Source organism: Adiantum capillus-veneris, chromosome 4 (genome assembly GCF_014529385.1).
Source record: "Adiantum capillus-veneris isolate H3 chromosome 4, ASM1452938v2, whole genome shotgun sequence".
Classification (NCBI taxonomy): Eukaryota; Viridiplantae; Streptophyta; class Polypodiopsida; order Polypodiales; family Pteridaceae; genus Adiantum; species Adiantum capillus-veneris.
This window is the reverse complement of record NC_140934.1, coordinates 9,332,347-9,404,435: the sequence shown is the minus strand read 5'-3', so window position 1 is coordinate 9,404,435 and position 72,089 is coordinate 9,332,347. Positions and strand designations below refer to the sequence as shown.

Here is a 72,089-nt window from a genome sequence, read left to right as displayed (position 1 = left end):
AGGTTGCTTGATTCCCCTCTTCCACAGCAGCGCTCATTAGGCATCCGGGCCCTATCAGGCTCCACTTTGGCATTCATCAAGAACTCTTCAGATTCCCGTTCTTCTTCTTCCAACATGACAACATTTAACTGTGCAGGAGGCCTTTGTTGAGGCTGGCTGCCTTTATTATTATATTATACTATAGGGATCCCCCTCTCACTCCTGTGTTTGCACCACAGGGTGCATTCAGGTCCCTGTCTGTGCCCTTGTGTTCCACAATAGGTACACGGTAAATTTCCTCCCATTCTGTCCTGATTCCTTTGATTACCCCACCCTTCTTGGGCTTGAAGTCTCTGAATAGGACCTGAATTTCCCCAGTTTCTAAAATTCTGTGGCCTTCCCTGAGGCCCTCCTGCAATCATGACATTCGCTGTAGGTGGATTCATTCTTTGCTGCACCCTTTCTGGAATGCGTCCCCGATAATTTGGATTGTACCAACATCTTTCATCACTATGGCCAAACACTTGACATGTTTGACAATAAGGCCTCTCTGGCATACCCAGTTTTGTAAGACCCAAATTCTTCAATTGACTGACAATCATCTGACTGATGTCTTCTTTTCCAGGAACTGTCTGCTCCCTGCTTTTACCCTTTTTCTCTTTGTCCTTCTCCTGCCTGGAGGATTTCTTCTTTTTCTTCTTACTTTTCTTCTTCTTTTTCTTTTTCTCTGACCAATCATCATCTTCTTCATCAGAATCCTTTTCAGACTCTGAGTCTTCCTCATCTGAGGAGTCATCTGTTTCTTCATCATCTTCTTCATCCTCTGAATCTGATTCTTCCCTTTTGGAAGATTTCTTTCTCTTCTCAAGGCTTCCATACCTTCTTTCTGCCCTTGTGGCTGCTTCCACCAACTCATTGAAATCTGCTTCATTGTTGATCACTCCTCTTCCTGCTACTGAACTGCGCAGCTCCAGATTCAATCCTCTACAAAAATAATCGCCCAACTATTCAAATGATGGCCTCTGTGCTACCAACAATCTGTTGTTGAGGTTTCTAAATTTCTGAGCATAGTCTTCCACTAGCAATTTTCTTTGCTTCATCTTTCTCATTTTGATCAAGATATCCTCAGGGGTCTTTTCCTCCCTGAATCTTGCCAAAAATTTGTTTCTTAATGCTTCATATGTTGGAAAAGCTGCAATACCATACTACATAAACCAAGCCATTGCCTTCCCTTGCAATGTGGCAGCAAAATGCTCCTTCTTGGTAGCATCATTATGGACCACATTGTATCCACTTGCCATCCACCTAGTCTCAAACTGCCCCACATGACTGTCAGCATCCTCCTTGGATTCCCGCTGAACTTAGCCGCCCCCACTTTCGGGTTGGGTACTGGTTGAGCCATCACTACAGGTTGTGGTTGGAGTTGATTCACTGGTACTGGTACCGATACTTGTCCTTGATTTATTTGTCTCAAAGGGTCAAATGTTAATGGTGGTGTGTGTGTTTGAAACTGCAGCCTTCTTGGTCTAAAAACCTGATTGACTGCTAATGCTCCCACAAACCTTTGCAGGTTCAGATTAGAAATCTCCTCATTCTGTTGCTCAAAATCTTCGGTATTGCCAGAAGAAGTACTACTTTGCCTTTCAGGAGTTGACAGTTGACTGCCTTCCTCCTCTTCTTCTATTGTTGCGGATGAACCTACTCCTTGCCTGCTACGAAAATGTGTCCAATAAGGATGTTGTGCAGACTGGCGACCATCCTCCTCTTCACTCATACATTAAGTCGGCTTGCCAGTTGCTTGTCGCCTGAGAGCGTACTTCCTCCGAAGTTCCAAGTATCTCCTGAGTTGCCGGATGTTCACAAACGACCAACTTACAGGGAGATCATATATGCCAACCGGATGAATGCACCGGAAGAGGATCACCACTTTGATTCTAATACACTTCTGCACATCCCTAGGCAATTGTGGAAAGTACTCCCGCAGAAAAATTCTGTCGTACTACTGCTTTTCTTCTTCCTCTGTTACCCAATTGCGAAATCTGATTAGCAAATCATTTCCTTCTTCCTCTTATGACTCCCAATGTCGAAATTCATATAGTAGGTCTGTAACATCCTCCTCTGTCATCAGAAACACTTCAGTCCTCTACGCCACAGGTAAGGAACAGATCCGAAACATTTTGCAGGATCGCCAAAGTGTAATGGGGTTGATCAGGAAAGGCTTAGACAGATTCTGCATATTCTCTGATAATTGCCTAACACTTAACCAACCACCAATACAGGACTACACAGTATGTATGCACTTCAAACCTTCAGATACTTCATCGACAAGATCAAAGGGAATACATATATCTCATATTTATACTCAGGATTTCATCAGTTATTCATCAAACATAGATCAGAATCAGAACAGACAATAGACAGATAGATATAACCGCCGCCTTTCATTTCCCATCATCATCACACACATCAGCGTCATCCCCTTACTTCCTTACATCATCGAAGATCACAAAAGATACAAAAGCCCCTACGAAAAGTTACATCCTTTCACATAATGTCTTTTCCTACTTACTTCCTAATAGGTTTCTGATTATCTCCTGAGTTGACTCTGACCTGATGACTTCCTGATTGGAATCTGAAGTCATCCTGACAGTTCCCTGACTGCATATTAATTATGGTAAAGGTCCCCTTTACCACTTATGCTCCTTTGGTTTATCTTTAAAATAATATTTTGATGTTCTTTGCAAAGACTTGTGTACATGATATGTTTCTCTGCCACCATTTTCTTTTATAGAATTTGTCAAAATGTGCATTTGTATGTAATAACACCTACATCCCACCTACATGGCATCCATATCACTCTAAAAGGGAATTGATAAGACCACATGTATCTTGATCGATATGCCAAATTGAATTGTGATATCGACACTATTATTGGTAGTGTCACCATCTTCTCTAATGATTGATTTAGAATGACCACTATTCTAAAATTCATTTAAACATAACGAACTAAAATTGCATTCTTTTGAAGCGTTGGTGCAAGCGTTCCATATTTCTTGAATGACTTATAATGGTTTCCTTCACCATGGATTCATGTATGTACTCAACTATAGAGTGATGCTCTAATCGTGTAGAGCAGGCCCGTCAAAGACGAGGCTAGTGGATAGAAAATATCAAACTAAAGGCCATGTACTTGCTTCTATGTCTTCTTGCACACACATCCACATGTACTCAACTAGAGTGATGGTCTAGTCGCGTGCAGCAAGATCATCAAAGGAAGCTAATGGATAGAAAACATTGAGCTCTATGCCATGTAGGTGGTTCTATGTCTTCTTGAACCCACATATACATTCCCACAATCACACTGTCTTCTTGCACCCAAATATGTGTGTGCACACTATAGACTTAGACAATTTGATAGCATGTTCTTTCTCCACAGGTTTGGAAGCATGTGTTGTGTCTTCAAGAAACTTGCTAACACCCATTTCATCAGTGAGAACTGAAAGCATGACAAAAAACGAAATCAAATGTCCATAGTAACCTTTTGAATATTGCCGCATTAATGGCAATTTTTACAGCTTACAAGCTCAATCTACTATTCTAAGCTCTTCTGTTGTCGATTAAAAATTAAAGAGCCTTTGAAGAAAAGGTAACCATGGATTGTCTCAGCCTTTTTATCTTACTATCTAGCTATATAGTAAAGAACGTTGAACGCCATAGAGGTAGAGAGATTTATACATATGACATGTGCTAGGATCTCATCGCTTCTGGAGCCTCACAAAATGCGTGCAACGAGAGCCTTAGGCCCAAAGAGAGAGAGAGAGAGAGAGAGAGAGAGAGAGAGAGAGAGAGAGAGAGAGAGAGAGAGAGAGAGAGAGAGAGAGAGTTCTAAGGCCCTTTTCTGTCCGTAGTGACGAGTGTTGCACTCGTTAGAAGTAAACATGGACTACCGGCCGGTCCATCTTTACTTTTAGGACGGGATTAGTTTCTAGAAAAAAAAAAAAAGAGGCCCATGGGGATCAATCCTCGGGGTTTGTGTGGTGGTTGGATCGGTACTCCCCCTTCTGCCGGCCTGCCCGCCCCTCGGGGGATTCACCATTCAGTACCCTGCTATATAACGTGCGTTCGTAGGGTATTAAAAAAACCCTTCTTTTAACATGCCTAAATGAATAAAATGACCCCTTATTTTAAGATTTTTTTCCAAAATTGAATATAAAAACCCCTTATATTAATGTATCTCTGTTAAATTTCCTAAAAATTTTGAATTCTAAAACCCCTCCTATCGAACTCACATTATACATTAACGTGATTACATAGTGCATCCCCCGAGGCCCGTCCGCTCATTACTAGAGGTGTTACTATATAATTGGTGCTAAGGCAAGATTCATAATATGTAGCTAATTGTGATAGCTTTTAGGTGAAGCACATTGTTCCAATATAATAACATGTAAGCAACAGAAGGAATCTTACATATATTATTGTCACTTTTACTATTGTTCTCCGCTCCAGTTATACTCATCACAGCATGCTGACCGTGACTTGTCCCGGGGAGTCCACTACGTAAAAATTACATATAGCACGTGCGAACAAGAGGTATTTAAATAATCCCTTACCTGTATATTTTCATGTATTATATGTACCCCTTATGTATGCATTTTTGTAAAAAAAAATTAATTTTTGACTTTCTTAATTAGAATACCCTTTATGTAAGTACATTTTTTTGTAAATGTACCTAATTATAAATACCTTATTTTGTTCGCACGTGATATCTTACATATTTTCTAGTGGATGCCCCCGAGTGACTTGTTAAGACCTTTTGCATTCTCCAGGGCTTGCACCCACATATACATGCCCACAATCACTATGTCTTATTGCACCCAAATATGTGTCCACATATACATGCCCACAATCACTATGTCTTATTGCATCCAAATATGTGTGGCCACACTATATACCTAGACAATTTGATAGCATGTTCTTTCTCCACATGATTTGGAAGCATGTGTTGTGTCTTCAAGAAACTTGCTAACACCCATTTTATCAATGAGAAATGAAAGAAACAAAAAAATGAAATCAAATGTTCGTAACCCTTTGAAGACTATCACATTAATGGAAATTTTAACCGCTTACAAGCTAAAGCTACTATTGTAAGCTCTTAGGTTGCCGAATAAAAATTTCAAGAGTCTTTGAAGAAATAGGTAACCATGGATCGTCTGAGCCTTTTTATCTTACTATCTAACTATATAGTAAAGAACGTTGAACAACCTAATAGTAGGGAGCTTTATACATTTGACACGTGGTAGGCGTTCTTCGCTTCTACAGCCTCACAAAATGCGCGTAGTCAGAGCCTTAGGCCCAGAGAGAGAGAGAGAGAGAGAGAGAGAGAGAGAGAGAGAGATTATCGTCCATCGAGGTCAGATATGACCTATGGGACCGCAAAAACAAAACATTACAAAGGGTTTAATCTACGAAGAGGATTTGTTAAATACATCTTAGTTAAGGACTGAGGGTCCAAAGAAGGGGGAAAAGGACAAAACCTAAGGAGGAGGAAGAGGTGAGGGGGTAGCCAGTTTTGGAGTTCAAAACTCCTTGACAATGGCTTTACCTCCTCAATAAAAGGTCTTAACAAGTCACTCGGGGGCATCTTACACACTTTTTGGAGTTCTATCTTCTTCTACTTGAGTTGGGAGGGTGTAAGATCTTCTGCAAATCAAAGAGTGGTGCCTTTGAGAAGCCTCAATTGCTCAAGGAATTTAATTCGATCTGCTTTGGTCTTGAAAGTGAGGACCGCATGGTTGGTGCGATGTTCGTGCGCAAGGGTTGTGATTGTTGCTTAATTCCACTATACTCCTGCATGGATTATTGTCTAAAATCGGGCAAGGGACTCATTGAACTTGAGCTCCCCCTCCCCTTTCCAATCGCTTGGGAGCCCACCAATGCGGACATTGAGAGCTATATCTGAATTCCTTTGTGAGAAATATGGTCACTACTTCCCCTTTTGCTTCGGTGAAAATGGCTTCTATCAGTTGCGTTTCTTTGTTGCCCTTCTCCATTGCGACGAGACGGACCTTCGGTCGCAATGAGTCCCTCTTTTAAATCCTTGTTTTCCTTGCAAAGTTTCTCGAGTTCATTCTGTAGGTGGGCAGTGCCGTCGGACTTTGGGGGTGTCGCCACAACCCCGGCGAAAGTCTTGCCTCAAAAAGAGGCTCGGGTGACCGCGACCATGAATGTCGGTTATGAAAAAGGCAGTTAGTTGAAGTGATTTAAGTAAAAATGAAACAAAAGCGAGAGCTTCGTGTCACGGGCCATCGAGCAGAGGACTGCATGCAACAACAAGGGTCGTCGAGCAGAAGACTGAAAATAGCGGCAGAGGACAGCTCGCGCAGAGCGTATCAGGCAGAGGACAACTGCTGCGAAAAATGCAAAGAGGTCGACTTAGAGGGGGGAGGGGCTATGCATCTAACCTTCTCCTAAGGGCGCCGCTCTGCGTCCACAGTGGAGCAAGACATGTTCACGCTAGCACGACAGAGGAAGCTCCGAAGAGAGAGAGAGAGAGAGAGAGAGAGAGAGAGAGAGAGAGAGAGAGTCTATGTGTTTTGAGGCCCTTTTTTGTCTGTAGGACAGGTATTGCAGTCATTAGAAGTAAAGTAAACATGGACTGCCATCCGATCCATGTTTACTTGTAGGACAGGTTTAGTTCCTAGGAAAAACAAGTGATAAAATCACAAGGCCTGCCAAGCATGATAAAAATTTCTTTTTGAGATGCAATTTTTCAAGCCCCCTTTCATATGCTTTGTGTAATGCAATCAACTTATATAATTTGCCATATATAACGTTAACTTAAAGATATAAAGACAAAAAATGACACGCAATTTTGAGATTGTTTTGATAGGCAAAATAACCCTTGACAAAAAAATAGGCTCCCACTTTAAAATCACTACATCTCTAAGCTTAAAAAAAGAAAACATAAGCACATACAATTGAATTAAAAGGTACCCTTAAGCTCTACACCTTAAGCCGTAGACTCCTATGCTATACACCCCACTTTAAAAATTCTACATTTTTAAGCTCTGAGCCCTTTTTACAAATTTAAAATTGTAGATCTTTAAGTTGTAAATCCCACTTTAAAAGCTTTAAAGTTCTAAGTCCTAAAACTCTAGCGTCTCGGGGTGACCCTCCCCCTACTTGTGGATCTATGTAACATTTTCACTTTATTTAATTCAAAGTTTTACCTTCTAATAAAAAAAACTTTAGGTCCTCGTTCGATCATTGAAGATCTTACTTTAAAAGTTCTACATCTTTAAATTCTAAACTTAGCTTTAAAATCTCTAAAGGTTAAAGCCCTAAATGATAAATTCCTTCCGTAAAGTTTTAACTGACAAAAATGACAACTTTAGTCTATTACCTTAAGTTTCAAGGGGTGAACCAAATTCTCAAAATGAAAAAGTGGGTAAAAGAACTTCTCATATTTCAAAATGAAAAGATGACTCTTGGGATTTGTGGAGCCTCTAAGGTTTTATCATTTAACATGTAAGGCTCTCAACGTTTCATGCTTCCAAAGGAAGGCATTGGGCAACCGAAAATCTTTTCCTTGATATATGAGAGTTCATTTAATACTAGTATGTGATTTGTATTGCTGTGGCCAATTAGAAGGAGTATCATTCAATTTTGTGTAACTTCCCCTCTCCCCTTCTTATAAAGGATAACATGTGTAAGTAAGTCTTACACATTCGGAAAAAGAAATTGTTCAAGAATCTTCTGAGATCCTTGTAAGGAGATATGGAGAAAGGATGATGGAAAGGGTCCTCCTGATAATTATGGATGTATGCATATGTGGAGGAGGTCTGCATGCAAACTATATGAATATCGGAGAGAGAGAGAGAGAGAGAGAGAGAGAGAGAGAGAGAGAGAGAGAGAGAGAGAGCAGGAGTTGACAGAGCCATGCATGTAGGGATGCCTTGCGAGCAAGATGTGATGCAAAGGCGTCTGCTTCACAAGGTAGAGGCGAATAAAAACTCTCTCTCTCTCTCTCTCTCTCTCTCTCTCTCTCTCTCTCTCTCTCTCTCTCTCTCTCTCTCTCTCTCTGCAGACTGAAGTTGCCCGCAAGGGAGAAGGCGCACAGGAGTTGAGGAGGGGCTGCTTGGAAGAAGGCACACAAGCCACATGTCTAGCTGGGCACACACAACTGCGCGCCTCCTATTCACGGCATGCCTTGTGCCCATGCTACCTCAGATTACACCCACCGTTGGCTGCTAAATAGTTGGTGCGCAAGCTGCCAGCTGTGTTCTCTTGCTAGATGGTTGTGGGAGAGGCTGCAGGTGGAGGTTGTTGGGAAAGGCGTGATGTCCTCCTGTAGACAGTAGAGGCCAGAGGACATGCCGGGTGGGGGGAGGGAATCTCCAAACTATTGGGGTTGTTTTTAAAGCAGAGCCAGTAGAACCCAGTAAGTATTCTTTATGCATCCAATTCAAGGTAGTGAGAACCATATCTTAAATGTTTTATTATGTGCAATAATGCTTTGTGCACATTGACTTTGTGCAGTAATGCTTTAAATCACATTGACTTTATGCGACAATAGAAAGTGCTTAGAGAATTAAATGAACATAACAACTATAGAGCATAAATTTAAAAGACTACACGAGAGAGAGAGAGAGAGAGAGTAGAATAAGAACATGTTTTTTTTAACTTTAGAGAGAGAGAGAGAGAAAGGGAGACTAAAAGAAAAAAAACAATCCACTTTCATTACTGTAAGTAGTCGTTGTAAGCATAACCTAATATTCGTCTCTAAAGAAGAAGTTTTTTGAAAGCCACTAAATCTTAACTAACAAAACAACTACAACTTCAAAATGAAAGCCTTTGGGATGTTGCATTTGGTACTCGTAGAACCCATGGACCCACATAACAAACGCTCCAACCAAAACGACGGTGGCCCTCATACAGCGTGTATAATACAATCCTCCAATTCTCATATCTATCTCTGTAAGAGTATTCTGCATTGACTGGCAAGCAATCTCCGAGCTCGCGAACCCGTATGCGAGCTGAACCTGCATTACGATTCAAAGACACACTGATATGAAAGTATCCTTGGAGTCCTCCGCAAAACTCATGCACTTCCATTAAAATGTTATTACGATAATAGTGATTCCTGCAAGCCAATTGGTTAATTACAATAAGTTTAATAACCAAAAAATATATAAAAAAACATTGTGCTTCATTGATGTTCCTTACCTAACAACTTCAAAGCTTTCAATAATGTGTACTACATCATGCGTACTAAGTGGGCCTCTCCAACCAAGTGGATCTAAATAAGGAAATTGTTAGTTTGAACATCAAGCTGAAAATTTTACAAAGGATATACTTAGATCCTACCATAGATAAGAAATGGCGGATGATGAAGCATCCAGCTAAATGTAGATACTGTCCAATGCCTTCTTTGACGTGGCATCTATAAATACAATATTTCAACCCCATTCAAGAAACATCATAACATCAGCTTTTCATGAAATCGAAGTGTATAAAGAATTGAATCAACATAGCAACTATAATATGTGATCCATATGTTGGTGTAAACCAAAAGAGTACACTATTAATACCATTGAAACTCTTAAATTTGTAACAAAATCTTAGTTCTCAATCACTTTAGACATGCATAAAGAGCCGCACAAATCTACTCGTTTATGTGCAATATTTTTCATGTTTTTTTCATCTCATTATATGGAAAATGTTGAAACAGAGGCCACACTTAGTTTTGAGATTTTGATGCCTTTTTTGAAAAGAAATAACTCCAAATGCAATACCAATAATCGTTCAAACACTGAAAGATTTTATTTATGATTTACATTGTCCACTCCATGCAAAATGTCAAAACTCTTAGGAAACAAACAAAGTAGTTAGTGGCAAAGGATGCTTTGGTGGAGTTCCAATTGGTAATATATAATAATATATAATAATTATAATAATAACATCCAAATTTCTTACACTATCATACATCGATGACCCTTTGTAAAAACAATCCCACAAAATCTATCGTCTTGTTTGAACCTTCCATAGTTAGGATACATTATACATACTTTGTGGATATACATCACAACAGGGTCTCAATGGTCCTAATTGCAACCTTGAAGCTCACATAGCTAAGCATAGTTGTAATGATGGAAGCCTCTTATCTAACAACATGCTTCCTTATGTCCCCAAGCCACAAAGGTAGTACCTCATATTGTTTTGACAAAAATATCATCTCAACCAAGGACTTAAAACTTCTCAACCAGGGACTCAAAACTTAATTTAAGTATACTCTATGGCTTCATGCCATGTAGATCAAGCAACACAAGTATAAAACCAAACAAAACAACATGTTCACTAATTTATCCTACCAACATAGTTCAAAGCAAGGTATGCTTTAGTACATCAAGACAGTGAATCAAATTAACACACAGAAGTACGTGCTTCAATTATTTCTAGTAGCCAAGGTTGAACGTTGCTATATGGCACAGCCATCAGAAGATCGAGTCATCTTTGTCATCAACGCATTCAATCAATTCAGGTGGACCTTGAGCCGGGTTACCTCTCCTTCAAGAGCAAGGACCTGGTCCTTCAATGCATCAATTTGGATCTGGATTTCCCTATTGGGCATGTCTGAGATTTGCATTGATTCAAATTGTTGCTCCATGCGCACCAACATGTTGAATTGGTTCTCCTCAACCTGGGCGATTCCTCCATTGAAGCGTTGTGCACATAAACACACCTCATTGCGAAGGTCTAAAATGTGTTGGCCATTCGCTTGCTGAGTCACATCTAAAACTGCTTCCAAGTGTCGTTCAAAGTCCAACTGCCTAGACTCACTACCGGTAAAGAAGTCCCTTAATGCAGCCATGAGTTCGTGATTCCCATCATTTACCATAGGATTAACAGAAGAGGATCCCACACATCGAGCACTTCTCTTTGCCGCTTGAACATTGGCAAACCTTGGAGGAGTAGACTCAATACCATCAGACTCAGTCTCAATGATGGCATTGTCATTACCATTAAAAAGTACATCACAATGCATATAAAGCTAAATTATGTGTCAACTACCACAAAGGAAGCAATCCCTTGCACAATAATACGAACATAACATCTTATCATACAAAAAAAACATAATCTACACAAAGCAAAAGAGGTGAAAGTTCAGGAAAAGACACAAAGAGACTTTAGAGTTTTCTTCATGCAATATGCATGATTTTCTCTCTTCCTTATTGCACACCTCTCTCTCTCTCTCTCTCTCTCTCTCTCTCTCTCTCACACACACACACACACACACACACACACACACACTTTCAACATAGAAACCTATATATCCTCTCACAAATGTGAGGATCAATGCATAGAATTGTTATGCTTAAACAAAGATCTCTAAGATATGAACCTAATATATTGGATCCCTCAAACTCAAAAAAGCAAGTGGAAAACTCTACTGCATAGAATTACAAAGTCGTAATAAACACCAAGACATTTAGAAATGTATCCATACCTTCAAAGAAAATTGCTTAAAATGGATCACAAACATGGCAAAGTTGTTGATATGTTTGTCATAGAAACAAACACAATCAAGGACACTATTGTGCCACAAATGATCTAAGAGGCAACATTAATGTATCTTGTTTCATCATGCAATTGGCAATCAGCTTAGAGTTTCTCCATTCCTAAATTAAGGACCGTTTTTCCATCACAAGGTTGATTATCTCCTGGATTAACAAACAAAAGTAGTAAAAAGGGAGACTTTTTTTTTGGAATAATACAATCAAAGCTCCAAACACAACAACTTACACGTACCAGTTATTGTAGCTATGTATGGTATTGCCAAACATGCAAGTTGTTTAGGCAAGTAGATTTGGTAGATCAACTCAGCAAACCTAGAACTCTGGAGGTAGTCCCAATCATTGGGAATAGAGTATCCTTCATATCTAGCAAACCATTGAGCATCATCTTCATCTTGGGAAGACACACACTCCTTCCTCACCGAGTAGACACCGTACTCAACGTCGGAGGAGTATGCTAAAATACGCAATGTGAAAATATTGATAGATGGAAACTTCCTAAGGTTCGTAACACATAAGGAAACAAAAAAACCATGAGTCTTACTTTATGCAAAGGGAATTCCTAATTTCAAGCAAACACACCTGGTCTTGTAGTGCTTGCGGATGGTCCTAACAATTTTTTCGTGCGGCAAAGGCGCACACCAAAAATGTGGCTCTAATTAAAATAATGGAAAAAAAATCAAGGTCCCAAAGATAACACAATAAGTCTCCACATAATGTCTTAATGGTGGACAAAAACATACCAGGATGTGGATGATCTTCCACATTTAATAGAAAGGACACCTCAGAGATGTAAGAAAACTGATCCATGATCTTTATACCCAAAAGGAAACCAAAATTTAGACAATGTTATGGAGAGAGGTAGAAAATTAATTCATAAAATATTCTATGATTTGAAACATATACAAAGAAGAAGACAATGATGAGAAGGATTGGAGCCTTCATATGGCATTGATTACTATCTCATGGTATTGTTACTACAATTGTTTTGTAAATTACATCAACGTCATGTAAATTATTTATCATCATATAGAAAGAAGGATTGGAACCTTCATATAACATTGTTTAATATCTCATGGTACACAATGTTTGTTGTTAGTGCAGCTGTTTTGTTTACATCAACGTCACGTAGGAGAATCTTCACTCCCGAGGCTGAACGTGCACGTGACAATGCAACATACAATTGTCCATGAGTGAAGACCGGTGTCACCAGGTATAGGCTCAACATGGCAATGCTTTAGCCCTGTGACTTATTTATCGTCATACAAAAAGCCAATCTAACTGGAAATTGTCTTCGTCTAAGAACAAATGGCAACTTTGTACCAGAATGCACAAAACATATTCGAGGGATGAAAACCCGAGTGCCAACCCGTGTACCTGTAATAACTTCTGCCTCCAAAACTCTTGCATGAAATGCCTTGCACACCAAGTGTGTCCCATTACATAGACCTCGATTTGGATCAATGTTCCGTAGTAGAATTATTGGGGCATTCATCTTCAACTCCAAGCAATGTGTTGGAAATCCACCACCCAAAGTGAGACTATTTAAAAACTCCACAGAGTATAAGAAAGGATCTTGCATCGAGTTTTCCACCACAGAGTCAGCACTAAAGTATTGCACAACATCACCTTTCATTGTGTATAGGGCCTTAGCATTGAGAATATCAACTTCAGAGTTTTTTGGAGCAAGAATGGCCCGCTCTTTGAAGTATTCTGCATAAACCAGATCTTTATCAATTTTTGAATAGATGCAACCTATCAAATCATCCAATGAAGATGAAGAAAGCACCATGTGACGGGGGATTTCTATCATCTGTTCATCACCGATTGTCAAAGTCCCATTTCCTACATCCATAAGCCATTCTCTGTAGGTATAATTTGCAACATCACCACCTCCCACACGCATGTTACGTGCCAATTTAAGGATCTTCACATGATTCCATCAGTGCGATCGACAAAGTGTAGCATCAACAATGTCAGCACGCGCTCCCTGGAACACCACTGGTAAGATTTGTCTGAAATCTCCCCCAAGAAGCAACACTTTTCCACCAAATGGATTTCTTGAGCACATGATATCTTGCAAAGACTTGTCCAACGCTTCGAAGGCATATCAATGCATCATAGGAGCCTCATCCCACACAATCAACTTGCACATTCTAAGCAATTCAGCAAGTTGACCCTGAACACGGATATTGCATGTGCTGCAACTATCAAGGTCCAAGGGTGTCTTGAATCTATAATGTGCAGTTCGTCCATTTCGCAATAGCAATGCTAAAATACCAGAAGATGCTGTGGCCAATGCAACTTCTCCTTATCCACGCACGCGCGACAACAAACAATTATACAAATAAGTTTTCCCAGTCCCTGCAGGGCCATCTAGGAAAAAAATAGCCCCACCGTCAATATTCAATCCATGCAAGACTTCCTCAAAAGCAATTCTTTGGTCTTCATTTAGAGTCTGCTCCATTTCACGTGACACGGATAGTTCTTGTACCGTGTCAAGGCATTGCTCTTGGAAAAGCAAGATATTTTCATCACGTGTCACAAAGCGCTCATCAGGCATTGGAATTCCAGGAAATTCAGCTAGACTTCATCCAAAAGTACCAAGAATGTTATGCAAATCTCTCAACGCATACCCTTCAGCAACTTGTGTACATCCATCTGACGACTCATATCTCATATCCAACATGTGTTGGTAGTCCTCAGACAAAAAACATCAAAATCTTTCCCATAAGAGATGAGGGGAGGAGGGTTCACAAAATAGTAGAATGGTCACAAACAAATGTCTCAATTGCAAGCCTGTATGTGTACTGCAAGCTTCCTCCATGCATCCGAACCATTCCCCATCATCTTCCAAGATACCCCTAGCAATGCATGTTGCCTTGAATGTTGGAAACAATACACCATTTGCGGAGCGTAGATCCTCAAATGATTTACATCCTTTATAAATAGTTAAAAGCAAACGAACATAATATCGTTCACCTGCAGAGGGCTGCACAAAATACATCCGCCCAATAGTGTCCCCATGACGTCTCTTTGTCCATTTTTTCGAACCCGAATTCCACGCCCACTTTTGAGGAAAATCAATGTACAAACTATCATTTGCATCAGGAGTCTCCCAGTTGCATGTGAACCACTCTGTCAAAGTGGTCTTCTCTGCATTGTCCCTTTGCAAGACATCATTAAGTCTATCATTATCTCGAAAAGTCACCATTTGACCAGTCGGAACATGCACACTCAATCTCTGAACAACTGGTGTGTCATTGTGCAAAGGATATTCAAAAATTCTCCAGAAAGCCTCAGATGCAGATACATAGCGGCCATCTATGTACATGTCTATCTCATCAAGGTTCTCCCTTTGTGCATCATGTACCGATGTATGGAATCTTACAGTTGCCCTATCATGCCCCTTGTAGATGTACTTATAAACATACTTGACAGCTGAAATTGTAGAGCATACCTCAACATTGATATGCGCATTAAATAATGCTGACAAAATAGGATTATATGGCACAACCCATCGGTTATCAATAGTAGAACCCCTAACCTTGGCAGTGAAGCCATTGTTTCGTCGCACATAAATGGGGTAGCCATTATTATCCATGCTTGTTTGCTCACAAAATGAACGTGGATATTTTCTAATACACCGGCCATCAACCATGCAAGGAGATGAACTATTGAACTCACCACATGGTCCATGAATGTTGCAACTAACAATGATATCATGGAGCACTGGAAATCGATTTTTATCTGGGAGCTCTGCACAAACCATCTTGTCATAGTCAAATGTTGATTGAGGCTTACATCGAGGATCTAAAATCAATAATGCATAAGAATGTGGCAAGCCTCTCTTTTGGAACTCCACGACAGACATGTAAGCCACCACTTTCCCAAAGATATCTTTCTTTAAGATATACTTCATCATGCTCGAGTGTTTCAAGAAGAAAACCCTGGTGGTTATGTATGGTTGATCAGAGGAAACCTGTCCTGGAAGTAGTGCCTCATTTATTTCTGGCCATTCAGGGTTACATGTGAATGTGATAAATAGGTTTGGCTTTCCCTTTGCATGCACAATTGCCATTGCATCTTGATACAATTGGTACATGTGAAGAGGGCCGCCTATAAAAGATGAGGGTAAGACAATTCTTCGACCTACAGAGCGTCCAAATACAGCATCACTCCCAAACAAATGCACCATGTTAGCCAGCCCTGCATACAATTTTGCCCTCAACGTCTTCTGATTTGTACGGACCCATGCAAGACGACATTCCTCAATGGCACAATATGCATCAACCATAAATTGTCGAAGTAAATGACCCCCACGAAGCAAGCATGACTCCGTATCATTACGAGCCTGTAGTCGATATGCATAGTACTCTCTTTGAGTGACACATTGTTGACCAGCCAAGGCATCCAAAGGTCCATGCACATGAGCATAAGACCATCCATCTTCTCCCCGTGGAAAGAGAAGAACATACAATAGTGGCATGTACGACCTGTGTAGATTTGAAATCCTTTGCAGCCTTCCATTTTGACAATGTATCACAATGTCTCGATGGCCACTTGTTTGTACATCACCTTGACCCGACATAATTGCAGCAACCTCATTGCCAACAGGTATCAAGTACTGCCTCGAAGTATTTCTATTCTCACAAATTGTCATTTTGATCTCTACCCCAGGACTGTCACGTAACATTCTACCAACATTGTAGAAGGCATTCGCATATGGATTACATGATCGCATCATCATTGATAATGCTTCAAGAGTGGACAAATTCAAACCATCCAAGGCACTCATACGATTCCAAACCTCATGCTCAGTATCATATACATATATCTGTGCAAATTTTGGCACCCCTGCTTCGTGTGGTACCAAAGAACCAATTCGATGGTACACACCGCCATGTACACGAAAGCAATATGCACCAGACCTACCCATCAATGTCTCATCAATGGTAGCTACAAGAGACACAAATGCCATCACACTATTGTAACTCCTGATGTTTTTTCTGAAGGATCTACTTATAGCATCACTGTTATTGAGTAGCCTCTCCAATACATCTAGCGGTCTTGCAAGAGGAAAGAGGGAGACTTTTCCACCTTTGCAACAATATTTTCCCATTGATGGTGTATCTTCCTTCTTCATTTCACACAGCCAAAGACGTGCACCACAAAACTCACAGAAGGAGGACATGGTTCCTGCATGATCTGTAGGCAATGATACACGTATCAATGGTAGCATGGAAGGGTGAACACCTCGTATACAGGGATAAGCATGTAGAATGCAAGCAATTCCTCCAAGTGATGTCTCATGAACATACGGGACCTGTTCCTCATTTTGAGCGTTTATGAGAGGGCAAAAGTGTCCATCATGTTGATGGCGCTGCTCTCTTATGTTGGAGGTACGTTGCCTTGCCCGTTGTCGACGATATCTTCTTGTCTCATCCAAACATAAAAGAGTGTGTTGTCTTCGTCCTTGTCCTTGCATGACTGTTTGCAGAGGGACTTGTGGAATTGTAACATCACCATGGATAGAACCCTCCACAAATGTGGAGGGACTCCTACCATGACCATGGTCATTTGTTAAGCATGGCAGGGCATTACTTGTCAAGTATACCGTACGTTGTATAGCGAGTTGGCGTCGATAATTTCGTGCAACCTTTTGGCGTGCACGCACATGAGAGGAATGACTTGGAGATTCACAAAGACAAAGGAACGTGTCCCTTGTCCTCATAAATGCTTCTGTCAAGCAACAAAGAAAACACTAAGCTCATAATGAGTGCATAAGTTTTAGTAGTGCAATATGTATAATCAATTTAGACATCATGGCAACGTGATAGAACATAGGTGTAGTAGTCCAAATGGCCCCGAAGGCTATGGTGCAAAGGTGTAGAGAGGTAGGTCGTGGTCAAATATAGTGGAGGTTTGCCCTAATTTATTGTGCCCTATGTCATCAGTGCTTTGAGAAAAAGCATCGTCACCCTGAAAGATCGGTTTAGTGTATTCTTGCCTAACAAATTTTAATATGGGAAATTACCAAAATACCCCTCTAATTTGTCGAAATTCCCACTTATGAATTTCGAGATCCACCTGTAAAATTTTACCTGAAGGCAATAGCACCCATGAAACTCAAAGCACCCGTGTTTTGGACGAAAGTATCTTAACTTTAGTGCAATCCCAGCTACGAATCTTGAGTTTTATCTCTAAATTTCACCCCAAGGTGATATAATGCATGAAACTTAAAGGAATTTAATGTAAAATAATCTCCAAATATAGCGAAGGGTTGCCTTGATTGATCGTGTCCTTCGTCATCAGTGCTTTGAGAAAAAGCATTGTTGCTCTGAAAGATCGATTTAGTGTAATCCCACCTAAGAAATTTTAATATTTACCTTGAGATTTTAATTTTCACCTTGAGAACACCATAAGGTGATAGCACCCATGAAACTCTCTAATATAAACATCTCCAAATATAGCAAAGGGTTTCCATATTTCATTGTGTACTTCGTCATTAGTGCTTTGGGAAAAAACATTGTCACCCTAAAAGATCCATTTAGTGGAAATTCCCGAAATACCCCTCAAATTTCAAAAATACCCTTGTATCCATTTTGGTAATTATCTTCAAGATTTCCTAGTCTTAATTCCTTTTTGACAATTGAGATCCGTTTTTGAGTGCTTAGTATATAAAAAATATGTAAAAATTTTGGCACAAATTAGCTCGCATAAGAAGGGTTTTATGTCTAAAAATAAAGAATCTCCAAAGCGTACATGACCAACTCAAATTCTAGTTTTAGCATCTTGTATGATAGACAATCAGTCTTCTTATGAAAAGCTACAAAAAAAAAATCGTTGGAGAAATTTACTCTCTCAACCAGGGGTATTTTGGTTGGAAAATTTGAAGGACATTTTGGGAATTTATGACAAAATATTGGGGGATATTTTGGAAATTTTCTTCAAGATTTCCTAGTCTTAATTTCTTTTTGACAACTGAGATCCGTTTTTGAGTGCTTAACATGTAATTTGACACAAATTACCTCGCAGAAGAAGGCGATTATTAGAGGGGTGTTTTGGGGATATTTTGCAAATTTTCTTCAAGATTTCCTAGTCTTAATTCCTTTTTGACAACTGAGATCCGTTTTTGAGTGCTTAGCATGTTGGAGGATTGGCGGAAGTTGCAAGGGCCAAGCCCTATGAGATGGGATGGGATCATGGGAGGTGACAGCTCTGCAGGGCGCCTCGACCTTGGCTCAGACCTTCGCGTGCCTTGACCTTGACAGCTCCTGCAGGTCTCTTCGCTCAGACCTTGCTGCAACATAATTTTTTTAGGGTGCTGCGTTTTTTGAGGATGAGGAAGGAAGGAGGAGAGATTGACATGTGGAGTGTCTCTCCTTCCTCAAAAAAATTACGTTGCATAAGTATAGTATAGATTTAAAAAAATATTAGGTACTCTTTTGAAAATACATGATAATATTAAGAAAATAACAATGTCTTAAGGGCAAGGGTGTCCCTAGTGAGTAGGAGTCCCCATGAGCTCAATCGTAAAATCTCTCTCTCTCTCTCTCTCTCTCTCTCTCTCTCTCTCTCAATAATGTAGATAACAACCCCTACCTTTGAATGCATGCCCTCAAAGCGAGACCGACCTAAATTGATGCGCGGACATACGAACCTTCTCCTTTTTCTCAACCGCTTTTAAAAATAAAAACTTACATAAATTTATAAAAGGTATCAATATTGGTCTTGAAAAAAGCCCCTTGATGAAACAAAGCCAAATATATCATTAAAAATCAAATTTTTATTAAATAACAAAATCTCCACCAAAATTATGTTTACTTGCTTAGGTGGAGTGAAACTAAATTTATACATTTATTCTATGTATAGTTGAAAGTCTTTGGTCTTTACATTGTACATTTTGAAAGGCTTTCCATTTCCCTATGCATGTCAAATTTGACCCTTCACTTTTGCATTTTACATTAGATGTTTGGTCTAAACTTTTGTGAAGTAAACCAATGCATGACAAGTGGATGTCTTCTTCTTGCTTGAGATTTTTAAGCTGCATAAGTATAGTATATTTGAAAGGCAAGGGTGTCTTTGGTGAGTAGGAATCCCTATGAGCTTAATCGTAAAAATATATATATATATATATATCTCATGGCCAATGACATGTAAAACAACCTATAATTTGCATGCATGTCCCCAAAGCGATACAAAATTAAGTCGACTCACAAAGAGTCAAACCTTCTTCTTTTTTTCTAGGGATAGATGTTTGACATTAGTTTGTGTGTGTGTGTGTGTGTGTCCATCATAATATAGAAATTTTATAGATTTTTTAGGGTGGCACATGGTTTAACTCTCAAAAATAAAAAGGATTTAATAACTCTGACTTGATAAAAGGCCCACCAATTGAGAAATATCCCCATTTGAGATGCCAATGTTAGGGTTGTTTTTTTTCAAACATTTTACCCATTTCAATACATTTTTCTTGTTTTATATGGAAAAAATATTAGGTACTCTTTCGAAAATACATGATAATATTAAGAAAATAACAATGTCGTAAGGGCAAGGGTGTCCCTAGTGAGTAGGAGTCCCCATGAGCTCAATCGTAAAATCTCTCTCTCTCTCTCTCTCTCTCTCTCTCTCTCTCTCTCTCTCTCTCTCTCTCTCTATAATGTAGATAACAACCCCTACCTTTGAATGCATGCCCTCAAAGCGAGACCGACCTAAATTGATGTGCGGACATGCGAACCTTCTCCTTTTTCTCAATCGCTTTTAAAAATAAAAACTTACACAAATTTATAAAAGGTATCAATATTGTTCTTGAAAAAAACCCCTTGATAAAACAAAGCCAAATATATCATTAAAAATCAATTTTTTATTAAATAACAAAATCTCCACCAAAATTATGTTTACTTGCCTAAGTGGAGTGAAACTAAATTTATACATTTATTCTATGTATAGTTGAAAGTCTTTGGTCTTTACATTGTACATTTTGAAAGGCTTTCCATTTCCCTATGCATGTCAAATCTGACCCTTCACTTTTGCATTTTACATTAGATATTTCGTCTAAACTTTTGTGAAGTGAACCAATGCATGACACGTGGATGTCTTCTTCTTGCTTGAAATTTTTAAGCTGCATAAGTATAGTATAGATTTCAAAACTCAAGACATGTCCATCATTAGATATACACAATTCATTTCAATGAGTGCCCACTATCTTATTTCAACCAATCAACATTTTTGACCTATCAAAAAATGATTAAAAATACAACTCAACATTTTTCCTATTTTAGTCAGCAAAAAGAGAAGGCAACGCTATAGCCTTACCCTTTGGGCAGGCCAAAAAGAGGCCCATGGGGGATCAGCCCTCATGGTTTGTGTGGTGGTTGAATGTTGTGGATAGTTATTCCCTCTTCCGCTCGCCTACTCATTAATTGAAGGTGTCACTATATAATTGGTGTTGAGACAAGATTTCATATCATCTAGCTAATTGTGATAGCTTTTAGTTGAAGCACATTGTTCCAATATAATAACATGTAAGCAATAGAAGGGATGTAACGTATATTATTGTCACTTTTACTACTATTGTTCTTTGCTCCAGTTATACTCATCACATCATGCTGGTGATTTGTTAAGGTCTTCTATCATTCTCCAGGGCTTGCACCCACATATACATGTCCAGAATCGCAATTGCACCCAAATATGTGTGTCCACACTATATACCTAGACAATTTGTTAGCATGTTCTTTCTCAACATGATTTGGAAGCATGTGTTGTGTCTTCAAGAAACTTTGCTAACACCCATTTCATAAGTGAAAACTGAAAGCAAGAGAAAAATGAAATCAAATGTCCATAGTAACGTTTTGAAGACTGCCACATTAATGGCAATTTTAAGAGGTTACAAGCTAAAGCTACTATTCTAAGCTCTTCCATTGCCAAATAAAAATTTTGAGTCTTCGGAGAAATAGGTAACCATGGACTGTCTCAGCCTTTTTATCTTACTATCTAACTAATAGTAAAGAACATTGAACACCCTAAAAGTAGGAAGCTTTATACATTTAACACGTGGTAGGCACTCTTCGCTTCTAGAGCCTCACAAAACGCGGGCAGCCAGTCTTAGCCCCAGAGAGAGACTGTCATAAAATCTAATTCTAACCAACCCAAATGATTTTCTCATATTAAACTAATCATTTAATGTGGGATAATAAATGGGGACAAGGGTTAGATTATAGACATGTGCTTACAAATCTATCTCAACACGGGGCCAATGGTAAAGGGGTCCAAATGAGAGATGGTCTGTCAAAGAGCAATGCTACCTAATGGAGCTTAAAAAACCTTAGGGTTAGCTTCATTAAAGACCTCCAAAAGTAAGTGTTAAAAAGTCCTTTGACCTTACGCAAGCTAGGGTTAACCTCGAGGTGGAAATCGTACCCAAGCATGGGATGCTAAGACGCTTAAAGTGGTTGTGGGAACCTTGCCCAAAGCTTGAGGTGATTTTTATGCTAAGGTTTTTGAAATGTTAAATTCAAAGATAAGTTCTCAAGAGACATGAATGTCCATGCTTGATTGACTAAGGCTTGAAGTATTCAATTCCAAACAAATGACTTAGGAAGCATAAAAGACACTTACTTGCTTGATTGAATAAGTCCTTGAAGTATTCCATTCAACCAAATGATTTAATAAGCTTAAAAGACACATGTTCAAATGATCCTCCACATGTGGCACTCATGATGTGCTTGAATGCTATTGGTTAGGTTTTAAAGGGGTCCAATGAGAATTTAGATACATAAAAATAAATAATTAAGTTCTTTCTCTCAAAAGAGGAAAAAGAGGACACGTGTCCAAAGGAAATAATAAAATAATACAAGAGAGGGAGAGAGAGAGATGGAGCAAGCATGAGAGGGGGGGTATACTCTCCCACATACACACACACACACACACACATTCTCTCATTGTGTGGAGTGCAAAATGCAACAGCTCTATCTCCTTCTCCAAGTTTGTTGAGAAGTGGAGAGCCTAGACCAACATTCTTGGCTATGGAATGCAAATCCAACTGCTTCAATGCTTAAGCTTGCCATCTTCTTCATCTTCATTACTATGCTAAGCAAGAAGAGTGATGATAAGTGAGGAAATATTTCTTTCTTCTATGGAATGTTTCTTCTTCCTCTTCCCTACCCTCATTCCCCGCTAGCTCTCTCCACCTTCGAAGGTGTTTGAGGCCTTGAGACTGAGGCTTGGGATAGTTAATGCTTTTTGCAAAGTTTATGTTAAGCTCGTGATTCATGAAGCTTTCCATCTTCATAGAATCACCAAGGTCACAAGGAACACAAAGATTGTATTGTAACAAAGTCTCTCTTGATAGGAAAATCTATAATACAAACGCCTTTTAGAGGGGGGACCGGCTCCAAGTAAATCCGGTGCTCATCTATTGTCATGTTCTCTAATATTATCATGTTCTCTAATACTCTTTCTCTTGCAAAAGTATTGTTCATGCCAAGTTAATTAAGTACTATATTTATGTTGCTACCATCAATTAAGTTCACCCTCCAAGTTCTCTCTCACAAAAATGCTCACTCTAATTCTCTTAATTCCGCTATTCTCAAAGTTCATAGGCCATTTGCATTACACACACACACACACACACACACACACACACACACACACACACACACAGATAGAGAGAGAGTTCATGTTCTGAGGCTCTTTTCTGTCCGCAGGACGGGTGTTGGTCTCGTTAGAAGTAAACATGGACTGCCGGTCAATCCATGTTTACTTTTAGGACATGTTTGTTGTGTTTCCAGGCCCCACGATTGGTTTGTGCACGTGGGAACATCTTTTATGGCATGCAATTAACACACTCAGTTTGCATGAGAAGGTTCAATAAGGGTTTTCAAGTTAATTAAGCAATCGTGGTGTTTTATTATGTTGAGCCTCTTTTCTCTCTCTCTCGTTCCCTCTGTCTGTTTTGCACATCTCGTCATGGCTTCTCCCATCCTGCTCCATCCACCATAGCCCGCTCCCTGGCCTCGGCTCGACTCAACCGCGTAAGAGCAGCCACTTGCAGAGGGGGGAAGAAGCTCGTCGACTTGCAACAATCCAAGCACAACCTTCCTCAATCTTTTCGCCTTAGCTTGAAAGAAAATTTTCGACACAAGTTGCAACATCTTTTGCTATTTCGGCCTCTTCAACCGCTACGAGAGAAGTTTTCCATCGACGCTGTCGTAAACACTATTGCCGACTATAGAACTTCATTTTTTTTATTAAAAATATTTCACATTGCTTTAGATTATTCACCTTATTTGAGCCCTTTTGGCTTTATCTATAGCTTAATCACACCCTCGATATTCAATATTGATAATCGGCAAGCACTTGTGAGCAGTTTTTGCGGTGCTTTTTCAACTCAATGCCCAGAACGTTTAAACCAAAGGATGGTGCACATGTTCACGGAGTCAATACCCCTCATATTCTTTCCTAAACTATGATCTTATTCCCACTTTACCGCCATATCAACGATAAATTTAGTATGAAGTATTTTTTCGATCTTGTCTTGGTTAATAAAGAGGAGAACAGATTTCAAGCACCAAGACATACATCCACAAATACAGAACGTGAAGCCTTGCTTCGAGAATGTGGTATTGGACTTCACAAATTGTTTTTATTAGTCAAGTGTCATAGGTCTCTTATAGCTTTGTCTGTTGTCTGATATTGTCATGCCAAAATTTTATACGGGTGGGTTATAAATACTACCAAACATTAGTAGTAAGGCCACCCATTTATGTTTGGTTCTGAGTTCTTGTTGTCTCACTCCGGTAGTTGTTTTGAGTGAAGTGCACACACACACCTATGTTATTGTGGGGGGGGGAGAGGGGGATTCTAATCGTAGTTTCAAGTGATTGAACTCTGCCATGGTCTACAAAAAATCCATTGTCAATGGTTTGAGCTCGAGGGGGGGGTTTTGGGTTTCCAAGCCCAAGGTTGGTTTGTGCCTGTGGAAACATCTTTTATGGCATGCATTTAACACACTCAGTTTGCATGAGAAGGTTCAGTTATATATATGTAAGGGTTTTCAAGTTAATTAAGCAAGCGTGGTGCTTTATTGTGTCGAGCCTCCTCTCTCTCTCTCTCTCTCTCTCTCTCTCTCTCTCTCTCTCTCTCTCTCTCTCTCCCCTGCACATCTCGGCGTGGCTTCTCCCATCCGGCTCCATCCACCATAGCCCACTCCCTACGAGGTTTAGTTTCTAGAAAAAAACAAGGCCCATGGGGGATCAGTCCCCCGAGGTTTGTGCAGTGGTTGGATGTGGCCCGCCCATCCTCCTGCCTGCCCACTCGCTCATTAACTGAATTTGGTACTATATAATTGGTATTGAGGCAAGCTTTCATATTATCTAGCTAATTGTGATAGCTTTTAGTTGAAGCACATTGTTCCAATACAATAACATGTAAGCAACAGAGGGGATGTAACATATATTATTGCTACTTTTACTGCGGTTGTTCTCCACTCCAGTTATACTCATCACAGCATGTTGGTGACTTGTTAAGGTCTTCTGTCATTCTCGAGGGCTTGCACCCACATATACATGCCCACAATCACTATGTCTTCTTGCACCCAAATATGTGTGTCCACACTTTAGACCTAGACAATTTGTTAGCATGTACTTTCTCCACGATCTGGAAGCATGTGTTGTGTCTTCAAGAAACTTGCTAACACCCATTTCATCAGTGAGAATTGAAAGCAAGAGAAAAATGAAATGAAATGTCCATAGTAAAGTTAATGCACACTGTTCCAATATAATAACATGTAAACAACAGAAGGGATGTAACATATATTAATGTCACTTTTAGTACTACTGTTGTTCTCCGCTCCAGTTAGATTCATCACAGCATGCTGGTGACTTGTTAAGGTCTTCTGTCATTCTCCAGCGCTTGGCCACGGCCACGCCACTTTCATCAGCTGCCTGAATATTGCTCGTCTCGGCCCATAATGCATCCAAGACCCTAAGCAAATTAGCATGCCATGTCAAGATCAGAGGGGAACAGAAAACAAGGCAGTAGTAAGTGGCACATGAAGGCAAAACCACATAAAGTGACTTTACCGCTGTGCAGGCAGATATGCGTCTGTTTGAGGGGCTATGGCGTATGGATGGCTATCATGCCCCGTGCCAGTTAGCTCACAAGACGCAAATTCCACCACATTTTCCAGCACATTGGAACTCGCATTCACTTCTCTCCGCATTGCTGCTATCTGTCCCACAAAAACATAAATAATTAGTACCCCTTCTCCATTAGCTCGTGAAAACAAGAAAACAGCAACCTGCCATGTCTTTCTAGTTTTGAGTAACCACTGTTTGAAGAAACAATGGAGCATATAAAAGACAATACAGAAGCCAGCTATATACGAAAAGCCTAAACCTGTGCTTGTTAATTTTATGCTAAGCATCTTGAGAGAACCCCAACCGTAGCAGCAAAATCAAACAAATCATAGTGAAATTTACATGCAGGGGACCTGACATATTTACAGAATCCCCCCTTCCATCAGTGAAGTTAGTTGTTTTTGGGTCTTTTCCATTGAGCATAAGGGATTCTCGAATTGCAGTCACAGACAAAGTCGCATCATGAGATGTGAAATACCTTTTCTTTGATCTCCCCAAGTTGCTCGAGCAATAGCTCCTCCTGCCATAACGAAACAAACATGCAAAGCCGTTTTCTCAACAGTGTGCAGCCAGCGAGCTTTGCTGAATTTGGCATGGCATATAATATTTAACATGTTGTGCAGCTCCTGTGGTGCAGAGAGAGGGGGGACGCTTGCTTGCCTTCTTGGCGCGGATGTGTCCTAAGCTGTCATGGAATTGCTGCTCCAACCGGACAAGGTCCCTTGACGACAGTCGCTCGAGATTATCACCCATAAGGGTACTGGACGGTCAGAATGTTTAGCTCCATTAATGTCAGATCATTAAGCAATTAAGAGCTAATTAGGAGCATGTTTAGCTTCAATAATGTCAGATCATTAGCAATTAAGATCATAATTAGCTTCAGTTATGTCAGATTAAGCAATTAAGAGCATAATTAGCTTCAGTGGTGACTAATTTGAAGGAGCGGATCAAATGAGAATGTAAATATTTATTGGAAGCCGTCTATGAATTACAAGCACCTTTCTCTGCAAGTGCTTGAGCTCCTCCGTGAAGCGAGTCACCCCGTCAGTAATATGCTACATACAACATGCAAATCACTAGGTTTTAGCACTACCACCTACAGAGTGTTAATTATACCAAGAAATGAACTGATGAGATGAGAGAGAGAGAGAGAGAGAGAGAGAGAGAGAGAGAGAAACGGACGTCTGGCATGTTGTTGATGTCGGGGAATTCGGAATGGCCGCAAGTCTTCCTATAGCGCTCCAGAATATTCTGCATACTGCACAAACAAAACCAAATCTCATAGCACGTCTTGAGATCAAAACTCGCCTGATAGTTCTTTTGAAACTTCTCTTCTTCTCTTCTCTCTCAAACAACATGAATATCAATATCGTCTAGACTCTACACTATTAGGTCTCCTCCCCAATCTCTGAAAAATAAATTAATATGTGCATAAGTGAAGGGTGAGTTTAGGAAATGAAAAGACAAATGGAGATGGAAAGTCAAAAGACATTTTGTGTCCATATAAATAGGTATTTCTTTTCTCATTCAATTTTTCTTTAGCGTTTTCTTCTCTTCAACGTTTTCCCCTCTCTCTCTCTCTCTCTCTCAATGTTGTATCCGTCCTTCCCAGCTAATATTGTTGTAAATCTATGTGCTTTGTCATTGCCTATTGTTACGTGCTATAAATTAGTGTGAATACCTTTTAATTTTTTTGAAGCCATTTAGATACCTAAAAAAAAACCCCATTGTTTGGGGGATAGCTCTCCAGATCCTCGCCCGCTGCACGCCATCGCTGCATGGTTTGGTACAGGACTATCACAGCTCTGGGCCCAGCCTTCACCCTCAGCTTGTTGCCTCCCCCACACCGAACACCTCACAAGAGCCAGAGATAGTTGGAGCACGCACAGATCAAAGAGAGACTGGGGGGGGGGGGGGGGAGAGAGAGAGAGAGATGCTCACCTCTTCTCTCCTACCAAGCCACTGCACCCTCAACATGACCTCGCCAGCCCGCCTTGGCCAGAAGTCGCCGCAGGCAAGTTACTCGAGAGCGCCCGCGCAAGAGAGAAAGTTGTGGCTTAAAAGCATGCGGAGCCGCCGCCCATTGCCTCTGAAAGGGGCTTCGGCCGACAAACAGAAGGATGGCTTTGACTACAAAATTTGGACACGTCATCTACCCCAAAATACATCCAACTTTTGGCCTTCACTCGAATCAGATCATCTTAAGATCCCCATTTTTTAACAATGTTTTTAACATCGTGCACCCATACTTGGTGGATATCTTTTCTTTCCCCTTGTTTACATATACATTATTTTTTTGGACTACATAAGTAGTATAGAGTTGGATTTTGGGTGCATCTCTGGACCATTGGATAAAGCTTGCATATTAGTGCCACGTGGCAAGCTAATCATAATTTTTTTTTATTTTAGGACTTTGTGAGAGGGTGTTGACGTTTGTGCACTTGTCTCTTTAAAGAGGGGCATTGAGTATTGTGTCAAATAGAATCTTTCTCGTCCTCTTTTAGTTTGTTTTGTAGATGGCTTCTCTCTCTCTCTCTCTCTCTCTCTCTACACCGTCAAATAGAGATTTGAGATCTCATCATATTGTTCCTACAACATTTTAAACTCTCCTCTTATCAAGACTTGTGCATTGGGGGGGGGAGGGCGGGGAGAGAGAGAGAGAGAGAATCAGACGATGAAACATGAATAGCTTTATTCTCACCCATGTTTTTAGATATATCTTTTGGGATTGTTTCTATGGCATTAAAAATTATCTACTTCTTTTTCTTCTTTTCTCTCTCTCTCTCTCTCTCTCTCTCTCTCTCTCTCCACACCATAGGTATTTAGTTGTTGAAGAATTGTCGTGTAGAACTTTAATGTCTCTTTAAATTATTCCTATACCCTTCAACATTTTTCTCTCTTTCTCACATCCCACTTCTCTTCTTGTATCATTCGTTGGGTGCTAAAAAGTTTATCCTCTCTCTCTCTCTCTCTCTCTCTCTCTCCGCCCCCCCACCATAGGTATTTAGTTGTTGAAGAATTGTCGTGTAGAACTTTAATGTCTCTTTAAATTATTCCTATACCCTTCAACATTTTTCTCTCTCTTTCTCACATCCCACTTCTCTTCTCGTATCATTCGTTGGGTGCTAAAAAGTTTATCTCCTCTCTCTCTCTCTCTCTCTCTCTCTCTCTCTCTTTCTTTTTAGGCCCCCTTACTTGTCGAAATTCAAAGAATTTATAGATCTTTAATTGTGGCATACACTTTAACTCTTAAAAATAAAAAGTACAAAAAATCCTAGAACTAGTAGAAGTCCCCTCAATTGAGCAATCTCTCTCCCCATTCGGAGTGCCAATGTTAAAGGTCTGGTTTTGCTAGGCATTTTACCCATTTTGAAGGTATTTTATCCGATTTTTATGGCTAAAAAATGTTACCTATCCTATTAAAAATACCTATAATACCAAAAAAAATCGTAATATCTTGGAATTTCAAGGGCAAGGGTGTCCCTCGTGAGACGGAGTTCCTATGAACTTAATGGTAAAACCTCTCTCTCTCTCTCTCTCTCTCTCTCTCTCTCTCTCACACACACACACAATAACATGGATAACAACCCCTTCACGTCCTTAAAGCGAGACATCTCCAAGTTGATGCATGGACACATGAGCTTCTTTTTCTCAATCTCTTTACAGGAATAAAAACTTGCACAAAGTTCTAAAAAATAATAATATTGGCCTTGAAAATAACCCCTTGGAAAGATAAAGCCAAATATATCTTCAGAAATCAAATTTTTATTAAATAACAATATCTCCACTAAAATTATCCGTTTTTGTTATGTGCATTTAAATTGATACATTAATTCTATGTAAAATAGAAAGACTTTTGCCGATTGTCAAATCCTTTTTTTTTTTTGAAACTCACAATTGTGAGTAGATTATATTAAATAAAGCAAACAAATTACAAGTTTCTTTCATGCCCGTGCAGAGCTATGACAGCTTCTTATGGCAAGATAGTCAAATCCTACAATCTTACTCTTTACTTTTGCATTTTAAGTCTTTTTATTAAAAAAAAACCAAACTCATATTATGTGAGTGAATATATTAAGAACAAACAAAAAATTACAATTAAAACTCCATGCACAGACCGTGCCATGGAGCGTTGCCATAACCAGACCAGTTTATAAAGTTCAAGGTTTTACAAGGATCCCTAAACCTGAAGAAGCTTACAATACATAGTCGCAATATGAATCCATAAAACTAGGGCTTTTTACATGGAAGCCCTGAAACCAAACAACTACTCCCACATTGGGAACCAATAGGCAAAGTAAAAGACTCACACATGCTTACTCAGGTCAGCCACAATGAAGCTGAGATGCCACCACTACTGAGGGTGTTGGCATCATCCACAATATTATTCGCAGTCGCACCGCCACGCCCAACAGACATCCCAAGGCCAAGCAACAGAAACCCAAATTGAACAACAACACTGAGGAAAGTCCCAACCTTGCCAAATGAGCATAATACGACCACACCAAAGCACTGCAACAAAACTCCCAACAAGTTGTACCTCCCCAAATGCAGAAACGCCGCCAAGGGGCAGGCCTTCCTACTGCCAGCACGACAACACCAACCAAGGCCCTCGGACCGCTCTACACATCCGTAGCCGCCCACGCCGCCTCAAACCTCAAACTCTAGACCATCGAAGCAAATCGAGCACCATTGAAGACAACTTGACAGGAGCAACCTACGAGAGGTCGCTCTTTGCCCTTCCAAACAAGAGGCAAGAGAGGCGACCTCTCCCACAATTCCAAAAAAGAGAGGCAGGTGACGGAGGACGGCACGCCTCCGCCCCGCCCTATTGCAACGCTCCCATATGGTTCCCCCAAGCCGTGGGGCCTTACAGGCTGCGCGACCAGCGCGACAACATTCTAAATCTTACACTTCACTTTTGCATTTGAAACTAGATGTTTTGTAAGGTTTCATTTAAAGTGAACCAATGAGTGACGCCCGCCCAGAGCCCCTCTCCTTCTTTGAAAAATTTAAAGTCCCTTATATATAGTCTATAATTTTATATAGTATAGATGGATAGATAAAGCATTTTTGACCCTTCCAAAGGACAAAGGCTATAGAGATGTCTTCTCTTTTTGTTGACTAAAATAGAAAAAACATTGAATTGTATTTTCAAGCATTTTTTGATAGGCCAAAAATGATGATGGTTGAAATACGATAGTGTGGGCACTCAATTAAATGAAGAGTGTATAAATCTAATGATGGGCATGTCTTGAGTTTTGAAATATGAAGTGAATTCTCATTTAACAAGGAAAGGATTTTGGGTTGCCTTTTAAAGCATTAAAAGTTGAAAGCCTTAGCATAATGGGTAGCTCCACAAATCTCAAAAGTCACCTTTTCATTTAGAGAAGTTCATTCAATTGTATTTTCGAGCATTTTTTGATATGCCAAAAATGATGATGGTTGAAATACTATAGTGGGCACTCAATTAAATGAAGAGTGTATAAATCTAATGATGGACATGTCTTGAGTTTTGAAATATGAAGTGAATTCTCATTTAACAAGGAAAGGATTTTGGGCTGCCTTTTAAAGCATTAAAAGTTGAAAGCCTTAGTATAATGAGTAGCTCCACAAATCCCAAAAGTCACCTTTTTCATTTAGAGAAGTTCTTTCCCAAGTTGAAACTTGAGGTGATAGACTAAAGTTGTCATTTATAAGATGATTATTTTTGTTAGTTTAAACTTTAAAGAGGATCTATCCTTTAGAGCTTTAATCTCTAGAGATTTTTTATTTTTATTTTTAGAGATTTTAAAGCTAATTCTATCACTTAAGGGTGGAGAACTTTTAAAGTAAGGTGTCCAATGAGGACTTAGAGTTTTTTTTTAATAAAAAAGAAGGTAAAACTTTGAATTAAAGAAAGTAAAAAGGTTCCATGGACCCATAGATAGGGAGAGGGTCACCCCGGGGCGCTAAAGTTTTAAGGCTTAAAACTTTATAGCTTTTAAAGTGGGATCTACAACTTAGGGATTTAGAATTTTAAATTTGTAAAGGGAGCTCTAGAGCTTAAGGATGTAAAATTTTTAAAGTAGGGGTCTAGAGCATCCAGCTCTAAAGCTTAGGGATGCTTTTCTAATTTAATTCTATGTGCTTACGATTTTTTTTAAAAGCTTCGAGATGTAGAGCTTTTAAAGTGGGATTTACACTTAGATGAAGGCCGAAAATTGACACCTATTTTTTTTGTCAAGGGCCTATCAAAACAAGACATGCATTCCTAGGGCAAGCTGTAGACTAACCGACATGTTGCGAGCTCACTACTTTGGTAGTCTGTAAACAACCTCTAAATGAAAAGCAACATGTGTGGCCAATGCACACCCACTCAGCCATGCAACTATTCTGTGTGCGAAAGCGAGAACATGCAACCAAACATGCTTACGTCTTCTATTGCTTCGAGCCCTACCTGCGTCTGCCTTCTCAAGACCACGGAGAACCTCCACCCCCCGGCTCACCTTCCTTGCTGGTAGCTGCATCTTCGAAAGGCCTACCTCCTCATACTCGGCTCCTACTACACAAATCGTTCTGTGCAGTGGCATCCACTCGGAGTCCTGTCCTGGCTCTCTCTCTCTCTCTCTCTCTCTCTCTCTCTCTCTCTCTCTCTCTCTCTCTCTCATTCATCTGCACGCCATGGCACAAATCCCTCTCTTTGATCGCCCTCGCCCTCTTACATGTTGCCTAGCCAAAGCCTGGAAATCCGTCCAATACACTCCTGCAAGCAAAGAAGCTATTGCACCCAAATCAGCTGCAAACTGCTTCGTCTCCCCTCGCGCTGCTACAGCCTGTCTTGTGCGGCCTGGCTAAAAGAATAAGGATCAGAAAATCTCGAACAAAAAGAATAAAGATCAGAAAATCCCTAATTGTCAAAAAGAATAAAGGTCAGAAAATCTCCAACAATCTATGTCTCCATCCACCTGTCATTTCTCCAGATCTTTGGCTTTATCAACTTTTCCTCTTAAGCTTCCCCTTAAGCCTTGGGAGGATCTTTCCAGATTCTCCTTAATTCACTCCTTCCCAAAATTGGGCGCATCTACTAGGACCTTCTTTGCGAACTTCCAAGCAAAAAAAGCTTTGTTTCTAGATTTAAGGCCCTCCAAGTCCATTTATCTAAATAAGTTTATAAAGTTTCAAAAAGACCATTTTCTTTTTAATACTTCATAGAGAATTCAACAAGGTGAACAAACAAGATAAACTTACATATACCTTCATAAGTTCGGAATAGTATGAACTCACGAATTATAAGAGGGAATAAAGCACTCATAAAACTATAAACGCAACGGACACAAGAAAAGAAAAGAAAAACAAAAACAAACAAACAAACAAATTAACTAAATCACTTTGTTTGCTACAAAACAAAACTAGATAAAACAAACATTATTAACTTAAAAATGTTTTAGAAAAGGCAAGTGTAAAATAAGTTGACGCAAATTACTTAGCTTAAAACAAATACTCAACTTTAAGGGGAAAAAAAAAGGATAAGACATCTTAAAAACTTAATCCTAGAAATCAAGCTTCACACAAAAACTTCTAACGGAACACATTCTTAAGTCCTCGGGTAAGCTAAATACGAAATTGAAAAATGAATACTACTACAAACCTACGAAGAGCAAAGAACCAAACTTGACAATATGTGATCTCAACATCGCTGCTTGTCCAAACAGGAAGAATAAGATTATCATCTTTATCATGCATAGCTTGGACAACAGCTATGACATCCCTACTCACGTCGCCAGTGTCCAAGAGTAGGTACAGGTTTATATAGAGGTCATTCATGCTTTGAACGTACTCTACAAAACCAACGAGCTGAGTTTCTATCACCCTCTGGAGGTGATGGGCATACTCAACCATGATAAAGGCTAGCATTTGTCAAGCTATAGCAAAAATACTAGAAGTGCTAAAGATCAAAACAACAACATAAGGTGTTATTAAGTCAAACAATAAGTGGGCTTTTTAGCTCCCCACTTCTATTGAATTTACTATTGATTATCTTTAACATTCCAAAGGAAGAAACATTAAAAATAAACTTACTACGATGCAAAAATGAACGAACGTTTTTTATGATTCTTTTGAATGAGTATCCTTTTTCAACTAGTAAAGAAATAAGAAGATAAGATTGAACAACAAAAGTAGATTTACTAGAACAAAGACGAGAAAATCTAAATAGTTGAGAGCAAATGACACCATACTTAGCTAAAAGAGAAATGTTCGAAGAAATGTGAGACATACACAACACACTGAATATTAAAAGGACCTTTTTAGGGGGATGTCTCACTATATGTATAATTTATATATTGTTGCGTTCAAAAACTATTTATAAAACACCAATAAAAGAATTTGTTGAAAGGAAGTTGGCCTATTGGTAAAGGTGAGGGCTTTAAGCTCACCCACAATGGTTCAACCCTTAAGACATGAGGGTGTGGGTGAGTGAGCACAATCCTATAAAACTAATTGAAGCAAAGCTTCAAATGGCTTTTTTTTATTAAAAAAAAAACAATAAAAGGGACACCTTTCTTATTCAATTTGTTCTTTTTTTTCAAGATCCCATATGATCACATTGTGATCCAAAATTTAGTCTCTAGGCATCGTTTAAGGTAGCCACCATATTGCTGACATTAAAAGGTTATGAATGCATCGTTTCTTTTGTCTTTGTATTTCTCACTCCCTTGACTATTTTTAATCTCTCTCAAAAATGGCCAATGCTAGTAAGTTAAAATCAATTTAAGGAGACAAAAAGTTCGAACTGGTCACATATTTAATACCTTTTTAAATTTCCTTAAATATATAGAGGGCCTACTCATGTATATTTCTCTCATTAGACAACTTATAATGTTTAGAAGATGTTGATTAAAAACTCTCTCTCTCTCTCTCTCTCTCTCTCTCTCTCTCACACACACACACACACACATGCACGTGCACGGACATCACCCCACACACAAGATTCCTCCCACGCTTTGAACAACAGGTTACCCATTCTCAAAACAAAAAACCTTTCATTGCCTTTAGGACTACTCTGGGGACTACTAGCCTTGAGAATAGGATAAAGCAAACACTATGTACCAAACATTGACGTTGTGGTGCACTCAGGAGGGGTTAGATAATACCTTGAGTAAAGGAAATTGTTGTGTACACCACTCTTTCATATAGAGAGTAAAACCCCGAGGTTGCGGTGACTCGTTTGGCATAAGATACATTTAAAGGTTTCAAAGGGGATACACAAATTACTATCCTAAATCCCATGACACCACCTCTCTCCTCTTGACCTCTCCTTCCACCTAATCCCATGAACGTAGTAACGAGGACAATGAAAGACATGATGAATCAATAACACGCCATGCTTGCATCGCAAGGTGGTCCCAAACAAACTGTACGTCGTAGATCTGTACGTATTGTACGTTGTTATGTACAGAAAATATTTTTATGTACGTAAAAATATGTACTCTTCTAAAAAAACCTCAATTTACTAAACTTTCTAAGACATTTCATTAAAAAAACAAGAGAAAAGGCAACACGTTTCAAAGAGAAAACAAGAGAGAAGGCAACAACTCTCTATTTGTGTGCCCAAAAATGTAAGGAATGGTTCGAAAAGCCTCGTGCTACAATTCGGTGGCCTTATCTCCCAATTATTATTATTATTATTATTGCCTTGTACGGATCAATCCGTACTATATGGACCCGTACAATACAATCGTACGGTACGGATCAGACCCGTACGTACGTGTTGAAACAACCTTGTTGAATCGTCAAGAGAAAAAGGAGATAGTTAAATCGAGTATGAAGAAAACTCGTTGGTCTTAAACGTGAATAGCTGGTTTTGAAGATGACAAAGGAAGTAGAACACTTGCGATCAAGACAAAGGCCCATAATAAGCAGAAGCATGAGGCTATGCACTATCGTTTCATTTCTCTCAACAGCCAATTTTATAGTACACCTTCCAAACCAAATTATGAAAAAGAAAAAGTACTAACTTTCCTAGGGTGCGACGTTAAAAAAGCCTTGAAAATGGCAAACACTTCCTAGTGCTCCATATTGTTGTCAATGTATTTGCTTTTGCAAGAGCCTTATGCATGTTTTAAATAAGCCGAATCTTTCTTAAGAGACGCGAATGACTATTTCTACCAATATACTATCGAGTAAAATCTATATACAAACTGTATGGTAGGCACCTTTGACGTTGTGAGCTCTAGCACCAATTTTTTATGAACATTTTTCTCTCACCATAATGAGCAGATAAGCGTTGATGTTCTTATCTTCTAGTAGTCCACCTCCTAGTGCTGATCATGTGTCCTTGAAGTGGGGCTTGAAATACATCGCCCCACATCAATTGCATTGTCCCACGTCAATGTACTCTTCAATTACATTCAATATTGAGATTGAGGATTACAAAACTCAAAAGTAGTATGAAAACTGGATAGTAGATCTTAAGGAAGACCCACACTATCCAATTTTCATATACTTTCGATTTTTGTAATCACTTTCCTTCAAGTTAGTAAAAATCGCTTCCCTAAAGAGGCAAACTTCCATTTAAGGGTTCTCAAAAAAGAAAACTCAAACTTTTAATTAGTTTCATTGTATAGTTTTTCAAAAAATTATAGGGATCAGTTTATTAGAACTCTCTACTCATTGTTCACCAAAATCCTATTAAGTATTATAAGCCACTTGCTAACGTTTGGTTTTTTACCGACATCAAAATTTACATTTATAAAAACTTGCAAACTCTTTGATGGTTTAGTTTAAATATTCCAAAAAAAAAACTGTAAAGGTGCAAAAAAATACATGCATTGTTGCCCAAAATTTTAAATTTGATATCAAGTTTTCTTTAGTAATATTGACCCTTTCCTTATAGTAATGGAGTCAGGATGAAGAACTCCATTAGAGTTTCCTTTCCTTTTTACTAAAGATTTCTTTAATAATATTGTCCCTTTCCTTATAGTGAGGGAGTGAGGATGAAGAACTCCATTTCTGGAAAATCCAAAATCTTTTGTGTGAATTTCAAATCATAACAAGGATTGCACTGTTACCTAGAGGCTTGTAAATCTGACTCGCTTTCACCCAAGCTTTCACTCCCTATAATCACCCTGTTAAATTCTATTTCTCAATTTCTTGGACTTTCACCCATCGTTTCTTCTCCTTGGTATTTTCTTGCAATATGCCAAAGGTCTCTACAAATTTGGATTTAGTGTACAATTTCCCTTGTACACTAACTACATGACTAAATTCTTTAGTCTCATGACTACACTCTAGAGTCCTAGTACCATGAATAAAGCATGAGACGAGTTCCTTTTTAAGGTGGTAGTCATGTGAGGCATGGTTATCAATTACAACTTAGTATAACTCTTACTTCTACATAGTCACTGACAATGATAAATAACAAGGTGTTTTCTGTTGCAACACCCCTATCGGAACCGATCATTGGTCACTATATTCATTCAAAAGGTGATTAATCAATAGTATCTACTCACATGAGTCTGTTTATTGCAAGGGCAACAATACTTAGCCAAATCCAAGCCTCTTCATTGCAAGGGCACAAACTCTTGTTCCAAAGTGCAAGAGTCGTTCATGCTGACAAACAGGGTAGCGTGTGAAAGTGCGTGACATTCTGCTCGTCCAGCGAGGGCTTGACCAATCAGTGTGTACTCATACAAAAAAAGTGTTTAGACATGATCACAATGCCTAAAAAAAGTGGTGGGTTCTCTAGCCACGAGCCAACCAGCAAGATTAATAACATTAGTATGTCATCACAAGAGCACTAACCATTTGTCTCCTATGTAACTAAGCAAGTCGAATTGCAGCTATGTCAATTTTGTCATGTTGCACCGGTTACATCAATAAGCATTCAAGTGTGCTGATTGAAGACTATTTATTGCCTTTGCCTTCGTTGGAAACTACATACCTCGAAGAAATTCATTTCCTCCGTATGACCTACCTGGTAAGGTTATACGAAGTTACAAGCCTGGGCCACATCGCTAGTCACAAGTAGCAAAGGTGGTCACGAGTCAAGACTGTAAGCTCAGATCTCTAAACCCCGCCATGATCCTTCATAACAGAATAACATATGCAGAACGGGAACAAGCTTAGCATAGGAATCCCCAGTACCCGCTCAAGATGGGCCTGAAACTGCAGTGCTATGGTAACAGTTAACAATCGCAATTTGTGAGAGGGGAGGAGGTTGCTGACCTGGGGTTGGCGAACTGGAAGAGCTTGCCCTTGCTGGAGAAGACGATGACGCCCACCTCTGCGTCGCACAGCACCGCCAAATCGTGTGCCTCCTTTAGCAAGCCGCCCCTCCGCTTTGAGAACGTCACCTGTCGGGTCGCCGCATTCTCGATCTGCTTGATCTTGATCTTCCACCTCGCCATCGAGGCCTCTGCACATCACAAGCACCAGTCAGCCATGAGTAGTGCCAACCACCTCCCTCTGCAAGCTTCTGCAATGAAACCCTCAGAAGACGTACGAGCTGCAAGCCTCAGCAAACGAGATTTAAGGGTAAAACCCTGCTGAAGGAATACTCTACGGTTTGGAATTGTCCTAGCCTCGCAACCGCCTCAAAATGACTATGGTTGAAGCACAAACCGCCTCAAAATGACTATGGTTGAGTTGTGCTTGAGAGAGATAGTACACTTGTCGTGCCCCACCATTGCCCATTCATAAATATATTAACCTCATGGTTTGTATTGCTTGATGGTAAAAGGTATTTCTAATTCAAAGATTCAAAGATTACACAGGAGAAGCACCTCCCCCTGTGGGCCCTATGGTGTGTCGAAAAAAAAAAAAAGATTACACGGGAGGGGGTAATTTGTTAGATCAAGGATTCTAACCACACCATGTGGTGGTCACATGTGAAGAGTGAGGTAATTGTTATTTTGGAAGGGGGGGGTAGAGCAAGTGCACCTCAAAGAGGTGTAGTTGGCTCACCCCACTTCTATAAGAATTTATGAATCTTTTTGGGAGTCTCTAAAAGTGCATAGTAAAATGTGAGCTTCTTCTTGTTTTTCCAACTCCATGTCGTGGTCCGTGGACTCTCTTTCCTATGTGTAGCTTTCATTTCCCTCGAACCCAAAGCATGGAAGAAAATCAATAAACTAATTTTTTTTTCTTCAACTGTAAAGCCTTGTCTTTTCTTTCCGATTTTAAATCTTTACAAGAAGATTTGGCTTGCATCTTTTTGAGCGTCCTTGTCTTTCCTTCCTTTTGTTTGAGTGAAAAACTCTACACACAGATACACTTTCTCCCTCTCAAAATTTTTTATTGTGAAAACAATCCAAGGTGTGGTTGTGTCCACTTTTTAGAGGGAGGGGTAAGTCAAGTACCTTGGTGACTGCAGGGGGTAATTGAGGTTTTCTCTATTACAACTGACCCCCTCTCGTGTGGGGGCCCTCTAAGCAAGTCGAATTGCAACTATGTCAATTTTGTCATGTTGCATCGGTTACATCAATAAGCATTCAAGTGTGCTGATTAAAGACTATTTATTGCCTTTGCCTTCGTTGGGAACTACATACCTCGAAGAAATTCATTTCCTCCGTATGACCTACCTGGTAAGGTTATACGAAGTTACAAGCCTGGGCCACATCGCTAGTCACAAGTAGCAAAGGTGGTCACGAGTCAAGACTGTAAGCTCAGATCTCTAAACCCCGCCATGATCCTTCATAACAGAATAACATATGCAGAACGGGAACAAGCTCAGCATAGGAATCCCCAGTACCCGCTCAAGATGGGCCTGAAACTGCAGTGCTATGGTAACAGTTAACAATCGCAATTTGTGAGAGGGGAGGAGGTTGCTGACCTGGGGTTGGCGAACTGGAAGAGCTTGCCCTTGCTAGAGAAGACGATGACGCCCACCTCTGCGTCGCACAGCACCGCCAAATCGTGTGCCTCCTTTAGCAAGCCGCCCCTCCGCTTTGAGAACGTCACCTGTCGGGTCGCCGCATTCTCGATCTGCTTGATCTTGATCTTCCACCTCGCCATCGAGGCCTCTGCACATCACAAGCACCAGTCAACCATGAGTAGTGCCAACCACCTCCCTCTGCAAGCTTCTGCAATGAAACCCTCAGAAGACGTACGAGCTGCAAGCCTCAGCAAACGAGATTTAAGGGTAAAACCCTGCTGAAGCAGTCCTGCTGAAGGAATACTCTACGGTTTGGAATTGTCCTAGCCTCGCAACCGCCTCAAAATGACTATGGTTGAAGCACAAACCGCCTCAAAATGACTATGGTTGAGTTGTTCTTGAGAGCGATAGTACACTTGTCGTGCCCCACCATTGCCCATTCATAAATATATTAACCTCATGGTTTGTATTGCCTGATGGTAAAAGGTATTTCTAATTCAAAGATTCACTCAACAACAAAATAAAAATGATGCTTTAGTCTATAGCATGTAGCCACGGGCAATGAATTAAAAGGTATTCCTAATGGTTTCAAAAAAAATAAAAGGTATTCCTGATCCAAAGATTCTCTCAACAAAAAAAATAAAATTGATGCGTTAGTCTATAGCATGTAGCCATGGGCAATGACAAAGCATAAAGATATGCAATAGTGTTAGCTGTAAAATAAGGATGCAACATTGAGAGAGAGAGAGAGAGAGAGAGAGAGAGAGACCTCTTTATATGGACACAAAATGTCTTTTGACTTTTCACTTTTCACTTTCATATTATATGCTCGAAAAAAACTTTTTTCCAAAAACTTGACAAACTTACATATGTGAAACAACAGAGGTAAATTGACAAAATTTGAAGGTTTTTACACCAAATTATACTAATTTTTTTAAAATTTTGTAGGTTTTCTCACCTTCAAAAATAAATTTTAGAGGTAAATTTCAAAATTTGTAGGCGGGATTACACTAAACCTAGGTTTTTCTCGAGCACTCCGAATCATATGTCTTTTCATTTCCTAAACTCACCTTTCGCTTATGCACTTAATATGTTTTCGAGAGAGATAAACACCTCTTTATATCGACACAAAAAGTCTTTTGACTTTTCACCTTCATAAGCCTTTTGACTTTCCACCTTCATATGTCTCTTGACTTTCCACTTTCATCTCTCTTTCCATTTCCTTTTTTTTTTAAAAAAAAACTCACAATTGTGAGTGAATTCTTGTTAAGCCATGACATCATCCAGGGACCATACTTACATTGGCTATCAGGACAGCCACCCCTACCAACCCGCCCCCTCCTCCTTGATACACAAGGTCCATAATCTTATCATTCTGAGATCTTTTATTTCCCGATGACCAAGATTTTTCCCTATCCTAGGCATTCCATCTGCTGACAACAAGGCACAAGTAGTCCTAGACCAATCCTCCGAGTGTTGCTTGCGTTCGAGTGTCCATATTAGCACTTTGCTTTCTTGTATAATTTCTGTGAAGCTTGCCACCTCAAAACCTCCTTCAAACACACGGTGGTTCCTTGTCTGCCATACATTATGTAAGAAGAAGTATCTGACGATTTGAGTGCTGACGAGGAGTGCAAGACTACCTGAATTCTTACCTCTAAGGAATAGGTCAATCTTGAAAAAACTAATTTTCCATGTTCTTTGGATCCACTTGCATATTTTCCCTACAAGGCCTTTGATAGTTGGGCAGTCCATAAATAGGTGGGTCAAATCTTCACTAGCTAACCTGCACCCTAAGCATCGATCTAACCCAATCCCTCTCTCCTGAATCTTCACCCCCGTCGGTAGAGCACCCCACATAACCTTCCATAAGAAAACCTTCATGTGCTATGAAATCTCTTTTCATTTTCTAAACTCACCCTTCACTTATGCACTTAATATGTTTTGAGAGAATTTTTATTTTTCTGAGATTGGGTATTCTTAATGGCGGGTTTCAAATCAATTTTTCTATTGCCGACAAACCATGAGGTTATGGACACAAAATGGCCTTTGACTTTTCACTTTCATATGTCTTTTCATTTCCTAAAGTCACCTTTCGCTTATGGACTTAATGTGTTTTCGAGAGAGATAAACACCTCTTTATATGGACCCAAAAAGTCTTTTGACTTTCCACCTTAGTAACCTTAGTATGTCTCTTACTTTCCACTTTCATCTCTCTTTTCATTTCCTAAATTCACCCTTCACCTATGCACTTAATATGTTTTGAGAGAATTTTTTTTTCCGAGATCGGGTATTCTTAATGGGGGGTTTCAAATCAATTTTTCTATTGCCAACAGACCATGAGGTTAGTATATAGGTTAGTAAGGTTAGTAAAATCTAAAAATGCCACCACGTGGCATTTTTCTGAGATCGGGTATTCTTAATGGGGGGTTTCAAATCAATTTTTCTATTGCCAACAGACCATGAGGTTAGTATATAGGTTAGTAAGGTTAGTATATAGGTTAGTAAAATCTAAAAATGCCACCACGTGCCATTTTTAAAAAAGCCCTACACTCTTGATCACTACGTACGCGAGACAAAGGTCACAGAAAGAAAGAGGAGGGCAGCATGGTCGCGTGCGTACGAGCCGAGAGCGAGCTAGTGAGCAGTGTTGAGTACTTGAGACAGATGGTCCACGGCATATGAGAGAGATAGAGAGAGAGAGCCTGCGACCCCGAACCAGTTCATCCAAGCAGCTCAATGCCCTCCTTAGTCCTCCCTCACAAAGATTGGGACCTCGTTGCCTTTTGTACGCGCACGCGTGTGTGTGTGTGTGTGTGTGTGTGTGTGTGAGAGAGAGAGAGAGAGAGAGAGAGAGAGAGAGAGAGAGGAGGCGGTTTATTTTTTTGGGGGGCAGTTTATTTTTTGGGGGGCTTTCTACTTTTAAAAGTAGAAAGTTTCATCCCCTTCCATTTTTACAAAATGAAAGAACGTTCTCAGTTGAGCATTGTCTCAGATTCTACAGAAAAATCAACATCTATGATTTGGGTGTCCTATATATAAGGTGAAATCTGAAAGATCAAAAGAAGTGCTTTGAATTTGTCTTTCGGGGTGGGGGGCTCAAGACTAAGTGGCTCGGGCATGGGGGGTGGGATCTACAGTTGGGGGATTGTGGGCCATAGATTTGGGCGATGACGCCCAAAAGTAATCTAGGGTACCCTACATTACTTTCGGGTGTTGTCTCCTTGCACACATGTTTTAAGTAAAATAGGGCCACCATGTTTCAGAAACGCGCGCAAGGCAAAGTGGTTAGGGCATGTGCCTCCCATGGATGAAGTCACGGGTTCAAACCCCACACCCGCAAAATGCGGTATCCTAGATTACTTCAAAACACGGGTACCCTAGATTATAAAAAAGTAATCTAGGGTATCCGCACCCAGATCTACGACCCACAATCCCCCCGTCGTAGATCCCACCTCCCCGTGCCCGTGCCACTTAGTCCCGAGGGGGGACCTTGAGAGAATGCTTGAATACCCTTGAGACTATGGCATGTTTAGAGAGAGACACTGTAATGGAAATGGCCTATGAACTTTGAGAGTAGCGGAATTAGGAAATTAGATAAAGCACTTTTGTGAGATTAATTTGTGAGCATAGCGGGTGAACTTAACTGATGGTAGCAACATAAACAAAGTACTTAGTTAACTTGGCATGGACAATACTTTTGCAAGAGAGAGAGTTTAGAGAACATGACAATAGTTGAGGACCGGATTCATTATAGTTTCTCCCATCAAGAGAGACTTGGTACAATACAATCTTTGTGTTACTTGTGACGTAGGTGATGCAATGAAGATGGAAAGCTTCATGCATCATAAGCATAACATAAACTTTGTAGAAAGCATTAACTATCCCAAGCCTCAGTCCCAAGGCCTCAAACACCTTCGAAGGTGAAGAGAGCTAGCAGGGAATGAGGATAAGGAAGAGGAAGAAGAAACATTCCATAGAAGAAAGAAATAGTTTCTCACTTATCATCACTCTTCTTGCTAGCATACATAATAGCATAGTAATGAAGATGGAGAAGATGGCAAGCTTAAGAATTGAAGCATGGCTCTTGGTTGGATTTGCATTCCATAGCCAAGAGTGTTGGTGTAGTCTCTCACTTCTCACAAGCTTGGAGAAGGAGGTGGAGTTCCTCAACGTTCACCAAGTGAGAATGATACACAAAATGAGAGTGTGTGTGTGTGTGGTGTATACCCCCCAGCACCCCCCTTGCTTGCTTGGGGCGAGTTCTAGCCTTTCCACATGCTTCATGCTCATTGGACCCCTCTCCCCCTAACCAGTCACATGTAGCATGCATTCAAGTGCATGGGTAGAAGTCTTTGGATAAGTGTCCTCCTTACCCCTTAGAGAGAGAGAGCTTGAAAATATCTAAATATTTGTTGGATGGAACTAGAAGTTCATTGGACCCCTCTTTAGCCCAACCAATAGCATTCAAGCACACCATGTGGCTAAGCATAGGGAGAGTCTGACATGTGTCCCATGTGTCCCTTGAGAAAAGGGGTGCCCTTTGGGTGAGTGAGAGGTTAAGTCAAAGATTCTCCTAACTTTGGAACTTTCCCCCTCCTTTGTAGGGTCTCTTTTTGACTCAAACACCTTACCCCCCATGCATGGGAATCTTCTCAAGCACCTTCCTGATTAAGTATTGATAAGCACCTCAAGTACCTTCATATTCAAGCATGACAAGCACCTCAAGCACCTTAGTCATCAAGCACGACAAGCACCTCAAGCACCTTAGCCATCAAGTATGACAAGCACCTCAAGCTTAGGTCAGCAGCTTAAGTCAGGTTCCCACCTCAAGCTCAGCCCTAGCTTGCCTCAGGTCAAAGGTTTTTTAACACTAACCATTGGAGGTCTTTAATGAAGCTAACCCTAAGGTCGTTTAAGCTCCATTACTTAACCTTGCTCTTTGACAGACCATCTCTCATTTGGACCCCTTTACCATTGGCCCCGTGTTGAGATAGATCCGTAAGCACATCTCTATATTCTAACCCTTGTTCTCGTTTATTATCCCACATTAAATGATCAATTTAATATGATAAAATAATTTAGGTTGGTTAAATATTAGATTTTATGACATTACCTCTCTCTTGAAATCATAGTCGTCCTCAACTATGAGGTTAAAAGGATAAAGCCATAGTCATTAGTCGATTAGTCTTAGCGGGTAGAGGATCCCTTTTTACCCTACGACATCATTCCAAGATGGATGACTAATCCATTTGGTGCTTGGGAGATATAGCTGCCGCAAGCATGTATTCTCTTTAGTCCATTTCATCCTCCCAAGTAGAGTGACAAATTCTACATGGTGATTGAGAGACGTCGTCATCACAAACATGATTCTTAGTATGCATATTACTAAAATTTGCGCACAATAAAAAGAGAACTAGTCTTAAAAGACAATAACATTGTTCGTTTAAAATGCATTTTCGTATGCTTACTCTAGTGCAACATTGTAAGCATTGACAAGGTTCATATTATCCTTAAGCTATGTTTCTTGCATCCATTTAGCATCTTTAAAAGGATAATTCTTAAACGTAATAAGATAACATCAAATAATCTTACCATTTCTTAATACCTTGTCTTCATGTCATAGGATGGACTCAGATTGAAGTACTTCTTCTTGATCTTCGATTTTTGGAGGGTCTGCAACTATTGCTTCTTTTGATGGTGCTCCTTTGTAAAGCTTACAAGGCTTAATTTAGTGATTTTTGCATGTTTTTGCAATTGTGAAGCATACTTGCACTTGTTGAGAGCATAAGGAAGCATCAGGGACACTTCAGTCTCAAAAAATCAGCAGTAGACATCCTACGCGTAGGATGTCTACAGGGTGATCTGGTGGAAATTTTGAAATTCTAAGTTGACCAGTGTGTTCAGAAGGTAGGTTTTACCCTATTTTCACCCGGAAAGGGGAACTTGACCATATCTTGACATGATAAGGCCAGATAAACTGAAATTGCCAGACATCCTACCCAAATTGTGCCAAGGCATTATTCCAAGACCAAAACCATAGGATGGCTGCAGGAGCATGATCTGCATGATATACTGAGTGACTAAGAGATTTTTCATCTCATTTGGGGGAGAAATGGGGGTCCTAAGCAGACTTTAGCACTTTTGATTGAAAAAGACTAGAACAGCTAAAATTGGGGTCTTTTGAAATCCAAACCAAAATCTGAGCATACCACTGGGTTACTGACATCAAGGGGAAGCTTTTTGGGTCAAGTCTAAGGTCAAACAGGCCAAAAATACATCCTACGTGTAGGATGTCAAATGTGTGATTTTGCACTCCAAACTTAATTTTGAGCATACCACTGTGATAAGCACCCTAAGGAGAGTCTGTGGTTCAAATTTGGGGCAATTCTGAGCAGTTAGACATACTACGCGTAGGATGTCTAAGGCATGATTTAGAGGTCAAATTCAAACTGTGGACATAGCAGAGTGTTGTATAGCCCTAGGCAAGCCTCCTAGTAAAATTTGGTCCAATTTGGAGTTGATTTGACTTAGGAGTTCATCAGAACAGACATCAGGCTTTTGGAACAGATTCTTGATCATTTGACCAACCTATAGGTGTCAGAATCAAAAAGTAAAAATAGCTGTGAGTTTAGCACATCAAGGGGAAGCTACAGTGCAAGTTTGAGCTGAAACAGAGCAAAAAGACATCCTACGCGTAGGATGTCTCCAGGGTCATAAAGTGGTCAAAATTCTACTTTGGCCATATAGGGAGGTTCTAAGTGTCTCAAGGATTCCAGAACTTTTTTCAAAAGTGAATTTGGACCTTGTTTGGCCTATTTACCAAGCAAAGACAAGAATTGTCAGACATCCTACTCTTGGAGTGCACTAGAAGCTTAACGTTTTTTGACTCCGCATTTTGGCTTTTGGTCAACAAAAATAGGGAAAAACACCCAAGTCAATATGTTACTAGGGTAAAATCTACCCTCTGAACCCACTGATGCAGTCAGAATTTTCAAATTTGGTCTCCACAACCCCCTTGAGACATCCTACGCGTAGGATGTCTATGTTTACAGAATTGTAGGTTTTCTTCACAGAACCCTTGCAAATGCTCTTTTATATGCCCAGTATCAGTCAGCCATACAAAAATATCCACAAAAGCTTGTTTAATGCATTTTTACCCTCAAAAGCACACTTTTCCGTGATTTCAAATGCAATCAAGCACTTTAGCAAATAATTCAGTGATGAATAACTCTAAATCAGAATCGGATCACTTACCTACAAATGCTCCTACAAATCATATGGGGTTTTGCATCTATGAGTAGAAAAACGCTTCACTGCCACACACGGACTAGTAAACGCTTTTATCACCTCACAAATCACTCGACCACCAACAACTACTCTAATCCACAGATCCTAACTAAACCTATCTAGTCGCAGACCCTTGGCAAGACACACGCTTCCTGGCTATCCACTTGATCACGGAATATCCTCTTCCGGATCCACTTAAGAAAAACGCTTTCTTTAGCCGAAACTAAATCAAGAAACCATCACACGAGTGTTAGTAGGAAACCTACTTAGGTCCTTGTGTCCCCGGCAACGGCGCCAATGTTGGACGGGAGCGACTCACACACCCATGAAGTGCATGCAAACACTACCTAGATCAACATAATGTCAATCGAGGACACAGATGATACTATAGGCACACAGAGGAAATCTCTTTAGCTTGTCAAGCTGAGACCATCCTACACATACAACACTCTGGAAGGCCAACTAAACCACAATCAAGAACCTCACTGCTCTCAACTACACCACCTAGCCACATACAAACATACGGAAGGTAACTCACCTAATCATGCCAGATTCGTACGAAACTTAAGGAACACCATCCCCTCACTAGGATACACCTGTCCCTAAGCTTCTACACTCAAAACCCTCACTCTAAACCCATATGCGAAAAACGCGTAGGATGACAGAGCAGAATTTTGAAAGTGTCCGAACCTGAAATTTATGAGTACCTATGCGTAGCTTATGTCGCCACGATCCTATAGACTACTAGCACGCAAAAAACAAACATCGTTTGATACACTTACGGCCACAAATAGCTCGTAGATGCATCGGCGTGTGCGCTTCGTCTCGCATGGAATGCTTGGCGTTGTTGCGTAGCTCTCCTCAAGCCTACAGCAATGGTGCAGTCGGATCTCCAATGTGTTGAGCGAGCCAGGCGTAGCGAGAGGATAAAGCTCACGCTCACACTCTTTCTCTCTCTCACACAGTAGACTGCAGCGCTAAAGTTTTGATTATGATAAAGGTCTTCTTTTTACAAAATGACCTAGGTACCTTATATACTAAGGCTACCTTAGGTTTAACCAAAAATGGGGTTGAATGGGTCAAATGGCTTTGTATTTACAATCTGGAAGTGCCATTGCACCCCAGCTTCTGAAACTAGAATAACTACTCATTACAAATGACGTTTATAGCCATAATCCGCAGCATTTCATAACTCGCAAAAGATAAGACTTTGGTACGAAACTTGAGTTATGTTGTGTTGTTGACCCAGCGGTTAGCAATCTTGGACTCAAGTCGAAGTTAGAGGATCGATCCCAAAAGACGTTGAGGATCTACCTGGTAAGTCTTGAACCCAATCCTTGAAACTGTAGAGGGAACCTACCGCACTTGTATGATTATATATATACATTACTAGTGTAGTAAAATTCTATTTTCCTCAAGTGTAATGAAGCTTGCCAAGATGATAGGCAACCTTTATGAGCAAGTTGTCCTTGCAAGCTCCACAACTCTACATGGAGTGTCTCTTCATATGGTGCATCTTTGTATGTTGTTAAGCAAGACAACCATTTCTTCCTTGCTAAGCACACAATAGAGAGCACTCGGTCCCTAGTGAACACATAAGAGGAAGATAGAGAGGAAGTAGAACAAACCTCTCAATTCTTGCATGACAGAGAGAAAGACAATGAGGGGGAGAGAGAGAGAGAGAGAGAGAGAGAGAGAGAGAGAGAGATGGGGGAAGGGGGGATATTAAATGTCCATTAAAAAAGAACTTGTTTGAAATATTTAACTTTTTGAGTTTATAGAGAGCTTCTACACTCCCCAAATAGCCATGTCCCCAAAAGAACTTTTTTTCCCATCCTCTCATGCTTCCACCCATATATGTTTACATCAAAATAAATAAATAAATAAATAAATAAATATATATATATACATATATAACACATAAAACTGTTTCTCCGTCCTTATCAATCCTACCATTAAAAAAGTTAGAATAATTATATATATGTGTATATAAAGAAATAAACAAGGAAAGAAAATAGAAAAAAGCATACAAGTGCGATAGCATAATTATATATATATATATTGTTCAACACATTTTAATGTGGCTCTTTGACTATCCTATTAAGCGCTTTGTTGAAAGTGTATCCATTAAGATGACAGCCTCTTCATCACTATATTTTTTTATCTTCCTCTTTTTAGCTAAAAAGAAGAAATGGTAGAAATTGCATGACTAGAAGAGGGTGATAATATGCAGGTCCCTCTCTCTCTCTCTCTCTCTCTCTCTCTCTCTCTCTCTCTCTCTCTCTCGGGCTCCACACAGGTCAACGCCTATCACATCTTTGAAAGAGACGGAACCAAGACAAAATGTCAATCTTGGGAAGCAAATGACTCGACTAGGGCATAGAGGAATTTCAAGAGCTTGTCAAGCTCTTGTCTGAATACAACTTATTCCACTACGACACTTGATGTATATTCAATCCACCAAAATCTTTGATCCTCTTTTTCGGACATTTCACCTAACCACACGCAAATCCTTGAACAAATCATCTCCAATTGACTCCAAACTTCATGGGCAACATATTGGGACTATGTGGAGAAAGGATAGGTCATCAAACTTGCAATATGTCTCATGCAAAAATTGTGATTTTCTTTTGAAAGCCTGATGCACGTCAGCATTTAGAGTTTAGATATGCCTACTAGGTTCTCTAAGTGCTGGAAATCATGTGCATTTGACCAAATATCAATACGACACTCGGATAGAGAGAAATGTCACTTGGAAGGTCGTAGACAAAGTTGCTTGATTTTAGCTCGGCGCTCACAATGTAGTTATCCGCACAGAGAGTTTGACAAGACAAGCACAATGGTGCCCTTGGAAATCCGATGCGACAACCATCGTGCTTGTCTTGTCAAACTCTCTGTTACCTGTCACCATCACCAAAACAAACAAACAAGAGTTAGATTTCTCATGGTGGAAGAAAGGTGTCATAGAATTTTCCTACTTGTTATCGATGTCCACATAATAAAATGACTTAGCTAATGCCACACCTGTGTAGGATGCTCCATCTTAAGAGTAGGATAAGAGTGTTGTTCCTTGCACAGCTTCTTGTGAGGATCTCAAATTGCATGTGTCTAAGGACCTTTACCCCTTATATACTTGGTGGCCCATGCATTACTCCAAAAGTAGTTTCTTGAACGGTTGGGAGAGGTGGAGTAAGGTAGTGGGGAGGGCCCATTTTTTTTGGAGGGGCCTTTATGTCTCTCCAAACAAATGAGGAGATGTGGTACATTACTAAAGTGGGGGGAGAGAATACCCTTCAATAAAGGCCAAGTCCAAAAAGATTCTAAACACAAGCTTATAAGGGGGGGGGGGGGGGGGGGGGGGGGGGGGGTTTGTGTGTGTGTGTGTGTGTGTGAGAGAGAGAGAGAGAGAGAGAGAGAGAGAGAGGGATAGAGAGAGAGAGAGAGAAAATGCCAAAGTGGAAGTGGCAGCCGAGAGAGAAAATCATTTGCTCAGTAGTTGAAAGTTCATTTGTGGAATGATAGGGCCATAATGTTCATAGTGCATATATCAAGAATTATTCTTGCACGCTCCATTAGAGAAGTCAGTGCTGGTCACTCATGGCACTAGCAGATGCTTTTCAAGATTTGGGACTACTCATTGGACTAGAAAATTCTTTTCAAGAATTGGGACCCCTCATGGCACTAACACATGCCTGTGAAACCCTCTATCACTCATGGCACTAGCAGATGCTTTTTGAGACATGTTGCTTCAACCTATATGTACGGTATAGAGTCAAGCATCATATGCAACAGAAGTGACTCTATTATGCCAGTCAAGAGAGATTTCTTTCTTTCCCCTCTTCTTATGACAATGCCTATAGGATGTGCAACTATTGGGAATGAGGTTATTGGAAAAATCCACAAAGAACTTCATAAACTTCCCCCCAATGCATCCCTTGATGAAAAAAAGATGTTCACAAAGAGGGAGCGTGACACAAACAAAGCCATCATAATGTTCAACCATATAAACCGTGCTTGCAACACTAGAGACCAGGAACTCGAGCAAGGCTATGAGACAATGAAAAGTGCTCTAGCATAGTGGGAGACATGGGGCTACATTGACAGCACTCGGAGAGCCGCTTTGCAGGCTGAGATTGACCATCTTCTCATGTGCAAACGTACTATCAACCTGGTGGATATCTTTGGATTGAATGTAATGTAAGATTGAGGGGAGATTTATTTTAACTAATCTATTTAAATAATTATGCACTTGAAGTCAATAAATTGTACTTTCAAGTTTGATGCATATGCCTAATGTTGTAAAGGACTTATTTCAATTATATGATGCACTAAATAAAGCTTATATATTTTTGTGGATGTATTAATTCAAACCTCTTGCTTCATGTTTCAATATTTATCTTGAAAGACTTAGGTGTGGGACTTGCACATAAACCAATACTCAAAAACACCACTGGCCACACTTGATTGAGTTGAAGAACTGCTTATGTGTACAAACACACATGCCATCAGAGTCAAATAAGTCCACAGTGTATGCATGCCATAGAGTTAAAAATCATGCCAAATACAGATAATATCATTTCTCCCAAGCTTGAGAATTTTGAATCTACGTACATATGTGGATGTAAGTACATTCACTAATCTACCATAGGATAGGACCAAAAATCAGAGTACAAAAAAGACATAAATTACATAAATGAATGGTCACTCTGAAAGGTAAGTAATTTGCTCCAAAGTGTTTAAACAACTCGCAAGTTGCTTCTATGTTTTGTTTGAAATTTGAAATCATGCGTTGCATAAACAATTTTTTTCTAAGAAAGATGGTTGCAAGTGGAAAAAAATTAAAATAAATTAAAAAAAAACTTGAGTAGCATAGGGCGATTATCTAGTTTAGTGGAAGATGCATACCAAACTAGTAGTAATTAAATGGGGGGAGAAATCCTCCTTGGCTGTCCGAGAATAAAGGCGATATCCATTGGTGAGAGGGTTGGCTGATGAATTATCATGTGCTCCTTAGGTTCAAGTCCGAGCACTTTCACACACACATAGTACATATGTTTGCATGCCAAAAAGGTTTTGTTTGTCTTCTGTCACTTTTGAAAATCCAGAAACGTGCATGCTAGACTCTCTCTTATATGAATCTCATAAATGTTTTCAGTGAACAATCAAAAAACTACATGCTCTGGGGACCTTTTTACTTCCTCCAAAAATAAAGCCGTCATACTATTACATGCTTCCAATCTCTTCGTGGCCTCTTTAAAAATTCTATGCCTCCACTTTTTCTTTCTGAGCTGCTACCACCTTCTAGGCAATCACCTGCCATAGGTGGAGCACTTACCATTGCCTTCTCTATCCTAAATCCAGTCTATTGTAGTGTTGTAAGTTCCTGTGTGGAGATATTTGTCCCTCTTGCTACTGGCCAAACATTTGGAGCATGAGACAAATATTTGACTTGATTTTTGATTGACTAAGTATGAAAAATGTCATGATTACAAAACCATATCCATTGTTCAATTGTTTTACCCTTGAACATCCTTTTGGACCAAATACATGGAGCAACGAGACCAATAGAGTGACTATGCAAGAGATTGTCACAATTTTTAATGCCCACCATTCCAAAACACTTTCTTTGACTTTGAATGGGTATTCTCTGCACGGCCCATTGATTGCATGGCACATTACTCTCCAACACACTCTCTCTTTGAGATGAAAAAGGTGTGGTTGTTTCTCTTTTAAATTCAATCTCATCATCATCGTCACTAATTTGTAGTGGAATGTAGAAATGCATGGTCCCTGATTATCAAACCTGAATTTTTTGAGCCAACCACGTTGGTTTTGGTTCCTAGATTCTATGATATATTTCCTGTTATGGAAGCTATTTGTTCATGTTCTACCCCTCTTTTTGCGGTGTATTGTTTCTTTGTCTCCATGCAAAATTGGATGCGCATAAATTGGAGTCCCCGAAACAGTCTCATGCAGCAGATGGGCCACGTTGGTCTGAGTTGGAGTGTGTTGAGATTCAACTCAAGAAAGCAAGGTCTCCATTGTGGGACCCATTCCTATATATCGCCCAGTTGTATATCCCAAACTCTTTTCACATTGAATATATGAATTTATAACATCTGTTACACATGCATCATATAGGGAATTTTTCTTTTACCACCTTCACCCACTAACCAGGTGGCATACACATTTTTTGATAAATTAATATTGGGAGTTTGTGCCCGCTCCCACGGACTTAAATCAACCTATGAAACTCAGAAAGACATAGCAAGAAATTTGTAAATTTTATGTATGCAGAATTTATAAAGTTTGCTAGCAACATAAATTTTCATAAAGGTACTTACATTTGTACCAATTCTTCCCTAGTGAGAAATTTGTTGCTCCCACCATTTAAACCATCTGCTCACTCTTGTGATTCTCTCTGTAGTTAGATGTTGTCTCCACCATTTTTGAATGAAATGTGTCTTTTGAGATACAAGCTCAATGATCTTACATGCTCTCCATTCTTCAAGATGTCAATGTGGTGATTTGCTAGATTTTGAGGTATCCACTTTTTAGCATATTTGTGCAGACTTTGCTCCCAATGAAATGGACATAACCATTCATGTCCCTCAATAATATTATCTGGCCCTTCATTGAAGACTTTTCAAATAGAATTCCAGTTTGCACCAGCCTCATCAGAGACATAATACCTACAAAATCAGTTGCACCATGTCCATACTTTTCCATTGTTGAATTAAGGTTCTCCCAAAAAATAACTTTAGTCTTTTCATCCTCCTCTTTAGTTTCACATATAGCAATTATCTGCATCATATGTTGCAAGATATTCAACATACATATTTTCACACATATCATCTCATATTTGATGAAGCAAAAGAAATATGAGATATCTTAAATAATTAAAGGTTACCTTGGATCATAAATTGAGCATGACATTGTTGCCCAACCATCAATTCTATGGGTAAAATCAAAATACACCCACACATTTCTTAAGTCACCCGTTCTCGTTCTTTTCATACAATTTACTAGATCAACCCCAAAACCTGGTCCCTTTGTGGAAATTTTAAATAGAAAGTCCGTGTCATCGTCTTTGCCCTGTCCAGCTTATCTACTCCCATGGAAAAAAGGAAACATGCACTTTTTTTGAAGTAGTACAATATTATCATATCCATCCCCAACTACAACACCTTGACTCTTCTTCTCCTTGGAAACAATTGAAGTAAACCTACATGATGCATCCGAAGAAAGTTAAACAAATTCAAGGAACAAAATGTAGTTCCTCACACCCTTTGGTTTGAACAAGTGGCATCATTTCTTCCAGAAATCATTAAATTGTCCATCGCATATGTAACTTCAGCTTCCTTTCAATTTGTATACTACACCTACTAGTTTCCATACTCTTGCAATGGCAGCCCTAGAGGTACCTACCTTAACATTATGCCCATGTCTACCAACATGTATTGCCACTCGATACATTGTACTGTCTCAAGGCAAAACATAATAGATTTTGCAGGGACAAGAAGCAACACAAGTAACAATAATGACACATTATTACTGTCTTCTCTTCCATAGCAAAGGTAGTCTTTCTTGACCTCTCTATCCAAATATCACAACAAGCAAGGATCAAGATGAAGGGAAGCAACAAGCAACACAAAATGTTCTACAAAGCAGCACAATACCAAATACAAGAGAGGAGAGAGTCAAGCTTGAGACGGTGAGAAAAAGAACATACCTGATGATCGAAGAGGCCATAACAGAGATGAAGGAGATGATAGCAAGGACAGAAGAAGAGCGATGGAAAAAAGGCATGTAATGGGAGATTTGTATCCTCCATTCAATCAATCTGCAGCTCCTTTTCCCCTCTACAATCAATGAAGACTGGTATACCCAGTCTCTTCCATTCCCATTAATAAAGTACAGGTGCATTCAGAGGAAGGCTGCCATAGAACAAGAAATGCTTGAAGTTCAACCGCAAGAAAGAAACCCAAATAGAGGTTGGCATGGATTGAGAAACATTGCAAGTACATGATTCATATGATGAGAGCACCAACAACCATTGAGAAAGATGTCATGTTTTGTCCAATACCCAAAGTGCAGTCATGGATCGGCCACAAAATTATCCAAAAAGAGCATCGCAACTGGCTAAACTACCTAGTTTTGCCAGGACCCAAAGACAAGAAAAGAATGAATGAAAATTATACAATTAGCACTCTACAGGCAACCATAAAAAAGTATGAAGAACTTCCAAATGTAACCTACCAAATGCTACAAAAGATCTGCAGAATGATGGCTGCCTACATCACTATGTATCATAAAACCTTGATATCAGCAGAAACACCTTGGATGTCTTACCTCGAAGGAAACAAGGGGTTGGTTTATGATCTCATCTAGCAGCCGGATGAATGCATCTTGCATGGCTTCTTTTCTCGTTTAATGTTCATGCCATTCTATTTCATGAGCACTTTTGAAGAAGTCCTCTACACTGGGTTTTTCACACTGAACACTACACTATTTGGGCGGGGATTTAACGTTTGAGGTATTTTGACGATTTCATGAAATTTTTTACTTTTTTTAAACCAAACATGTGTCATAGAATAAAGTATCTACTTAATGTAATTTTCAATCATCATAAGACTCCATATATGTGTGGTTGACAGAGAGAGAAAGTATAAATTCTAGAGAGATAGTATCTATGCATGTTACCATTGCAAGAAGAGATTATAAACCCTAGAGAGATAACGACTTCTCTTCTAAAATATTTAGATACAGAAAGTAAAATTCTAGAGTTGTATATCACTATGCACACCAATCCAAAGCACTTATCTAACTTTTGACTAGCCAAATAAACCCTAAACCTTGACTACATTGGTAAGCTATCAAAATTTCGACAGCATTACGGCATGAAAATGAAAATTTTAAAAAAATTCCTCATTCCTTGCTTGCTTCCATTGAGCAATGCAATGCTTACGAGAAGAAGAAAATATATACACAAGAAAAATATGTTTTGGTATATCACTGTGCACACCAATCCAAAGCTCACCTAACTTTTGTCTAGTATTGTATACATGAAACCATGATTACATTTCCAAACATGATCAACACCAAAAAACATGATTACATTGACAAGTTGTCAAAACTTTGGTAGCATAAAGGCATGAAAATGCACACCAAAAAAATCCCCATTCCATATTTGCTTTTGTGCAGCAGCCCAATACTCACGGGAAGAAGAAAATACATATGCAAGAAAATATGTGTTGGTATATCACTTTGGTAAATCCAAAGCTCTCACCTAACTTATGTCTAGCATAATAAACATGAAATTATGATTGCATTGACAAACACGGTCAACACCAAAAACATGTCTTCAATCAAACAAAAAACATGGCACCAAAACACCATACTCATATGTGGTCCCATACATATCATATCCTAGAAAACACCATAGGCAACACCAATGTAGATGTCAATCAAGGGCAATGTGATCTGGGCTCATATTGCTACCAGTCACTCTCCTTGTCACTATCAACATCAACAACTAGAATATCACTTACACATCGAGCCTTGTAGCATGCAAGATGTTGTTGAAAGACCTGTGGAACCTTGAGCACCTTTTTTGTTCTTTTTTGGGGACTTCTTGGGATTCTTGGATTTAACAAATTCCAATCGTTTCTTTATAGAGGAGATTGTACTAGCATCTACTGTTTTTGAAGAGGTGTCTTTTTTGGAAGCCAAGCCAATCTCCACAATAGCCTCTTCATTTCTTTCAAGAACATGCTTAAAGTAAAGAAGAATATGTTTCACTCACAAACTTAGTCAAAATAATATGAGCACTTTAACAATTTTGTACTTTTTATAAATGCAAAAAATGACTTTTATATAAGTTCCTTTCGTCACGTGAGTAGGTGCCTCAAGTGTAATCTAGCCACCAAGGACAATACTTTTTATAAATGCAAAAAATGACTTTTATATAAGTTCCTTTCGTCACGTGGGTAGGTGCCTCAAGTGTAATCTAGCCACCAAGGACAATACTCAATTTCCCAATCAAGCAAACCATGATCTCTCATCCATAGCGGATACATACACTCCTCAGAAAAGAGGTCTCTCCAACTTTCAAGAACAACTAGCAGCTTCTCCAACAAAGTTTGATTGTAAAGATGAATTAGCCATCTACATAGATGTAAAGTGTATTTAACCTTCTTTGAGCTCCTTTAGCTAGTGATTTATATATTAATATACAAACTCTAAGTGAAAAAAAAAATTCAACCATAAAGATATCAATTGTATTACCTGAATAAAGCTCTCCTCAAAAACTCCATGAGCTCTGGGATTTTTTCATCCGACTCTTTTGTGTTGAGCTTACTCCAAAGCTCCTAAAAGCTTTATCAATGTGCTCCCTTAACTGATGATGAAACCATGCTTCAAAACCCTCCAACAATTCATCAATCATTTTTCCTTTGATCCTTAATCACTACTTCAAGATACTTCCCCAATACCATTCTTTACGCAAATACATTCTAAATTTCATGGCACTAATATAACTCTCAGACGCAATATCATCTATACGGCAATGCATCAAAGAGTGCAATATTTCTCTTTTCCTATAAAGAAGACAATAAACAACCCATAAATGCATTGATTCATTCGATGATTTCATGTACATTTTTTGGCCAAGTATTATTACCTCTCCGATGATATTTTAGAAGTTGCCAAAGAGTGGACCTTGTCTCTTGTAAGGCCCACCTGGTCCTTTTCTCTTACCCAATTAAAGTTAAATAACAAAGAGAAGAACCCTTGGCCATTGGCGGGGTTGGGAATGGCCAACATCAATGTTGCATTTTCACCAAATGAAGTTCAAGCCTTGTCAACTTACAGTTTCAAACATGAATGGTCAGAATAGAAAGTGTTTACCTTATAATCTCTTTCTTTGAAAAAAATTTATACTCTTCCTCAAGAAATCATTCCTTTTTTGGCATTGAGATTGATGGATCATCGATCTCTTGCATCTCTTTGATAAGAGACATGTCGAACACTTCCTTTTGAAGAGTAAAGAGAAAAAAAAGTAAGATTTTACAAAATTATACCTACCATTTTAAATTACATAGAAAGTATACTTTAAAGTTAACAAGTATACCTTCCATATGAGAATTGCCAATAAAAGAGTAGGAGCGTTGTACCAACTACCTTTGGATGCCTTCTTCTCGCAAGCAAGCTCTACCTCTATACATCGAATCCAATCTTGGGGAAAGTCTTTCATTAGAAAATCTTTGCTTACCACGACTAGTTTTCGGAACAAGAATACCTCCTGACCAATCCTAAACCACAAAGTGACAAACACGTAAAGATTTGGTAATAAAAAGAGCAAGATAATGACATGTACATAGAAATAGTAATATCTTAAAAAACAAGAAATAGGCCTACTCATTCTGAGAGCATAGAGCTAGCATAAGCTCTCCCTCAGCACTTTTATCACCATTGACAAACTGACACTTGACAGGAAACAATGTATCCACCTTATTATTGAGAATTCTAAAACAACAAAAGGGAAAATTAGATAGCATAGCATGAGACATACAACCTTATATTAAACAAAGAACAAAGCACTTACGCGTTTTTATCAAGCGCATCCAAGTTGTCAAGCAATGATTGCCATCCCAAACAAGAATGTTTTTTTCCCTTAATTCTTCTCAATCAAGAGGAAGGGAATTATCAAAATTGTCGCTAATTTATTGCCAAATAAGCCCCCATTATTTTTTGTCTAAATCAAAAACATAATTAGGATTCTTAACTAACACAAGAAATGGAGCTCCAAACACACTGGATCTAGACATCTCAAACCTTTTCACTAAGCCCTCAATTCCTGGACCCACCGCACTAATGGATTCGTCTTCCATCAATCTTCAGAGAGGAATGCGAGGAGGTTTCCTACCTCTCTTTACAATAAAACCCTCTACAATCTCCTCCAATATGCAACCATGAGCTTCCTTTCCAAACACTATAGGATGATCAGCAAGTTTAACAGCAATTTTTGTTGCTTCAGACATGCTTTGGGCCACCTCTCCATCTTCTGTAGTATGAATATCTATGAGCTCCTCTTCTTTAAGCACATCACTCATAATATCCTTAGCAATTGGTACATGCAATGAACCCTCTTTCTGACGGACATTGGAAGAAGCAATGGAAGATCGTGCATTGGCCATATGTCCTGTAGTGCCAAACGTTAATGTGTATCCTACACCTAAAAAGAAAAAAACAACAAGATCACAACTAGCTTAGTATACTGAGCTACAAATAAAAAAAAAGACCACAAATATCTAGTATATTTGAACTTACTTTGAAAGAGACCTGCCCTACCACGTTTAGATGATGTACGAACCATAATCCCTATCAACTATAATCAATAAATAGAGAAAGTATACTTAGCAAAAACAATCCAGATAGAAATGCCAAAATTTTGGCAGCGTAACGGCATAAATTGCACACAAAAAAAGTTCCCCATTCTGTACTTGCTTCCGTGCAACCCCACAATGCTCACGGGAAGGAAAAAACACAAGACCACTCCGACATATGTATATCTATGCACTTCTATGTCAATCTATGTGTTTGTGTATGTCAATGTGTGTATGTACTACAACAAGTGTGTTTGTGTTTGTGTGTGTGTATGCAAGTGTATTTGTGTGTGTGTGCTACAATAAGTGTATTTGTGCTTGTGTGTGTGTATGCAAATAGATGATTGTAAGTGTGTTTGTGTGTGTGTATGCATGATTGTATTTGTGTCATGTGTTACTGTGTGGTTGTGTGTGTGTATGCAAGTGTGTGTGTGTGTGTGATGTGTTGCTGTGTGTTTGTGTGTGTGTGTGTGTGTGTGTGTGTGTGTGTATGCAAGATACTTGGGAACTCCATTTGGAGCTCCTCCATGCCTTAAAGGCATGGTGAGAAGGCAGTGTGTGTGCTGGCTTCTCACCATGCCTTTCAAGGCATGGGGGAGCTCCACTGGGGCTCCATTGGAGCTCCTATGGTGGACACACGTGCACGCGCGTGAGCGCACACAAAAAATCCTGTTCGGTGCAAGAATTTACACACACACACACACACACACACACTCACACGTGCACGAGTAGACACGCACACACACACACACACACACAAACCTCCCCATGAGTAGGTACCTTCTCTTCCTCCTCTTCTCCTTCTTCTTCTTCACAACAAAACAAGCTCGTTCACTTTCTTCACTCTAGTTCACTTCACTTTTATTTCATTTCACTTAACATGTATTATATTTATAGAATATATACATTAATCACTTATAATGGGTATATGATTAAAATATGATTATTCTAATCATATAAAGGGTATATGATTAAAATAACTAAAAACTTATAGAATATATATATTGAAAACTTATAAGATATTAAATAAGATTGATTATGCACTTTGAGATTTCACATATAAATAATTATATCTACTAATTCAAATTATAGAATAAATATATAGTAAACACATAAAAATACTTAGATATATATTTTTTATCTTGAAATAAATATACATTGTGAATAATTTATCCTTACAACCAAATATTTACTAAAATAATTATAGTTCATATTTTGCACATAATAATATCTAATTATCATGATGTGAACAAAGAAAATGCTACATTATATATTTTTTCAATTGTTTTCTAATGTGATGAATTTAGATGTACACTTAAACATATACACATGTGTTTCACTCTGTCTCTCTCTCTCTCTCTCTCTCTCTCTCTCTCTCTCTCACACACACACACACACACACACACACACACACACACACACATATATATATATATATATATATATATATATATATATATATATATAGAGAGAGAGAGAGAGAGAGAGAGAGAGAGAGAGAGAGAGAGAGAATATCAAAATGCATTAAAGGTTAGAGGCACTTTTAAAGGTTTGGACCTAACAAAAGTGATTGTGGCCTAACAAAAGTCTTATTGCAACCACAGTGGGATGTTGAAGATCATTAGCATTTCTTAATAGATGGGTCCTTGTTGAGCTTGTTTGAGGTTCTTCATTTAGACACATTTATATAGGTATCTTATAGTGAGGAAGCAAATGATAAAGAAATATTTGAAGAGGTTTTAAGAAATGTGCATCTTGAAATTAGTGGTGACAAAATAGGATAGCTCAAACCTCAGTCAATCATCACTTGGATTCAGCAAAATCCAGGGGCAAAAAATTTAAAGGATCTACTAGCATTATGTGGAGCTCCTTTGCAAGTTACTGAACTTCCACAATATTACGATGTAAATTTGTACTTTGAGTTGCTTGCGACTCAAGATAAAACAAAACAAATATCAAGGATGGAACAATGCTTTGATGGTCACTTGTGGACTTGCCCATCTGTTACAACCATGGCAGTAGCATGCACTATTCGTCTAAGCCATTGTTTGGGATGCATGCAATGAAATTATTCAACATGTTCTCAATATATTAATGAACAAAAATTTAATGGTATAGATTTTCATGGGGGCGAGTGTCTTGAGATGATGACCCTTGCTACTGAGTTGGTAGTGGTCCCTGTGTTGGTATACTTGCAATGCCCACCTCTCTCAGTTTTTCCACCACAATATATGTTGCACAGTTTGTAAGGCCCCCATATGAGGAGAAGCCAATGGTGCACATATCATTTGGTGGATTTTAGCTTTGCACATTGATGAGATCTCTATTTGTGATCGTGGATGGTACATAGAAAATTCAAGGACAACTTTGGGATTATTCCTTTCGTCAGAATATTACTTTTGCCGAAATATCTTGGCCGAAAGACAATCGCCTTTCGGTGGTTGGTGGTCAATGGTCGGTGGTCCGTGGTCTTTGGCCGGAAATCGGTGGTCTTTCTTGTGGCCGAGTTCTAGGAGGACTTGTCTACCCGAAAGCGGCTACACATGGGCGCATGGGAGAGTCCTACTTGGACTTGGTTACACAAAGGCAGACACACACATGGCCGAGTTCTACTTGGACTTGGCTATCTAAGGGTGGCTACACATGGGCATTTAGAGGCTCCCTTACATCTAGATAAGGAGGCCTTCTCATGAGTAATTCGATAAAATGGTGTGCACACTTGATGCACACAACATCCTTGTTGAAGGATTGTTAGTCCCTTGTATTCCTACTTGCTCTAGGTCACTAAATCTCCATCTAAGATCTACCTTGAGAGTGCATGTGTGGATCATATAAAGCTCAAAATAGACTTCAGTTAGCTCACTTTGTAGTGTTGCGTTGACATCCTTATCTTGCATGTGTTCTTGTACAACGACACTAAAAAAATCTGCAGCCACACATTGCAAGGTCTGGTAGTAGGATTCGACCGTGCTCCATTGGTGGATTGATGCACTGCGTATTGGAATTGGTTGTCGTATTTCTTCTGTGACTACAGGTAGATCTTGTGGCTTGGGACAACTGCTCTGATCTTTAATTTTGCCTTGTGTGCCCTGCCCTTGTGGGAACCTTGTATACTTATGCAGGTGGGTAGCTTCGCTTCTCGACATGTCATATCTGCAAAGGTGGTAGCAGCTCCCTTTTTGCAAACACTTATGTCCCCATTTCCTTCTTTACTTTCATAATTGCTCCTTTGTCTGATAGTTCTAGGGCTTCTGAAATCCGTTCAAATGTGATCTTAACTTGGACATTTTCATTGTCGAGGGTAGATATTTTAGTTGTTCCCTCCTCCATGATGGTGGTATAGAGCTTGTGGGCTCTTTGGATGTCTACTCTGCATGGGGGCAAGTGGAAATAGTTCAACAAGTTTTTCTTTTCCAAGGCTTCTTCAATGGGACGCTGATTCACCAAGGTGGAGGCCTCTCAAGGGATCATGGGGATGGTGACCACATTATTTTGTGTGTCCCTATGTTGCTTCATAGATCGTTGCTCCTTTGAAAATGAGCCTTTCCCTCTCTATGTAAGTAGAGGCCTCCTTGAGAGATTCTTTGAGCAAGATGAATGGTGGAATTTGCTCAAGCTTCTTCTTGTGACTCATTCTCTTCTTGCTACTTTTAGCTTCAGGCTTCATAACTCCTGTGGACAACTGTCATAGTTGAAAGATTAATTAGATACTGAAGTGATGTATCCTCATTTTTCATGTAGCTAACTAGCTAATTAATGTCCCAATTGTTCAAAACTTCTCTACAAATGATGCAGAATCTCAACAATTGAAAATTTTCTGAGACCTATGCCCCGGTGAGTTTTGTAAAGTGTTGATTACATGGAATGGATGTTCACTACTTCTATTGGTTCCAAATTTGATTTGGTGTGATTTGAATAAGAGGTTTAGTCGCAGTCAAGGTTTCAATCATTTGCTTTGAGTGTTTGGCTCCATACTTGATGTAGATGTTGCTTTTTTTCATTTTGGCTTCATAGGGCCCTATGTTCCATATGCTTCTTCAATTGTGTACCTAAGGTTGGTTTACCTCTGAACTTGCTGACAACACTCTATCGAAAAAAATCATGATTTTTTTTCTTTTTCCCACATTTGGCCTCTATGTGCCACCAGACTTGGTGGGTTTGATTCTTACATAGCATGCTGATTTTGATCATCTGACCATGGGTTAGGTCACTTCCAATCACTTTTCTCAGCTTTAGTTTTCTTGGATGGTTTTGCACTATCCCACTAGGTGTGATAGTGTTGAAATGGATCTTGATCAGCAAAGATGTCATCTATACAGCTTCAAATTCTAGTTTTGGTTGAGGCTTGACTCTGCCATGTAAAAACCGTGATTCTCTCACCACTTTCAGAATTTGGCTTCTGAAACATTTTAAATTATGCACCACCTTATACTTAGTGTTTGTAAGCTAGCTGATGACAATGCTCTGTATTTGGAGCTACTTCCACTGGTTAGGCTTAGCGTTAGGGGTTGTGCATGGGAAATATGGTCATAAAGCATCTCAAGTCTCCCCAATTTAGTTGATCTCTTTCAAAGTGGAATTTTACCTCTAGTTGGACATGGGGCCAAGTGTACATCTCACAACACCACATGGGTCAAGGCAGTGAGAAAAAAATTCTTTTTTTCTCTACCTAACACAAAAATCAACTTTTTCAACTAAGCAGTGATTCATACACAATTATACACTTATTTCAAACATTTCTATGATGACTTATCATTGAAAGCATGATCGGGTGGACCACATGGCCACTATGCCCTTCGAAAAGACTCTTTGACTTTGATATATGATCCCTCGGCTTTGTGTACTGCAATGCACCATTCCCCTTGCTTGTGAATAGTCTCTTGAAGCTCTTGGTGAGTTCTCAACCCATTCACCCTTTCATTACTACCTTGCATTGATTTTGATGGCTTCTCGCGTTAACTCAGACTTTCCATTGGGAAACCCTAAAAATCACTTCTTTCATGCAAGTTCCTTTACCAAAATTGATTGTCTTGATGCCCCAAAGCTATTGGTCAAGTTTGGGTTCAATGTGACACCTTGCAAAAATTTTCCCCTTGATTCTGGGCATCATTGGATGCCCTGATATGATGTAGGCATCACTTTTTCATGTACAAGCCGGCCTAGGTCTAAACAAACATTCTCACGACTATTGATTTCGACATGCAATGGTGTCAAATGATAGTGTACTAGGTAGGGGACATGCCTCTCATGTATGGTGTTGAAGCTTGAAGCATGCAGAGCATGGGAATTACGAGAAGATCAGCTCCAAGGTATCTCTCTCTCTCTCTCTCTCTCTCTCTCTCTCTCTCTCTCTCACACACACACACACACACACACACACACACACACACACACACACACACACACACACACACACAAAGTCTGAATTAGAAAGAGACTAGAAATGAGAGTTTAATTGGCGCTAGACTATACATACCCTGAGCTCCCAAGTCAATTTTTGTCCCCACCTCATAGTTAGTCCTACCTTATGTGTTGGATGACCACCGTGTCAAAAATTTTGAAAATTGGATGCCATATGGTCCCAATTTGTCCTTTTTGCCCAATTAAGCTTTTTCAACTTAAAAGCACTTTTTGCCACTTATCCGAATTTGGCCATAACTTGCTCGTTCTTACTGCAAATTGACTGTTGAAAATTCCTGTCTCTTCCAAATCCATATACCTGTGTTTGGTGTTTTTGGTAATTTTCTTGCTTTTGTTGGTATTTATTGCTTAGAAAAACAGTAGAAAAATACTAAAAAGTAAAGGAAAATATCAAATTTGACCTAAAAATTTAGAAAATAGCTAAATAAATTAAAAAAATTAACTTTCAAAGAAGAGTCCTTATTTGAAAAATTTTGGTAGATTTCTCCACTTATTATTATTATTTTTAGCAAAAAACCTTATTATCTACGTATTTACACACACCTAAGGGCTCGTGCTTGGCGTTTCTCTCTTGCTCTATAATCTCTTCATCTTTCAGGGCACAAAATCAAGAATTGTGGAAAAAATAAGGAATTAAACGCAAATTATAACACAAAAGTCAAGAAAATAGTGCCCTTTTCTCTCTGATTTCAAGATTTGTATTCAGATGGCTCCCCCCCCCCCCCCTAGTTGGAGTACTCCAAGGCAAGAGTGTGGCATCTATGTTGTGTTGTGCATGGGCCATAAGCGGTGCCTTATACAAGGCCATGTAAGGGGCCCTACGTATGCATACTCAGTCAATGCATGGAAAAATCAATACTGTGCAAGAGGCGGGTCTTAAGCAAATTTCTTAAGAGCATTCGATGGCAAGGTTCACCTATGTGGTTGTTAATGAGTGTTTACAATGTAGTAACCATTATAGCGCAATAGCTTGTTGACAAATTGTTGAAGGGTTGCGTCTGTTTGATGGCTAAAATTGTGATTGAGGATAGGCCACCATACCGTGATAGTGGTTGTATATGGGTTGGATGTTTCTTCTGGAAATCCTTGTTGCCTCGGAACCTACTTTTTTTTGTTAGTTGTGGCATTTCATTGGGATTTGGTATCCACTTTGTTGTGTCTTAGAATATTCGTGGTGTTGGAATTGAAGTAGTCCGCCTGACATTCCGATTTGCCTTAGTTACCGAAGTAGATCGTTGTCATTGTTTTGGAAGTGGTAGTTGATCTTTGGGGATCCAAACAAAGTTTCCTAGAACAGGTAGGGTTTTTTTAGGTATCCAAATTTGATGTGTAGTATGTGCTTTGGTTGGCTTTGGCTTTACTTGAGCATTTGGCCATTTATTTATTCTCATTTGTTTTGTTTTTTTGTTTTGCAATGTGTGGACAATTTTTGAGGCGCACTTGCACACTTGAAGGTACTTGGTGGCATTTTGTTGCAAGATGTGGGCAAAGAATGGTGGCCTATAATAACTTGATTATAACAAAAATATGAGACCATTGAGCAAGACTAATCTTTGATGCTTCACCTTTCTTTAGATGATATACATAATTTACATCCAATAATTCATACAAATAGAAGCAATGAATCACTGCATTATTGATGTGATTAATAAATCCTAGTTTCTTTACACAAAAAATTGCATTTCAAAACATTTGGCATATTATTCAAATAAAATTTGAACACAAATGTTTGTCCTATGTTTGAAATTTGACATAAAGGAGGATTCCCCTAATGTGTAGGTCACAATTAGGACATAAGTACAAGTGTTAATAGAAGCATAGCATAGGTAGGGTCAAGTTGACTTAGAGGTTGAAGCATTATGGGGAAATCCTACAAGGCTTTGCATTGATCTACATACCCTATATCCTTCCCACCTTACTTCCATTCCCTTGTACCTCCACAACATCACCCCCAACGGTGCGATGAAAGATTCTTCATGAAAAAACTTTGTGATAGGGTTGTCTAAGTTGTCAATGTTAATAATTTTGTTGGAGAGGAGATCTATGTTGATCTCCTTCCATGGTCATTCTCATACCTATCTACCTCCTAATTGGACCTCAATGCCAAAAATTAGTCATAAAGGTCCTCTAATATGATAGATTTGTCAATACAATTAATTGTATTCAAATGAGCATCGAAGTCAGCCAACACATGAAAAGATACCAATTTTGCTCCTAGTTTTACAAAAATTTATGGATCCACATTTTCTTCATCCTCCCCAATGCTTGTAATTTGATGCATTTGCATGGTTTTATGAGTCTTGGGCTATTCTTTTCTTTGATTCCTTTTTACTGCTCGCTCTATGGCTTCTTGTTGTGTCTGTTGAATCTCAAGATCTTGCTTCTCTTTCCTTTTTCTAGCTTCATGTTTCCTTTCGAGCATCTCTTTAGTCAGTGGAAAGTGACTTTTTAAAGCCTGCATCCACTGATCTAGTTTGGCTTTCCTTGTTCGTTCAATGTAGCAAGCTTATTTGTCCCACTTGGTGGTATGGAATAAATCAAGAATGGTCCATTCTTGCTTTTTCAACTTTTTGGCTTTTTGCGTAAGAGCATAGACAAGCACATAATACTAGTCTGTAACCTAACAAGACATAAAAGTGTCCTTTCAAGGTTTTGGAAAAAATTCCAAAACCATAGTAGATCCACTCATTTTAAAAAATCCTTTCATGAGCTTATAGTTCAAGGACTACTACATATGGAAAAAATGAGAAACTTATACAATTCATCATCTCTTGGTCACAACAAGCCTCCAAAGCTGATGGACTAGTGCATTTTGCCCAAAACAACCATTTCTTACGGTTGATTGCATATAAATAAGAGTGGGGATTTTTGTAGGATATGAGATAAAATGCCCTGTTAACTTCAATGGGTTGGTGATTCAAACATATGGTTGCTTTTTCCTCACTTTTTTTTTGGGAAAAAAAATAGGTACCAAAAAGTTGCATTTTTGCCATTCTGCGGACCTATCATCAAAGTTTCTATAGTCACGCTCAATACTGATACTATATACATGTTTTCTTAGTTCCCTTTTGGCCTTTGGATTCAAAAGGAGCCATGGAGCATGTCAAAATAATAATGGATCTATTACTAAGTGGAACCTTGGGGACATTGATGAAGTGCTAAATACAACAAACATGAAAAAACTGGGTTTAGCATTATGACCTCTAGAATCCCATAGAAACTACTCAATATCTAGCCAAATTTGTAGTTTATGATTAGATATGGTTACTACCTACAAAATACACACAATTGGCCTAAGAAACTAGAATATTGAGAAAGCTATACTTGCTACACTAAAATGTCTCGTATCATATACTATGCTATATAGCGTATTAGGTCCCCCAAAACTCAAGGAAGACTAGCTTTATGTTCTACATGCCAGGTACACAAGAAAAATTGCATTTGGATATCAAGAAAGCTACCAAAAAAATCATAGAAGTGCTAATTTTGGCCAAAAAACAGGATTATGCAATTCTTGTAAGTTGGTCATAACTTTCAATTTTAACGCTTAGTTCTCCCTAGAAGAATCAAAACATGTTGAGAAGGATGAGGGCTCATCCTCTAGCAATCTAAACCTCACAAACATGAAGTTTAGAGTGGTATAATTGCAAAACTTTGGAAAAAAAAAACTAAAATTAGGACTCGTTTTTTCACATAGTTTAGGTTCAAAAATGTTGTGCAAGAGTAAGGTTAATGGTGAGATTGATATTTTAAAAAAAATGTCAAGTTTTTTTCAGCTCATAAGGCAACTTTATGTATATATAGCACCTATAAATTCATTTTCATACTCTTCAAATAATTCAAGCAAAATGGTCACTTAACAGGACATAAAAGTGTCCTGTTTCCATTCTAGTGCTAGTGCAAAGTCTTTGGACTTTACATGCTTATCATGAAACTCTTTCATGCATCGCTTTTAGGCATAGATTCCGGCCATTGCCTTTAATCTAATTTCATCCAACTTTTCTAGGTCATCCAAATGGTCAGACCATTCACGTCTAGTGCATTTGAGTTTATAGGCTATCTGGAGGGTTGGAATCAAAAACTCTATGGGTAATATTGCATTAATTCCAAACACCATGTTATAAGGTGTAGGCCCTAAAATAGTTTTGTATACAACTCTATAAGCCCAAATAGCAGAGTGTAACTTTTGATCCCAATCCGATCATTAGGAAGAGAATGGGGTCTAGGAGGGCCTCTTTATTTGGTAGTTTAAGGAAGTAAAACCTTTTGTATTAAGAAAGTAATCAAATGAGAGATTTTGAATTTAAACAGGCAAAATGGCTAGTTTATTTGAATTCAAAGTTTCCCCCCAAAATGGAATGACAAATCTAGTGGGTAAAACCATATCATGTAGCATATCTATGGAAAGAGCTCGACGCATAGATTGCAGGTATATGACCTCCACTCTAATCGGAGATCATATGTGGGAGTTATGGAAGGCCAAAAACCATAAAATTTTCCACCTCCTTTTTGGGGGGAAAAGTGCATCCTTTGACCTCTCTTACACATCTCTTACACACCCACCATTCTTGCACACATGGCGTACACCTATTCGTCAAATTATTAAACACCTCCATAAGCTCGTGGAAAATAAAGAGGCCCTCCTACACCCCATCCTCTTCCTAATGTCTATTGTCATTCACAATTTTAGTGAGAATTGTGCACAAGACTTTGTTGGTTCTTTCAGCTTAACCATTAGCTTGTGGGTGATACGGAGCCAATTTTATATCTATGACCATGAATTTAGCAATAAAGTACTCAATTACTTTGTTAATAAAATGTTTCCCTTGATCACTAACAATTTTGATAGGTAAAGTGTACCATGTGAAAACATTTTTATGCAAGAAATATGATGTGGTGCGTGCATCATTTTTTTGTGTGACTTTAGCTTAAACCCACTTGATTAAATAGTTTGTAGCTACTGTAGGATACTCTACATGAGTTTTGTAAGCTAGCGGTGCTATGGGGCCCACAAAATCTAGACCCCTCTTGGCAAACGCGCGTGCACCTATCATTCGTCTCATCGGCATTTTGTCCTTTTTATTGGAACCTTTGTTCTTTGACACTCATCACATCATTTCATAAATGCTTCAGCATCCATGAAGACTATAGGCCACCATATTTTGGCAAACATTATAGCCTTATCCATTTTATCTGCTAAAAAATTACCTCTCGCTTGCCCCGTATGTGCCTCCTACAAGATCGGTATGTACTCACTTTTTGACACACAAAGTCTGAGTTGAGTATCTTTGCAATGCTTATACATATGGTTTCCAATCATTTGTATGATTGTGCTTCAATTCAATTGTCTTTATTCTTATTTTAGACATGTTCTCAGGGAAAGGAACCAGGTTGAAACAGTCCCCGATATACTTACTCCAATGTGGTGCTACGTTTCCACGGTACAACGTACCATACTCCTGTGGTTTGCTATTTGCACATCAAATTTCATGCTAGGCCAAAAACTCCCATTCTTAACAAATTTTGATATGTTTTGATTTTCTTATGCTGGATGAAGTTCATGGTGACATGTGCTTCTTTTAGATATAGGGGAATGTCAAGAGCTTCATGTTACCATATACATGTGGTAGTGATGTGTGTGAACACACTAGGACCGTCGGGGCATTTTTTCCCTCTTTAGGAGGTTTTTTCCCCCGAGCATTGTATATACACCCATCACTCTAGGGCTATCTATCTTTCCATTTCACACTAAGTAACACACTCTCTTATGTGTTCCTTGAGCAATCAAAATATGATATACTCATAGAAAATGACACATGGACTTTATGTGATTTGCCTCCTGGCAAAAAGGCCATTGGTGGAAGTGGGTTTACAAGTTGAAACGCAAACCGGATGGTGAAATCGATCGCCAAAAGGCTCGACTTGTTGCAAAGGGTTATGCACAACAAAAAGGCATAGATTATGAAGAGACTTTTGCTCCCACTTGTCGTATGACTACTGCGCATTTTCTATGTGCATTGGCAGCTCATTTTGGTTGGGATGTACATCAGTCAGACATTGTTACTGCTTTCTTGAATGGTGACATATTTGAGGAAGTTTATGTAACGCAGCCTCGCGGTTTTGTCATAAAAGGACAAGAGGACAAAGTGTGCAGACGTAAGAAGGCTTTGTATGGGTTGAAGCAATCTCCTCATGCTTGGTATGAGAAAGCTGACACTCATTTGGTCAAACGAGTCTTTCGTAACATTCCAACAGAAATCACATTGTATGTAAAGCGTGAGGATGATGTACTTCTCATTGTGATTCTGCAAGTTGATGATTTGCTGATCACTAGACCAAATGAGAGACATATTGCTGAATTTAAGGCTGATTTGAATGCTACTTTTAAGATGAAAGATTTGAGGCTGTTGCATCATACTTGGGTATACAATTTACGCGGTGTGATGGTGGTATTGCTATGTCTGATGATCCTGCTGATGTCACTCTTTATCAAACTGCTGTTGGCTGCCTCATTTATGTATGTAACACGAGGCCGGATATTCAGTTTGCAGTCTCACAGGTCAACAGATTTATGCATAGCCCAGGGTCTAAGCATTGGCAGGCTGTCAAGAGGATTTTCCGCTACCTTAGTGTCACTTTACATCTTGGCTTGTTTTATCCCAAGGGGAGATCATTGCCGCCAGACTTACATGATTTTTTGGACTCAGATTGGGCTGGTTGTTTTGACACGCGAGTGTCCACAAGTGGTTTTTGTTTCATGCTTTCCAGTTCATGTATATCATGGTTGAGCAAGAAGCAACCTACTGTGGCCACTTCGAGTTGTGAGGCTGAGTATAGGGCAGTCTTCACACCTACGGTTGAGTATGTATGGCTCAAAGGCCTTATGGCTGATTTGGGTGTTGGACAGGACACTGCCAACACTATCTACACTGACAGTCAGAACGCATTGGCAGTTGCGAGGAACCCAGTTTTTCATGCTCGCACAAAGCACATTGAGGTGCATTACCACTATGTCATGTAGAGGCTCTCAGTAGGAGAGATCAGCTTGGCTTATGTGCCAACACAAGACAACCTTGCAGATCTTTTCACAAAGGCATTGTCTCGTGAGAAGCTTGAAGCTTTCTGCAAAGCTTTGGGCTTACTCCCCTTTGTGGACTGATCATGTCTTCAGGGCATGGCACTTCCCTTTACTCATATGCCAGCTCTTGTTCACCGCATCACTCCAGGGGGGATTTGTTACCATATACATGTGGTAGTGATGTGTGTGAACACACTAGGACCGCCGGGGAATTTTTTCCCTCTTTAGGAGGTTTTTCCCCCCGAGCATTGTATATACGCCCATCACTCTAGGGCTATCTATCTTTCCATTGCACACTAAGTAACACACTCTCTATTGTGAGCCTTGAGCTTCCTTTGTCTTCTCCAAGCTGTGTGCGTTTCTCTG

At 39.3% G+C, this 72,089-nt stretch overlaps 4 protein-coding genes and 1 pseudogene across 4 annotated transcripts; all 5 read right to left on the bottom strand.

Annotated features, from left to right (window-relative positions):
• LOC147458678 (uncharacterized) overlaps positions 1-116 on the bottom strand; it is a 3,318-nt pseudogene extending 3,202 nt beyond the window's left edge.
• A 12,673-nt stretch (positions 117-12,789) lies between these two features.
• Positions 12,790-13,458, bottom strand: LOC147458677 (uncharacterized). Its single transcript, XM_086511491.1, has one exon. It carries the CDS (start codon positions 13,456-13,458, stop codon positions 12,790-12,792), a length of 669 nt encoding a protein of 222 aa, XP_086367617.1.
• A 405-nt stretch (positions 13,459-13,863) lies between these two features.
• On the bottom strand, positions 13,864-16,533 carry LOC147458676 (uncharacterized). The gene is made up of 3 exons (XM_086511490.1): positions 15,631-16,533; positions 14,333-15,534; positions 13,864-14,140 (listed from the first exon to the last, which is right to left on the bottom strand). The coding sequence occupies exons 1-3, from the start codon at positions 16,531-16,533 to the stop codon at positions 13,864-13,866; spliced, it is 2,382 nt and encodes a 793-aa protein (XP_086367616.1).
• An 8,750-nt stretch (positions 16,534-25,283) lies between these two features.
• LOC147458675 (MADS-box protein GGM13-like) lies at positions 25,284-38,084 on the bottom strand. Its single transcript, XM_086509670.1, has 7 exons — positions 37,901-38,084; positions 26,876-26,951; positions 26,698-26,748; positions 26,354-26,455; positions 26,172-26,213; positions 25,637-25,785; positions 25,284-25,538 (listed from the first exon to the last, which is right to left on the bottom strand). The coding sequence occupies exons 1-7, from the start codon at positions 38,080-38,082 to the stop codon at positions 25,388-25,390; spliced, it is 753 nt and encodes a 250-aa protein (XP_086365796.1). The 5' UTR covers positions 38,083-38,084; the 3' UTR covers positions 25,284-25,387.
• Positions 38,085-39,325: 1,241 nt separating this feature from the next.
• Positions 39,326-39,688, bottom strand: LOC147458674 (agamous-like MADS-box protein AGL8 homolog). The gene is made up of 2 exons (XM_086511489.1): positions 39,507-39,688; positions 39,326-39,365 (listed from the first exon to the last, which is right to left on the bottom strand). Exons 1-2 carry the CDS (start codon positions 39,686-39,688, stop codon positions 39,326-39,328), a joined length of 222 nt encoding a protein of 73 aa, XP_086367615.1.
• Positions 39,689-72,089: the final 32,401 nt, after the last annotated feature.

What these genes read in the sequence shown, in the direction of transcription:
- LOC147458677 (XM_086511491.1), bottom strand. Translation starts at nt 13,458, where the DNA reads ATGCGTGTGGGAGGTGGTGATGTTGCAAATTATACCTACAGAGAATGG.
- LOC147458676 (XM_086511490.1), bottom strand. Translation starts at nt 16,533, where the DNA reads ATGGCATTTGTGTCTCTTGTAGCTACCATTGATGAGACATTGATGGGT. An exon ending in AATTGTATCAAGATGCAATG is followed by an intron (nt 15,535 to 15,630) that starts GCAATTGTGCAT and finishes CTTCCAGGACAG; the next exon opens with GTTTCCTCTGATCAACCATA. An exon ending in GGCTTGCAATTGAGACATTT is followed by an intron (nt 14,141 to 14,332) that starts GTTTGTGACCAT and finishes TTTTGGATGAAG; the next exon opens with TCTAGCTGAATTTCCTGGAA.
- LOC147458675 (XM_086509670.1), bottom strand. Translation starts at nt 38,082, where the DNA reads ATGGCGAGGTGGAAGATCAAGATCAAGCAGATCGAGAATGCGGCGACC. An exon ending in AGGAGCTCAAGCACTTGCAG is followed by an intron (nt 26,456 to 26,697) that starts AGAAAGGTGCTT and finishes TTCTGACCGTCC; the next exon opens with AGTACCCTTATGGGTGATAA. An exon ending in GACACATCCGCGCCAAGAAG is followed by an intron (nt 26,214 to 26,353) that starts GCAAGCAAGCGT and finishes TCGTTATGGCAG; the next exon opens with GAGGAGCTATTGCTCGAGCA.
- LOC147458674 (XM_086511489.1), bottom strand. Translation starts at nt 39,688, where the DNA reads ATGGCGAGGTGGAAGATCAAGATCAAGCAGATCGAGAATGCGGCGACC. An exon ending in TTCCAGTTCGCCAACCCCAG is followed by an intron (nt 39,366 to 39,506) that starts GTCAGCAACCTC and finishes TCTGTTATGAAG; the next exon opens with GATCATGGCGGGGTTTAGAG.